Below are 72089 nucleotides of genomic sequence, written 5' to 3'. Positions count from 1 at the left end.
GCGTTTCGGGGTCCTTTCCTGGCCCCTTCCTCAGTGGTGACCCGTAATGGGAATTTATCCCCTTTTTATACCCAACATCCTTTAGGATAAGATGGAGTAAAAGTGTGGTGTGGATCCGATCAGATGAAAACTCTGGTGTGGAATAGTCAAGATAATTATTCTTGTTACGAAAAAAGCACTTTCAAAGCTTATACTGATATAATCAGTTTTGGCGATGGTGTTGTCTGACATTTCGCATTTGAATTCCATTAATATTATTGATATGTAGAGAAAATCTAAATCGCACATCCTCATTCCTATGCTTCTGATATAACAACTGTTTTAAATTTTCAGCATTTCTTTTGATAAAACATGGCTATACAGCGCTGTTATCAATCATTTGCTGTGCACTATTAAGAGCCAATTAGTATACAGTTTGATCAAAGAGCATAGGCCCACTTACCGCGACAAGGTTGCCTCTTGTTTAAGTAAGAACCTACTCTAACCATGGCGCGGCGCCGTGCGGCGACCACCGCGCCTCCACACCGCTCCAGCAGGCAACGGGATCCAGCAGCCGCACAGCGGCCCCACTGTACAGTGAGGCCACCTGGGCCCCGGGTCCCATCACTCCACCAGCACGGCACAGAAGCAGCGACGGCCGCCGTCCAGCGCCGCATGTGAACTGGTGCAAAGAGCTCACCTGTTCACAACCTCCCAGGAACTCCAACTGAGATGTGGTAGGAATTTATAGACCCTTTGCAGACTTCTGCTAGTTAAAAGCACCTGAGCCACATGGGGAGGAGTGCTGATCCAGAGGGGGATAAAGAAGATATAGCATATAAACTGTATACTAATTGGCTCTTAATAGTGCACAGCAAATGATTGATAGCATCGCTGTATAGCCATGTTTTATCAAAAGAAATGCTGAAAATTTTAAACAGTTGTTATATCAGAAGCATAGGAATGAGGATGTGCGATTTAGATTTTCTCTACATATCAATTCCATTAATATTATACAACAATTTTCATATGCGTTTTTGATGCGGTTTTTAAAAAACGCAGATGCGTTTTTTTTCAATATGTATGCGTTTTGTTGTCCTTTACATATGTAAACATAAATTATATCAATTTTCATTTGTTTTACCTCTTAAAATATGATATAAAACATTACAAAACGTAAAAATAGAAAAATAAGACATAAAGATAAAATCTATGCATGTATAAGATAATCATACAGAATAAATACTCTTTGTTCTTGTCCAGTCATAGTATCATTGGAGGGGGGGGGGAGAAAGAGTGGAGGATACTATGACTGGACAAGAACAAAGAGTATTTATTCTGTATGATTATCTTATACATGCATAGATTTTATCTTTATGTCTTATTTTTCTATTTTTACGTTTTGTAATGTTTTATATCATATTTTAAGAGGTAAAACAAATGAAAATTGATATAATTTATGTTTACATATGTAAAGGACAACAAAACGCATACATATTGAAAAAAACGCATCTGCGTTTTTTAAAAACCGCATCAAAAACGCATATGAAAATTGTTGTATAATATTAATGGAATTCAAATGGGAAATGTCAGACAACACCATCGCCAAAACTGATTATATCAGTATAAGCTTTGAAAGTGCTTTTTTCGTAACAAGAATAATTATCTTGACTATTCCACACCAGAGTTTTCATCTGATCGGATCCACACCACACTTTTACTCCATCTTATCCTAAAGGATGTTGGGTATAAAAAGGGGATAAATTCCATTACGGGTCACCACTGAGGAAGGGGCCAGGAAAGGACCCCGAAACGCGTTTGGTTACTGTAAGACCCGTTCATCAGCTGATGAACATTTACGAGACCCCAACACTCCGATAATTGGACTTCAACTCTGTCGAAATTTCGACTTTTCCAGCGTGGAGGGAACACCTCGATAACTTCAAACCAGGTCCAGGCTCTAAAATTGGTGAACATCATCGGGAGACTGCTCATATTGGGGGCTATACGACTACCCGAACTACTCCAAACAAGCAACTGGAACCAGGTACCACCAGATCTGACATTGTGAGCCACGTGGGACGCCACGGTACACTCATGTCAGACGGCAACTGAACTATACCAAGAGGTGTAATCCACTAATTGACTATATACTGATTCTGTCCATACGATCGAATTGATCTTGAATAATCGAATTGACTTTACCAAATACGAATTTAATCTACAGTTTATCTGCTTAAATTATCGAGTATTCCATTGGCGAACTTCTCATTGAATTTATCACCGATTATCTTACCGATTGTTTTTACCGATTTTTTACTCTATATGATCGATAATATTTGTTCCTGCAACTTTTTATAATGTTATTATATATTAGATATATTAATGTATTTTGTGTCTCCTAACATTTTAGCATTTATGATCGTTTTATTACTTAATTAGTACCTCCACCTTATTGTTTTAATATAGATTTTAACTTGTTTAGATTATAAATAGGCATAATAAATATTATCATTGCCACATATCATTTGTTTTAAGTCTCTATCTGGTCCAGGTGGTGAGTGCTCAGCCTCTCCATATTTTTCACATTGTTTCTATCTATGACTGGGTGAGTCATTCTAGGCTTAGCAGCCCCCACTCCACAACTATAAACAGAGTGAGCCACCATATTTCTACCTAAAAAAAAAATCATGTTTCAGTGTCTCCATAGTCTGAGTGCCATAGTTTTTTCAGTTTTTGGGCAAATATCTTGCGTAGGGTATAATTTTTGTGGGATGAGATGACGGTTTGATTGGCAGTATTTTAGGGTGCGTATGACTTTTTGATCGCTTGCTATTACACTTTTTGTGAAGTAAGGTGACAAAAAATAGCTTTTTTACACCGTTTTTTTTTTTTTTTTACGGTATTCACCTGAGGGGTTAGATCATGTGATATTTTTATACAGCAGGTTATTACGGACGCGGCGATACCTAATATGTATACTTTTTTTTATTTATGTAAGTTTTACACAATGATTTCATTTTTGAAACCAAAAAAATAAAGTTTCAGTGTCTCCATATTCTGAGAGCCAGAGTTTTTTCAGTTTTTGGGCGGTTATCTTAGGTAGGGTCTCATTTTTTGCGGGATGAGGTGACGGTTTGATTGGTACTATTTTGGCGTACATACGACTTTTTTGATCACTTTTATTACCTTTTTGGGAAGTAAGGTGGGCAAAATTTCAATTTCATCATAGTTTTTAATTTTTTATTTTTATGGCGTTCACCGTTCGTGTAAAGTAACATGACCGTTTTATAGATCAGGTCGTTACGGACGCGGTGATCAAACATGTGTAGGGAATTTTTCTTTTCATTTTTAATCAGTGATAAATGTGTATTTAGATTTTTACTTTTTTTTTTTACCCAGACCCACTTGGTTCTTGAAGATCCAGTGGGTCTGATGTCTGTATAATACAGTATAGTACACTATATAGTGTATTGTACTGTATTTTACTTACACTTTGTCTGAACAGATCTATGCCTTTAGCACAGATCTGTTCAGCACCATGGCCAGCAGGATGCCTGAGAAGGCGTCCTGTTGCCATGGGAGCCTTCCGCGTCTGCCACAACTGAGCAGACGGGGAAGGAGGGGGGCTCCCTCCCTCTGTGAGACTATCCTGTCTGGGGCTGCAAAGGCACAGCAGCCCCCCGCTGGGAGAGGGAGCTCCCTGACTGTTAACCTTTTCCATACCGCGGTCCGTAAGGACCGCGGTATAGAAAAGGTTAAACGGCTGACATTGCATCACAGATGTCAGCCGTTTATACCAGAGTGTCAGCAATGTGCTGACACCCTTGTATACCCGCTAACCACCAATGATTATTCAAGAGGAGGCGGGCGGGGGATCGCGATCCCGCCTTCCGCACCACCTGCAACCCCCCCCCCCCCCCCGCCAGCATTAAATCATTCAGGGGTGCAGGGGGGGGGGGGGAGATAAATATATATTTTCAAAATACTAAAGTTTCTGAACCCTGACCGCGGGGATCAGAAACTGCAGAAAGCGCAGCAAACCGCAGGTCTGAATTGACCTGCGGTTTGCTGCGATCGCCGACATGGGGGGGGGGGGGGCACGGGAGCCCCCGTGCATTTAGCCTAGGTGCCTGCTCAATGATTTGAGCAGGCACCTTGTTCTGATCACCGCCGGCCGGGCGGCAGTGATCGGAACAACACATGACGTACCGGTACGTCAGGTGTCCTTAAGAGGTTAACTGGTGTCCTGCCAGTTTTATTTCATCAAGTTGCATAAAACACAAATCATAAACACAAGACCTCGCCTTGTCCAGGCTCTAACTAAACAGTAGGTCCCTCTCTAGGACATGGCTGAGCTAACCGAGGTCCACCTAAAATGGACACACAGTCTGAACAGCAACCTGTCATATTTACGTTTCCTTGCTCTGGACCTTCAGGGTCTCTCAGTGAGATGTGACTTCTCTCTCTCCCAGGAAGTTCTGAGCAAGTGTGCTGCCATCCTGGTTATCCAGCAACTCGCCAGGTGCAGCTCATCAGGGCCCAGGCTTAGGTTTTTAACCCTTTCCTACATAGCTTTCCTCAGCATATGTTAGGAACCTGGGAGACACATTACACCCTCAATTACAAAACCATGTAAAACACCACAATAGACTTCCTTCATGGTGGTACCGGGATCCATCTACCAAAAATTCTAAGTTAGGGATTGGAGTTTCTCCAGCTCCTGCTTTTCAATTTTCAGCAATTCAATACAATAAGGCCTCATGCACACGACCGTTGTGTGCATCCGTGGCCGTTGTGCCGTTTTCTGTTTTTTTTCGCGGACCCATTGACTTTCAATGGGTCCGTGGAAAAATCGGAAAATGCACCGTTTTGCAGCCACATCCGTGATCCGTGTTTTCTGTCCGTCCAAAAAATATGACCTGTCCTATTTTTTTGACGGACAACGGTTCACGGACCCATTCAAGTCAATGGGTCCGTGAAAGAACACCGATGCACACAAGATTGGCATCCGCGTCCGTGATCCGTAGGTTACTTTTTATACAGACGGATCCGAAGATCCGTCTGCATAAAAGCTTTTTCAGAGATGAGTTTTCACTTCGTGAAAACTCAAATCCGACAGTATATGCTAACACAGAGGCGTTCCCATGGTGATGGGGACGCTTCTAGTTAGAATATACTGAGAACTGTGTACATGACTGCCCCCCCCCTGTAGTTAACACATTGGTGGCCAGTGCGGCCGCCCCCCCCTCCCTCCCCTGTAGTTAACTCATTGGTGGCCAGTGGGCCCCCCTCCCTCCCCTGTAGTTAACTTTTTGTTGTCCAGTGTGGCTGGCCCCCCTCCCTCCCTCCCCTGTAGTTAACTCTTTGTTGTCCAGTGCGGACGGCCCCCCCCTCCCTCCCCTGTAGTTAACTCGTTGGTGGCCAGTGGGCCCTCCCTCCTCCCGCCCCCTCCTAATTAAAATCTCCCCCTATCATTGGTGGCAGCAGAGAGTACCGATCGGAGTCCCAGTTTAATCGCTGGGGCTCCGATCGGTAACCATGGCAACCAGGACGCTACTGCAGTCCTGCTTGCCATGGTTACTTAGCAATTTGTAGAAGCATTATACTTACCTGCGAGGCTGCGATGTCTGCGTCCGGCCGGGAGCTCCTCCTACTGGTAAGTGACAGGTCTGTGCGGCGCATTGCTTAATGACCTGTCACTTACCAGTAGGAGGAGCTCCCGGCCGGACGCAGACATCGCAGCCTCGCAGGTAAGTATAATGCTTCTACAAATTGCTAAGTAACCATGGCAACCGGGACTGCAGTAGCGTCCTGGTTGCCATGGTTACCGATCGGAGCCCCAGCGATTAAACTGGGACTCCGATCGGTACTCTCCGCTGGCACCAATGATAGGGGGGGAGATTTTAATTAGGAGGGCCCACTGGCCACCAACGAGTTAACTACAGGGGAGGGAGGGGGGGCCCACTGGCCACCAACGAGTTAAATACAGGGGAGGGAGGGGGGGGCGGCCGCACTGGACAACAAAGAGTTAACTACAGGGGGGGGAGGGGGGCCCACTGGCCACCAATGAGTTAACTACAGGGGAGGGGGGCCCACTGGCCACCAATGAGTTAACTACAGGGGGGAGGGGGGGGCGGCCGCACTGGCCACCAATGAGTTAACTACAGGGGGGGAGGGGGGGCCGTCCGCACTGGCCACCAATGAGTTAACTACAGGGGGGGAGGGGGGGCCGGCCGCACTGGCCACCAATGAGTTAAAAACGGGGGGGGGGGGGGGGTCTGCCCCCTGCTGCCTGGCAGCACCTGCCAGGCAGCAGGGGGCAGTCATGTACACAGTTCTTTTACTATATTCTAACCTGAAGCGTCCCCATCACCATGGGAACGCCTCTGTGTTAGAATATACTGTCGGATTTGAGTTTCACGATCTAACTCATAACCGACAGTATATTCTAACATGGAGGCGTTCCCATGGTGATGGGGACGCTTCAAGTTAAAATATACCATCGGATTGGAGAAATCTCAGATCCGATGGTATATTAACTCCTGACTTTACATTGAAAGTCAATGGGGGAAGGATCAGTTTGAAATTGCACCATATTGTGTCAACGTCAAACGGATCCGTCCCCATTGACTTGCATTGTAATTCAGGACGGATCCGTTTGGCTCCGCACGGCCAGGCGGACACCAAAAGGACTGTTTTTTCATGTCCGTGGATCCTCCAAAAATCAAGGAAGACCCACGGACGAAAAAACGGTCACGGATCACGGACCAACGAAACCCTGTTTTTCGGACCGTGAAAAAATACTGTCATGTGCATGAGGCCTAATGCTGATTATCTGGTCATCTAACCCAGACCTTGTCTGATGGTTCTTCCTGACGGCGTTGGCAGTGCCACCTCGTACTGTGTCCACCTGGCAGCAGAGATGTGTTTGGGTCTCATTTCCTCGACTACTTATGAAATTTGGATTGTCAGCGGCTGGTCCAGGACTATGTCAGTCGCCTTGTATTCCGGTGTGGCTGCTGCGGTTACATCTCTCACATGTGAAGGAGAAGCCCTAATTATTGTGTCTGGATGTTAGGAGTAGTAACCTAACGGTCGGAGGTTTTTCCATGGAGCTCGGTTATTACCTCTTGTCCACGTATTGTAGTCAGGTAAAGCTGAGGCTGGAGCTGAAAGTCTGTCCTGTCCTGTCCGTGTCAGTAGACCTTGTTGTCCCCGTGAGGTCAGAGCCTTGTACAGAACCTGCAGCTAGAGGCACTGGGGGTCCATTCCCAGCAGGAGCCCACACGGCCCTTAGTGATATACTGTAGTGGGTAATGGCACTCTGCATATGGCCTCCCTTCTGTCTGGGGTCTCCGGGAGATACTGCAGACGTTGTGTTGTAAGGTAATGTGGTCTTCACACCTCCAGAACCTGGGACATTTCTTCTGAGAAAGCGAATGGTGACATTGCTGCACCCTGAGGTCGGCTGCTCCAGCAATTAGTGACCGGTCTCCTCCAGGGGCAGGAAGGAAAAACCTCTGGCCACGTCAACCACTGGAGAAGAAGAAGAAGTCGGTGGCACTTGGTGAAGTAAGGTGTGGGGGTTCTGTACATCAAAGATCATCTTGTTCACCTCCTAAGGTCATGGACCATGCTACACTGCTGCGGTTCCCCTGGGGTCAGAGAATAGTGGGGGGCTCCACGGTGACCTGCACCCCCTCATTACTCTGATTTCCCTGCACCGTGTCCCCTGTTACTGGTTCGGTGCTGGTGGCTCCTGGTTTACCTGTTACTGGTGCTGTCTGGTTTGGGCTTTATTGGCGATGGGGCGACCGACAGAAGGACAACATCAGCCTTAGGCCCCTTGGTTCGGGCAAATTATGGCTAATGAGCCCTCGTCAGCAATAACCGGCCATTGTAAACGTGCCCTCGACTACCGGATAACGGAGCACAACGCGCGGATTGTTTCTCATGGCGCCGCAATCCTTCTTAGCGGCAGCAGATCCTGCTGTACAAAGAGCAAGAAATGGTTCTGTATGGAGACGAAGAGCAACATCACCGATCCCTGCTGCCCATACTGTGGAGGAGATCGCTGCATGTAAAGGTGTCTCCTCCACTGACCAGCAGGCGATTTCTGTCCGGCCGCCTCTCGGCATGTTTCCCGTGCTGCGGCCGCATCTCCCGCCCGTCCCCCCGTTATAATGAATGGGGCCGGGCCAGACTTCCGGAAGCAGACGTGTGCGAGCGTTAGTCCGGATCCGGCATGTTGTGCCTTTTCATAGGTAAATGCATTGATATCCAATTCATTATTGTCAAAATGGATGTTCATTGCCTTTAAGAGCCATGCTCGACTATAGTTGCAATTTTGTATGTCTTGAGTAGGCCAAATTAAGGTCACACAAAGGTTTATACTCTTCTGTGTTATTCTTTTCATGAATATACCAGTCTGAGAAGAGGCCTCTGTCTACTTTTAAATTTATGACGGGAGAAAGAGATAAGCTCTTTGCAGCTGGTGATAATTACCTATACAATTAGGCATTTATTAATGAAGCAAAATATATAATATGTATGTATTCATTTAATGAGCCTTAGTTAGTCCTTAGCATAAGACAATCAGTAGGACATATATATATATATTTGTTTATATTATATTGTTATATGTACGAAGGCAACATGTATCCAGTATATTGTATAGATTTCCCATTAGGAGTATCTGTCTCTAAAAGAGTGTCTGTGAAGATGTGTGTTTTGTAACAATTAATCACATCTTTGGTATGACAGAGGAGGTACTGATATCTCTGTGAGAAAACAAGCCATTTACGATCCATAAATTAAATGTGAGAAACCTTCAGAGAGACGCCTAGAGGTCTGTCTCTAATTGCTACAAGTGTCAGAATTAATCCCTATAGCTTTGAATTAAAGCTTCTAAGGTGAAAATGTATATTCAGACCTACATAAGTTAACCCTTTATACTATGATGCAAATAGCTTATACAGCAGTGCCACCTAGGTATCAATAGGTGACATTACAACAGTAGCAAAAGAGCATTCTGGGTAAGGTTATGATGTCACATTTTTTATCAATGGTCACGCCCATCCGACAATGATTGGAATGTTCCAAACTAGGAAGGTGTGTCTAACTGATAAGTTTGGGATCATAAGCCATACACAGGAGGCAGGAAGGGAAGGTAGGAGAAAGAAAGGAGGAAGGAGAGGAGAAGTTGAGGTCTATCAAGATGAAAGCCATAATGAGATGCGCTATGATGGACCACCCAGCTTTCCTAGGAGCAGAAGTAAGATTCCTACTAGGACTTGGTAAGAGACACAGAAAATGATATTTCATTTTATTAAGACTAATTTGATAGTGTGGGTGAAATTATACCATCTAGATTGGCGAATAAATAAATGATTAAATTAATTGATCATCTCCATATTGAGATGTAGTCTTAGGATATTGTGAGGCTTCATTCTACCTGCAGAAGAATCTAGACTCATAATCTAGCAAAGCATTAAATGATTGCTTATATATATATATATATATATATATATATATATATATATATATTATATTGATAGAACATTCTTCGCCAAGCTAAGTGATGGATTCCCACCGGAAGGACTTATTTCAAATCCTTTCCATTTAAGATATGGACTAGCAAAATCCTAGATCCCTGTTATTTGTCTTAATAGTCTTACCAAAGTCATGTATGTGAAAATAGTCCAGGATGGGGCGGAAGGATATGGTTATCTCTTCTAAGTTATATCCTTGGATGGATTTGCCCATCTTGAGGTCATGTGATGTGTAGTTGGTTAGAGGGGGCGGAATGTATTTATTATTCTATATTGATGTCTAGGATTAGACATTCCCATCCTGATATCATGAGGTTTTCTCTGAACAGAAGTAATGTATATAACTTATGTTCCTACTTTGATATCCTAACCTAATAATAGCTTTGTGTATAATGTGACAAGTTATTTCCACTCACATGTATTGTTAAGCTTGTAATGCTTTATATTAACGCTATATATATTCATTTGCATGTATCTTTGTGTTTATTTACTTATATATGTTTATAACCTTGTAACCAATAAATCTGCATATTTTTATAATACCTGTGTATTATTGTATAATGCAGAACTACATTTTATCATTAACGTCATCTCACGTCAAAAAGAACTTATTTATCTGAGGAAATAGTCGGACTCAGATGTGAATTGTATCAATTAGGTTGTCTACAATTCACCAGGTCATGATTTTAAGAATTTATGACAAATTTTATAAATTTAATTTTTTAATGATTAATAATTTTTATGACCATAATTAATAATTCTTAATTGAATTATTACCCACCGACAGGCAGGATGTTCCCCCGCCAGAAACGGGCAAACCTAACACTAGGGTGAAAGAAGCGACCGGCGGGTGAGGACTATACCAATGAGGGGACGGGGGGGACTGTACCATGTGATCAGCTCCTCCTGTATCACACAACAGAGGATTAGATACACAGCTCAGCAGGGAGTATCACACAGGACAGGATTAGATACACAGCTCAGCAGGGAGTATCACACAGGACAGGATTAGATACACAGCTCAGCAGGGAGTATCACACAGGATAGGATTAGATACACAGCTCAGCAGACAGTATCACACAGGATAGGATTAGATACACAGCTCAGCAGACAGTATCACACAGGATAGGATTAGATACACAGCTCAGCAGACTGTATCACACAGGATAGGATTAGATACACAGCTCAGCAGACAGTATCACACAGGACAGGATTAGATACACAGCTCAGCAGACAGTATCACACAGGATAGGATTAGATACACAGCTCAGCAGACAGTATCACACAGGAGAGGATTAGATACACAGCTCAGCAGACAGTATCACACAGGATAGGATTAGATACACAGCTCAGCAGGGAGTATCACACAGGAGAGGATTAGATACACAGCTTAGCAGACAGTATCACACAGGAGAGGATTAGATACACAGCTCAGCAGACAGTATCACACGGGATAGGATTAGATACACAGCTCAGCAGACGGTATCACATAGGATAGGATTAGATACACAGCTCAGCACACAGTATCACACAGGATAGGATTAGATACACAGCTCAGCAGACAGTATCACACAGGATAGGATTAGATACACAGCTCAGCAGACAGTATCACACAGGATAGGATTAGATACACAGCTCAGCAGGGAGTATCACACAGGAGAGGATTAGATACACAGCTCAGCAGACAGTATCACACAGGATAGGATTAGATACACAGCTCAGCAGACAGTATCACACAGGAGAGGATTAGATACACAGCTCAGCAGACAGTATCACACAGGACAGGATTAGATACACAGCTCAGCAGACAGTATCACACAGGACAGGATTAGATACACAGCTCAGCAGACAGTATCACACAGGAGAGGATTAGATACACAGCTCAGCAGACAGTATCACACAGGAGAGGATTAGATACACAGCTCAGCAGACAGTATCACACAGGATAGGATTAGATACACAGCTCAGCAGGGAGTATCACACAGGATAGGATTAGATACACAGCTCAGCAGACAGTATCACACAGGAGAGGATTAGATACACAGCTCAGCAGACAGTATCACACAGGATAGGATTAGATACACAGCTCAGCAGACAGTATCACAAAGGATTAGATACACAGCTCAGCAGACTGTATCACACAGGATAGGATTAGATACACAGCTCAGCAGACAGTATCACACAGGATAGGATTAGATACACAGCTCAGCAGACTGTATCACACAGGATAGGATTAGATACACAGCTCAGCAGGGAGTATCACACAGGAGAGGATTAGATACACAGCTCAGCAGACAGTATCACACGGGATAGGATTAGATACACAGCTCAGCAGACAGTATCACACAGGAGAGGATTAGATACACAGCTCAGCAGACAGTATCACAAAGGATTAGATACACAGCTCAGCAGACAGTATCACACAGGATAGGATTAGATACACAGCTCAGCAGACAGTATCACACAGGATAGGATTAGATACACAGCTCAGCAGACAGTATCGCACGGGATAGGATTAGATACACAGCTCAGCAGACAGTATCACACAGGATAGGATTAGATACACAGCTCAGCAGACAGTATCCCACAGGACAGGATTAGATACACAGCTCAGCAGACAGTATCACACAGGATAGGATTAGATACACAGCTCAGCAGACAGTATCACACGGGATAGGATTAGATACACAGCTCAGCAGACAGTATCACACAAGAGAAGCTGTGATCCAGGCTCAGCAGGCTGTATCTCACATGAGAGGCTTAGATACGGCTGTGCTGGCCGCTCCCAGTGTTTGGGGCTCTGGAGATGGTGAGGGAAGCGCCTGTGGCCCTCAGAGATGTGAGGAGAGGAGCAGGAGCCATGTCTGGGTGTACTAACATGGCCGCCGGAGGTGTAGGGGGCGGGGCTAGTGCTGACTGACCAGTGTGCCGGGCGGGGCCAGCCCTGTGACGTCACACCGCAAAGCATGCTGGGAGAGGAAAACTCCAGGAACCTGAGGGAAAGAGGAAGTTCTGCTGGAAACGTCCTGTAAAGAGGCTCTGATGTCCGGACAGCGGGAGGGAGAGCCCCGGCATGAGGAGGAGCAGGTACCGGGGAGCCGGGGGCCGCAGTCAGTGGTGCAGTGTGTGATGTCTGTCACAGCTGGTGCTTCAGTAGTGCAGTGTGTGATGTCTGTCACAGCTGATGCTTCAGTAGTGCAGTGTATGATGTCTGTCACAGCTGGTGCTTCAGTAGTGCAGTGTGTGATGTCTGTCACAGCTGGTGCTTCAGTAGTGCAGTGTATGATGTCTGTCACAGCTGGTGCTTCAGTAGTGCAGTGTATGATGTCTGTCACAGCTGATGCTTCAGTAGTGCAGTGTGTGATGTCTGTCACAGCTGGTGCTTCAGTAGTGCAGTGTATGATGTCTGTCACAGCTGATGCTTCAGTAGTGCAGTGTGTGATGTCTGTCACAGCTGGTGCTTCAGTAGTGCAGTGTATGATGTCTGTGGCAGTTGGTGCTTCAGTAGTGCAGTGTATGATGTCTGTCACAGCTGGTGCTTCAGTAGTGCAGTGTATGATGTCTGTCACAGCTGATGCTTCAGTAGTGCAGTGTGTGATGTCTGTCACAGCTGGTGCTTCAGTAGTGCAGTGTGTGATGTCTGTGGCAGCTGGTGCTTCAGTAGTGCAGTGTATGATGTCTGTCACAGCTGATGCTTCAGTAGTGCAGTGTATGATGTCTGTCACAGCTGATGCTTCAGTAGTGCAGTGTGTGATGTCTGTCACAGCTGATGCTTCAGTAGTGCAGTGTATGATGTCTGTCACAGCTGGTGCTTCAGTAGTGCAGTGTGTGATGTCTGTCACAGCTGGTGCTTCAGTAGTGCAGTGTATGATGTCTGTCACAGCTGGTGCTTCAGTAGTGCAGTGTGTGATGTCTGTCACAGCTGATGCTTCAGTAGTGCAGTGTATGATGTCTGTCACAGCTGGTGCTTCAGTAGTGCAGTGTGTGATGTCTGTCACAGCTGGTGCTTCAGTAGTGCAGTGTGTGATGTCTGTCACAGCTGGTGCTTCAGTAGTGCAGTGTGTGATGTCTTTTTTCTTAAAAAAATGTTTTATTGGAGTTTCCAGTAAATGTTGCTTGTTTTCCATGTGCCACATAACTAGATTGCAGTGAGATGGAGTCGGTCGGATACAATCTTATAGCGCATAGAAAGGAAAAAGAAAATACAAAAAAATAATAAAAAAATAGCGCCCTGTGTATCACAGAAAATAAATAAATAAAACCTGATGAAGACGCTTCGGGCCGCGAGTGAGGATGGAGGAGGGAGAATAGGGGGGAAGATGACGGCTGCGTCTTAGTTTCCCCGAAGGAAAGGTTCAGGTCCGTTACTGACAATCTGATATCAAGAAGCTTAAAGTATATACAGAACCTACATACAGACTGTATATAAAGTATATACAGAACCTACATACAGACTGTATATATAAAGTATATACAGAACCTACATACAGACTGTATATATAAAGTATATACAGAACCTACATACAGACTGTGTATATAAAGTATATACAGAACCTACATACAGACTGTATATATAAAGTATATACAGAACCTACATACAGACTGTGTATATAAAGTATATACAGAACCTACATACAGACTGTGTATATAAAGTATATACAGAACCTACATACAGACTGTATATATAAAGTATATACAGAACCTACATACAGACTGTATATATAAAGTATATACAGAACCTACATACAGACTGTGTATATAAAGTATATACAGAACCTACATACAGACTGTATATATAAAGTATATACAGAACCTACATACAGACTGTATATATAAAGTATATACAGAACCTACATACAGACTGTGTATATAAAGTATATACAGAACCTACATACAGACTGTGTATATAAAGTATATACAGAACCTACATACAGACTGTGTATATAAAGTATATACAGAACCTACATACAGACTGTGTATATAAAGTATATACAGAACCTACATACAGACTGTATATATAAAGTATATACAGAACCTACATACAGACTGTATATATAAAGTATATACAGAACCTACATACAGACTGTATATATAAAGTATATACAGAACCTACATACAGACTGTATATATAAAGTATATACAGAACCTACATACAGACTGTATATATAAAGTATATACAGAACCTACATACAGACTGTGTATATAAAGTATATACAGAACCTACATACAGACTGTATATATAAAGTATATACAGAACCTACATACAGACTGTATATATAAAGTATATACAGAACCTACATACAGACTGTGTATATAAAGTATATACAGAACCTACATACAGACTGTATATATAAAGTATATACAGAACCTACATACAGACTGTATATATAAAGTATATACAGAACCTACATACAGACTGTATATATAAAGTATATACAGAACCTACATACAGACTGTATATATAAAGTATATACAGAACCTACATACAGACTGTATATATAAAGTATATACAGAACCTACATACAGACTGTGTATATAAAGTATATACAGAACCTACATACAGACTGTATATATAAAGTATATACAGAACCTACATACAGACTGTATATATAAAGTATATACAGAACCTACATACAGACTGTATATATAAAGTATATACAGAACCTACATACAGACTGTGTATATAAAGTATATACAGAACCTACATACAGACTGTGTATATAAAGTATATACAGAACCTACATAAAGAATGTATACAGTGGATATACAAAGTCTACACGCCCCTGTATAAATGTCAAGTTTCTGTGATGTAAAAAAATGAGACAAAGATAAATCATTTCCGAACTTTTTCCACCTTTAATGTGACCTATAAACTGTACAACTCAATTGAAAAACAAACTGAAATCTTTTAGGTGGAGGGAAGAAATAAAAACTTTAAATAATGTGGTTGCATAAGTGTGCACACCCTCTTATAACTGGGGATGTAGCTGTGATGAGAATGAAGCAATCACATTCAGAATCCTGTTACATAGCAGTCGGCATACACCGGCCATCATGTAAAGGGCCTCTGATTGACCCCAAATAAAGCTCAGCTGCTCTAGTTGGTCTTTCCTGAAATGTTCTTAGTCGCATCCCACAGCAGAAGCCACGGTCCACAGAGAGCTTCCAAAGCATCAGAGGGATCTCATTGTTAGAAGGTATCAGTCAGGAGAAGGGGACAAAAGAATGTCCAAGGCATTGGATCTACCATGGAACACAGTGGAGACCGTCATCATCAAGTGGAGGAAATATGGCACAACAGTGACATCACCAAGAACTGGACGTCCCTCCAGAATTGATGAAAAGACGAGAAGAAAACTGGTCTGGGAGGTGACCAAGAGGCCTACAGCAACATTAAAGGATCTGCAGGAATATCTGGCCAGTCCTGGCTGTGTGGTCCATGTGACAACAATCTCCGTATTCTTCAAATGTCTGGGTTATGGGGTAGAGGGGCAAGACGAAAGCCTTTTCTTACCAAGAAAAACATCCAAGCCAGGCTACATTTTGCAAAAACACATCTGAAGTCTCCCAAAAGCCTGTGGGAAAAGGTGTTATGGTCTGATGAAACCAAGGCGGAACTTTTTGGCCATAATTCCAAAAGATATGTTTGGCGCAAAAACAACCCTGCCCATCCCCAGAAGAACCCCATCCCCACAGTGAAGCATGGTGGGGGCAGCATCATGCCAAGGGGCTGTTCTTCTTCAGCTGGAACTGGTGCCTTAGTTAAGCTAGAGGGAATTCTGAACAGTTCCAAATGCCAGTCAATATTGGCACAAAACCTTCAGGCTTCTGCTAGAAAGCTGAACATGAAGAGGAACTTCATCTTTCAGCACGACAACGACCCAAAACATCCAAATCAACAAAGGAATGGCTTCACCAAAAGAAGATTACAGTTTTGGAATGGCCCAGCCAGAGCCCAGACCTGAATCCGATTGACAATCTGTGGGGTGATCTGAAGAGGGCCGTGCCCAGGAGATGCCCTCGCAATCTGACAGATTTGGAGTGTTTTTGCAAAGAAGAGTAAAAATGTGCCATGCTGATAGACTTCTACCCAAAAAGACTGAGTGCTGGAATAAAATCAGAAGGTGCTTCAACAAAGTATTAGTTTAACCTGTTAAAGACACAGGGCGTACAGGTACGTCCTGTGTAGTTCCGATCACCGCCGCGCGGCGATCAAAACTGGGTGCCTGCTGAAATCAATCAGCAGGCACCCTGGGTCAATGCCAAGGGAGGTCCTGTGACCCCCCCGAGTTTTTTGATCCCCCAGAAACTTCAAAATACCTTCATTTTAATGTTTCCCCCTGCCCTCTTTGTTAACTGCCGGCGGGCGCAGCGATGGGGGGGGGGCTGCGGTTAGTGCCGAGCGGTTTTAGCAGAGTGTCAGCACATTGCTGACACTCTGCTTGAAACGGCTGACATCATCACACAGATGTCAGCCGTTTAACCCCTTCCATGCTGCGGTCCGTAGCGACCGCTGTATGTAAGAGGTTAACAGGGAGGGAGCTCCCTCCCTCTCCCATCGGGGACTGCTGTGCCTTTTCAGCCCCCCTCCCTCCCCATCACCCGCTTCTACGTTGTGGCAGCGAGTGATGGTTACCATGGCAACTGGACGCCTTCACAGGCTTCCTGCTGTCCATTGTGCTGATTAGACTTCTGCTAAAGGCAGAAGTCTGATCAGACTTTGTAAAGTAAAAATACAGTACAGTACACTATATAGTGTATTGTACTGTATTATACAGACATCAGACCCACTGGATCTTCAAGAACCAAGTGGGTCTGGGTCAAGAAAAAAAAAAAAATTGCAAAAAATGTTAATATAAAAAAAACACATTTATCACTGATTAAAAATGAAAAAAATAAAATTCCCTACACATGTATGATATCACCGCGTCCGTAACGACCTGATCTATAAAACGGTCATGTTACTTTCCCTGCACGGTGAACACCATAAAAAATACAAACTATGATGAAATTGAAACTTTGTCCACCCTACTTCCCAAAAAGAGTAATAAAAGTTATAAAAAAAAGTCGTATGTACACCAAAATAGTACCAATCAAACCGTCACCTGATCCCACAAAAAATGAGCCCCTACATGAGACTATGGCCAAAAAAATAGAAAAACTATGGCGCTCAGACTAAAACATGATTTTTTTGTTTCAAAAATGCTTTTTTATGTTAAACGTAAAAATAAAATAAAAAAGTAGACATATTAGGTATCGCTGCGTCCGTAAGAACCTGCTCTATAAAAGTACCACATGACCTAAACCCTGAGGTGAACACCTTAAAAAAATAAAATAAAAACTGTGTCAAAAAAGCCATTTTTTGTCACCTCACATCATAAAAAGTGTAAAAAAAAATATATATATAAAAACTATGCTAAAAAAACATTTGTTTTGTCACCTTACGTCACAAAAAAGTGATCAAAAAGGCGTATGCCCCCCACAGCGGTGCCAATCTAACCGTCATCTCATCCCTCAAAAATGATACTCAACCTGAGACAATCGCCTAAAAACTGAAAAAACTAAGGCTCTTAAACTATGGAGACACTAAAATATTTAATTTTTTTTTTTCAAAAATGATATTATTGTGTAAAACCTAAATAAAAAAATAAAAAAAAGGTATACATATTAGCCGTATACATATCTCCGCGTCCGTAAGAACCTGCTCTATAAAAATAGCACATGATATAACCTGTCAGATGAATGTTGTAAATAATAAAAACTGTGCCAAAGCAGATTTTTTTGGGCAAATTTTCCATTTTAATCCTTTTTTCCCCGTAACAAAGCAAGGGTTAACAGCCAAAAAAATGCAATATTTATTGCCCTGATTCTGTAGTTTACAGAAATGCCCCATATGTGGTCGTAAACTGCTGTACGGGCACATGGCAGGGCGCAGAAGAAAAGGCAGTTTTTGCTGGACTGTTTTTTTGATACCATGTACCATTTAAAGCCCAAAAAATGTCCCATTAGAAACTCCAAAAAATGACCCCATTTAAGAAACTACACCCCTCAAGGTATTCAAAACTGATTTTACAAGCTTTGTTAACCCTTTAAGTGTTCCACAAGAGTTAATGGCAAATGGAGATGAAATTTCAGAAATTCTATTTTTTGTTACTTTGTCTCACAAAAAGTGTAATATAGAGCAACTAAAAATCATATGTACCCGTCACTTTTTGGAAGTTTCTACTCTAGGGGTGCATCAGGGGGGCTTCAAATGGTGCATGGTATCAAAAAAAAACGGTCCAGCAAAATCTGCCTTCCAAAAACCAAACGGCGTTCCTTTCCTTCTGCGCCCTGCCGTGTGCCCGTACAGCAGTTTACGACCACATATGGGGCATTTCTGTAAACTAGAAAATCAGGGCAATAAATATTAAGTTTGGTTTGGCTGTTAACCCTTGCTTTGTTACTGGAAAAAATGGATTCAAATGGAATGTTTGCCCAAAAAAATCTAAATTCAGAAATTTTATCTCCATTTGCCATTAACTGTTGTGGAACCCCTAAAGGGTTAACAACGTTTGTAAAATCAGTTTTAAATACCTTGAGGGGTGCATTTTTGGGTGGTTTCTATTATGTAAGCCTCACAAAGTGACTTCAGACGTTCCGTGTTTTCAGCAGCACGGGGAGAAGGAAGCTGTCCTCCCCCCTGTGCTGCCGCTGCCACCAATGAGAAGAGAGGGGCGGAGGAGGGGCGGGCGCACTGCGCCACCAATGATACACGACTTTTCCTACACAGAGCGGCGCCCAGCGATGTCTCAGCGCTCACCATTATTCCTGGGCGCCGCTCTGTTCGCCCGCAGTGCCCCATTACTGTCTCCTCTTTTGCTCCACATGCTGATTACTATCGGAGCGATGGGGAGGAGACATCAGCTTCACTAGTGGGCGTTCCTTCTCCCTGCGCTGCGATTGGACAGCGCTACAACCAGGGAGAAGGAACGCCCACTAGTGAAGCTGATGTCTCCTCCCCATCGCTCCGAAAATAATCAGCATGTGGAGCAGCAGAGGAGACGGTAATGGGGCACTGCGGGTGAACGGAGCGGCGCCCAGGAATAATGGTGAGTGCTGGGACATAGCTGGGCGCCGCTCTGTGTAGCCTAATACTGAAAGTCTGGACCCACGTCTTTAACACATAATACAGGAGGCGGGTGCCGGCAGCAGAATCGCATTGCCGGCACCCTGCCCCTGACAGGGAGATGCGATCAGCGGCAGTTAACCCCTCAGGTGCGGCACCTGAGGGGTTAACTGCCGCTGATCTGCCAGTACCCGCCTCCTGTATTAAGGGGTAATTATCATTGGTGGTGCAGTGTGACCCCCCCCCCCCTCAACCCCCCATCCCATTAAAATCATTGGTGGCACAGTGCGCCGGCCCCTCTCAACCCCCCCAGTATTAAAATCATTGGTGGCAGTGGCCACAGGGTCCTCTCCCCTCCCCCTCATGGGTGGTGCAGTGGCAGCTTCTGATCGGAGCCCCAGCTGTGTAAGCCTGGGGCTCCGATCGGTTACCATGGCAGCCAGGATGCTACTGAAGCCCTGGCTGCCATGGTAACATCCCTGATGCTGTGTGCACAGAGCAGCAGGGACAGTGTGAAGTCCTATTCACCCTGATAGAGCTGTCACAGGGTGAATAGGACAAGGGATGAAAGATCCCAGGCTCTAGCCCCTAAGGGGGGAAATAATTATTAAATAAAAAGTGTAAAAAAAAAAAAGTGAAACCCCCCCCCCCCCCACCAAAATATGAAGTATGAATCACACCCGTTTCCCAATTTCACATATAAAATGTATAAATAATAAACATATTACACATCGCCATGTCAGAAAAGTCCAAACTATTAAAATATTTAAAAAAATCTATGCGGTGAACGCCGGAACAGAAAAAAAATTAATAAAAAATACATGATTCGCCATTTTTTAAAATGCGGAATGCACGTGGCTTTTTTGGTTTATTTTTTTCGCATGGTATCGAATGGTATCGAGTATCGCAATTCTTTTTCATGGTATCGAAACCGAATCAAAAAATTTGTATCGCAACAACTCTAGTATTCTTTTAGTCACAGGCCGCACTGACATCCTGCGCATGCGCTGCTCTCCTGACGTCGGGGACACTGAAGTCTCTGCCGGAGAGGGACCTGGGAGGCGTCCACCAGTGTCTCCAGCAGTGGTTGTCATCTCCCATAGACGTCAATGTTATGAGGATGTATCCCAGCAGTGATACCAGTATAAGTGTCACATGACCACTGTGGCCATGATGGTTTACATTACTGGTATCACAATTGCAGCCAGTGATTGAATGTAAGGGTCGTGTGAGGGTACACCATACTTTATACTGCTGTCACCTCAAACATGGAGGAACTGCCCTGACGAGATCTTCCAGTCATCAGTCCAGACAATAGAGAGAAGACCTCATCTCCTCTGATTTCTCCCAAATGTCCCTCATCATCTCCGGTCATTATAAGCATTTCTATGGGATTTCATGCAGATTCTACATTGACTCCTCTTCTTCCATTCAGGTTCCTGTGATATAGGATTGTCTGATGACATCATCAGTACCAGATAATGGATGGAGACGGGGACAAGATGGCGGAGAGGATATTAGATCTTACCCTAGAGATACTCTTCCTGCTTACTGGAGAGGTGAGAGGTTCTGATGATGTCACATTACATCATTATCTATGGTAATTACAGGGGATGTGACTGGAGAGGTGAGAGGTTCTGATGATGTCACATTACATCATTATCTATGGTAATTACAGGGGATGTGACTGGAGAGGTGAGAGGTTCTGATGATGTCACATTACACCATTATCTATGGTAATTACAGGGGATGTGACTGGAGAGGTGAGAGGTTCTGATGATGTCACATTACATCATTATCTATGGTAATTACAGGTGATGTGACTGGAGAGGTGAGAGGTTCTGATGATGTCACATTACATCATTATCTATGGTAATTACAGGGGATGTGACTGGAGAGGTGAGAGGTTCTGATGATGTCACATTACACCATTATCTATGGTAATTACAGGTGATGTGACTGGAGAGGTGAGAGGTTCTGATGATGTCACATTACACCATTATCTATGGTAATTACAGATGATGTGACTGGAGAGGTGAGAGGTTCTGATGTCACATTACATCATTATCTATGGTAATTACAGGTGATGTGACTGGAGAGGTTCTGATGATGTCACATTACATCATTATCTATGGTAATTACAGGTGATGTGACTGGAGAGGTGAGAGGTTCTGATGATGTCACATTACACCATTATCTATGGTAATTACAGGTGGACATGGCTGTAGAAGTGATGGACTCTGGAATGTACATGGTGACATTTATTATTGTGTCTTCAATGAACAGGAGTACTCCAGGGTGAAGAAGACGTCTAGTAATCTGATACATGAGAAGAACAATGAGAAGATCCTAGAAGCCGTCCACAAGATGATGGAGCTGCTGACTGGAGAGGTGACACCGCCGGGAATGCGGGGACATTATACAGTCACAGCACTGGAGGGGTCTGGGTGATGACGGTGTCATTGTGTTGTCAGGTTCCTATAAGGTGTCAGGATGTCGCTGTCTATTTCTCCATGGAGGAGTGGGAGTATTTAGAAGGACACAAGGGTCTGTACAAGGAGGTCAAGATGGAGGAGGACCAGCCCCTCACATCTCCAGGTAACAGACAGGACTAAATACAAATGTCCTGGAATTCTCTGTCTGTAAAGTCTGAGTCTAGTCTTTGTGTCTCCTGCAGAGAGATCCAGTCAGAGGACAACACCAGAGAGATGTCCGCGTCCTCTCCTTCCACAGGACGGTCAGGTAATGGAGATGTCCCCTCCTCTGTAGGAGGACGCCTTGTTTTATCCAGTACTGTTCTAGTTTATACTGGTTTATGAAAAGGTGAATGTGATAGACGGCTCTACTGTTCAAGCAAATGATGGAGGTGCAGGAAGTGCTGAATCTGACTCACAGGATAGTGGAATAAGAAGTACAGAGATAAGCAGGACACTCCTCTATGGGTAGAATCTGATCTAATTTATTTATAGGAATAATATAGATGGTGCTAATTAAGAGATGAATAAAATCAATAGTCCAAAGTGTAATTCAATAAAATATTCCTTGGAATGAAAATATAAATATATATATAGTAGCCACTTATGGAAAAATGTAGTCCAGAAATGGAGTTCCACCGTATTATGAGGATTTGTGGTGATGATCACAGATCTTGTATTATATCAGGAACGATCTTGCTTGATCTGAGGCTTCAGGATGTATGAGTAAAAACAATGTATATAATCTTCAATAATTTTTTTTATTGAATACTTTGCATAATATAGTAAATGCATGCCCAACACGGCATAATATCACAGTGTGAAGCATATCAAAGTACATTTTTCAGAAAGAAAACATACATAAAGTACATAACAAAAAACAAATGAGGTCCCATCAAAGCTCACGTTAATTTTGCCCATGCTGAGGTAAATGTTGTAACATTATATATAAATCCCCACCTTTGACCCAAACCCGCCCTCCCCAAACCTACCCCGAACCCTCCAAATGTACCCAAGTCACCAAAGACATTCCGGCAAAGGCTTAGCATAGGGACTGGATAACGAAGGCATCCAGTTATTAAGACATCGTATGCGTACGGAAGAAGAGGAAGCAAACATCAGTTCGCAATGCATGTGATAATTAACGGACTCAACCACTTCCGATGTTGACGGAGTACAAGGTAACTTCCACCTCCGCGCTATTATATTCCGCGCTGCGCTTATCAGATGGGACGTTACCCATCTTATTTTGAAAGGAATGACTTCTAAGCCTATTCCCAGAATGGAAAGAGCAGGGGTCAAATTGATTGTTGAATCCGTGACCTGCCGGACTAAAGCTTCCATCGCGTGCCAGAATTTTCTGGTATAAGGACATTCCCACCACATATGTAAGGGAGTACCAACTGACCCACACTTCCTCCAACATAACGGGGAGTAGCCAGGTGAACAGTGGGCTAGTCTATTTGGGGTTAAGTACCATCTGAGTTGTATTTTCCTGGCCTGCTCTATATGATTTAGACATTTAGTACACCTGAAGGACCATGACATTGCTTCCCTCCACTGGCTCATGGAAAACACAACACCCAACTCTTGTTCCCATCTTAACATAAAAGATTGTTTCCCACTATCCTGGTCTAATAATAAGTTTAAGTATATACCAGAAATTTTCACTCTAAATATCAGGGGTGATGCGACATAGGGCTGCAAAGGACTCTTACAAGAGTGAGGTTGAGTTAATGGGGAGTTATTTAACAAGTGACATATCTGTAGAAACTGGTAAAAAAGGGCGTTAGGGATGAAGTAGGTGTCATGCAGTGACTGGAAATCTTTTAGGCCAGAGGTTGTATAAAGACCCCCCAGCTTATCTAATCCTTTATCCACCCACGATTTTAGGTTCATATCAGAAATATGGTATTCAAGTGCTATGAGAGGAATGCTGTCTTTTGGCACCGTAAACCACTTCTTTACATTTCTCAAATACGACCATATGAAAAGAGACGCTTGCATTGTAGGGAGAGGAACCTCATAGCAAAGTCTCCCCAGTTCATGAGCTGCTAGAATGGCTGGGAGTGAATGCTTTTTAACAAACGCCCTTTCTATCTCAAGCCACTTGTGGGGAGCGAATGGAGACCACCACTCCAGCGCCTGCTCCGCCGAGGAGGCCAAATAATACTTATACAGATCTGGTACCCCAAGTCCCCCAGCTCTAACCGAAGGATACAAAGAGGCCTTCGGGATTCTAGGGTGCTTATTCTGCCAAATAAACGCCAAGAGGTCTTTTTGGAGCATGGTTATCAATTTTTTAGGAACTTGCAGTGGGAGACATCTGAAACAGTAAAGTGCTTTTGGTAGGGATAACATTTTTGCAGCATTGATTCTCGCCACCCAGAATAACTGGACCTGCGCCATACGGGAATAATCACCTTGTAGGTCCTTTCTTAGGCGATTAAAATTAATGGAAACTGTCTCAGCCGAGCTTCGTGCTAACTCTATCCCTAAATATGGAGTGGACCGATCTGACCATTGAAAGGGCTATATTTGCTTTAACCTATCCATTGTGGCTACAGGTAAGTGGAAATCTAAAACCTTGCTTTTGCTCTCATTTAGTTTATAATAAGAACTATTTGAAAATTGCTGCAGTATTTGATGTAGTGCTATTAAAGAGCTTTCAGGGTTCAATACTGTTAATATAACGTCATCAGCATATAATCCAATCACGTGAGAAACATCTCCCGCTTTAATTCCCTGTATGCTGTGACATGCCCAAATCCTAGCAGCCAGAGGCTCCATTACCAACGCAAAAATCAACGGTGACAATGGACACCCCTGTCTGGTCCCATTGGTTATCTTAAAAGCTCTAGACATATATCCCGAGGCGAGAACAGTGGCCGAGGGGGTCGTATATAGCCCCATTACACCAGCCCTAATATTACCATGGAAACCAAAGGTCTGAAGCACCCGGTCCAGGTACCCCCAATGCACCCTATCAAATGCTTTTTCAGCATCTAGGGAAATAAACATTGTTGGGGACCTGGACTTCCCTGCAATCTGGATGAGGTCAAGCATGCGTCTAGTGCCGTCCCTACACTGCCTTCCAGGCACAAACCCAACCTGGTCTGGGTCTACTAGTTCTGGCAAAAACTGATTAATCCTAGTGGCCAATATTTTTGCGTACAATTTTAGATCCGCATTAAGCAGGGATATGGGGCGAAAATTGGCAGGCGCATCTGGGGTCTTGCCCGGCTTCAGGATGGTTACTACCGTGGCCGAAAGCATCTCCGTTGGAATAAACCCTGTTTGGAAAAAGGTATTATATATCGAGCACAGATTGGGGAGGAGCTGGGGCAGAAACTCTTTGTAATATGCCACAATAAAGCCGTCCGGCCCTGGCGCTTTCCCCGTGGGGGTAGTTTTTAGAGCTGCTCGTACCTCTGCTTCCGCAATTGGCAAGTTGAGAGTAGTTAATTGGGCATCTGACAGCGTGGGAAGTTTCAGGTGCTCTAGAAAATCTGCAATAAACGTTTCTGTTGGTTGAGGGGTTGCAACATCTTCCTTCAGATTATAAAGTTTCGCATAATATGAAGCTATGGCATTAGTGATTTCTTGCGGATGCGTGAGAACAGACCCATTATAATGCATTTTCTCTATTCTGGAGTTAACCGCCCTTTTCTTAAGTCTGTTAGCTAACAAGGAGCCTGCCCTATCCCCCATATGATAGTGAGACATCTTAAATCTGCTAATTACTCGCTCATGTTCATATAAGAGATGCGACCTCAACTTAGAACGGACATTCTGCAACTCCAAAGGGTGAGCTGAAGAGGGATTGTCCCTATATAGTTGGTGTGCTGACTCCAGCTCTGATAACGCCTCATTAAGCTGCCGATCTCTAGCTTTTTTCAAACGAGAGGCTGCCTGCAAGAATATACCTCTCATATAGGCGTAGATGACGAAATATCAGGGGTGCTATTCAGAAGGAAGAACTCCTTCAGACTAGCGCAGAATTCTTCCAGCCTCTTAGAACTTTTGAGCAAGTACTGGTTTAGTCTCCAAGTCGGGGGTGATTGGGAGGGTAAGCCCATATTGAGTTCCATCACTATAGGGGCATGATCCGACCAAGTGGCTAGCAGAATATGCGTTCTAAGTACCCCTTGCAAAATATCCCTAGAGACCAGGAAGTAATCGATCCGGGACTGTGTGTGATGTGCGGAAGAAATATGCGTATAATCTCTCTCCCCCATGCTGGTACCGCCAGATGTCATGCAAGGAAGTGTTTTTTAGAGCTTCTTTTAGGCCCTTCCGGCGGGGCTCAGCATGGGTGAGACAGTCCATCCCCACATCAATTGGCACGTTAAAATCCCCAGCCATTATGATAGCTCCCTTCGCCACCTTTAAGATTTTCTTGTGCAATCTGTTGAAAAAGGAGATCTGCCTAACATTTGGTGCATAAACCGAAACTATCGTACACAATTTACCTTCAAGTGAACATATCAGGATAACATATCTACCTTCCTTGTTTGTGATGCATTGGTGTAATGTGAAAGCAACAGAGCCCCTTATACATATAAGGGTGCCAGCCTTACGCCTTTGGGCAGCAGGGGAGTGAAAAATATGCGGATACAATCGATGAGTACATCTGTGCTGATCTGCTCCCACCAAATGCGTCTCCTGAATGAAAGCCACATCGCATTTGCTGCCGAGCAGATCCCGCCACATCTGAGAGCGACGAAAGGGGGAGTTCAGACCACGAACATTATTAGAATAAAATGTCAGCCCCGCCATAAGAAGATGCATAGCGTACTAGGTGTGAACATAAGGAGCATTATGAGGCTGAGGTAGAGATCAAAATATGTGGGTCACATATCAGAGCGCGAGCAAAGTAGGACAACAAAAAACAACATAACATTAGCAAAAAGGAAAAGGTGATTAGACATCCTAAAACTGCAATGAGCAGGATTCTAGAGTCTAAAAAGGGGGGTCTGCTTAGAGGGTGACCACCACCCTAGCACCAGAAGAGCAGACCTAGTGGGGGGGGGAGAAAGAGATAAGTTCTTACGTATCTCCCATCCCGCACATCCAAAAGGATAAAGTAGGTGAGGGAGTCCTGGAAATCACGTTTGTTCCCATTCTGGCGCAATTCTCGCCGACTTGATTCCATGGTCTTCTGCAGGATTGGCATTATCTCCAATTGAAAGCAGGCCCATCTTATGTAGAAGGACAGAGGCATCTTGTGGGGTGTTGCAAGCGGTCATCTGCCCCTTCACCGAGATCAGTAGCTTTACAGGGAAGCCCCAGCGATAACGGATATTCTTGTCACGGAGGGTACGTGTAAATTGCGCAAATTCCTTCCTCTTCGCTAGTGTGGCTGCAGACAGGTCTGACAGGTTTCAGTTGGTGTCGGATTTAGCCGCAGGTTTCGAAGAAAGTGATCTTTGGTATGGTAAAAGTGAATTCGCGCTATGACGTCACGCGTGAGAGAAGGATCTAGTCCCTTTGGCTTAGGGATACGATGAATCCTGTCAATCAGTAGGTCTCGCTCAGATAACTCAGGCACGGCTTCTTTAAGCAAAGTTTGCAAGTAAAACTCCAGCTCTGCTGGGCCTACCATCACCGGAACTCCTCTAATGCGCACATTGTTACGCCTATGGCCATCTTCCAGATCCTGGATCTTTTCTTTTATGGCCGCCACATCCTCCTCCAGCGCTTCATGCGCATCGATCAGAGAGTTGTGTGACGCAGCATATTCAGCCATCTTGCTTTCCACGTGGGTGACTATCTCCTACTCCCTGTATATCGTGCTGCAGATCTTTGATCATGCTGGAGATGTCCGCTTTCAGCGAGGATCTTAGGGAGTCCAGCAGTGTGCGCAGTGTCTCCTCTGTAATCGGGAGAGCCCCAGCTTCAGCAGAAAGGAGAAGCGATGGGCCTCCACATGCTGCAGGGGAGGGAGCAGGAGTTGCAGAGAAGAAGCGGGAGATCCCTCAGCTCCGACGCTTGACGGTGGCGTTCTGGGGAAGAACTCAGTCATTTTCTTCGGCGCCTGCCTCTTTCTAATCTTGCCCATTCTGGGAACCAGGTAAGTAACCGTAGTGTGTGTCAGGGCCCCTCAGGAGTAATATTTGAGCCGCTATGGATATGCGGGAAGCGGAGCTACAGTCTCAAGCAGCCGCCGCCATCAACGCGCAGGCCACTCCCCCCAAAAACAATGTATATAAAGTCCAGTAGCTGTAATGCTGCACGGTGCTGTGGGAAAAGAAGTTGCTCTGTGCCTGAGCGCGGCGTTCCGCGCTGTCTCCGGCTTCAGAGATCACTTACCCACCAACCGGTGCTGCTAGGACGAGTCCTCCAATGTCGATCAGCTGTTCCTGGAAAAAATCGTGATGTCCAACGCGATCTGGTAATGAAGGCTTCAGTTCCTCGTGGCGCCCAGGGCGCGGTTCTCGCGTCTGTAGTGTGACGCGGGTGGTCATGTGATCGCGGTCCTCGCGATATTTCTCGGAGCGCTCCTTAGGTGTAGTTGAGATGGTGCACCGTAGTTAGTGGTAGACAATCCTCTATAGGCTTTTGCTTAGACGCGTTTAGGGAGAATCTCCCTTTATCAGTAAGTAGAGGATTGTGATCACCCATGTATTATTTATAGGGTGATGTCATTATCTCATTTGTGATCTCTTTAGCATTTTCAATGAGGTTGATCATTAAAGTGAGGTGGGACACAATGATCCACTCATTGAAACCGTATGAGGCATGGAAAAACTAAAAAATGATTCTAATTGTTAAATCCATATGTGGCAAAAAAGGGGAAGGAGAAGAAAATCTGATGTAGCATGGGAGAATAAAAATTGTAGGGTAAAAGCTTGTTGCATAGTTGATAGTATAATTAGCCTTTCCAATTAAGTCAATTTTACAAATTGAGTAGGACTTGGCGTTCTGAATTGCTGGATGTATAATATAGGAGAATTATTGTAATTGCAGACTGGTTGATAGATCAAACACCTTGCTCTGAAAGATGGATAAAAATGATAATAAATATGATTGAACACATGTAGTTATGGTTGTTTGTGTGTTCTGTAATTGTATAGATCTATATGGGCTTTCAGTGTTATGTTGCTCCTAGGTTTGAATGATTTATAGTCCCATAGTGTATAGTAGGAAGATATCCTCATTGTATCACTGGTCCGTATATACAAAAGACCCAGTGGGCATGAGAACTTTCTATCCCTTTATACAAATGGAGTAAGATGGGAGATCATACAAATATCTCACTGGTCCGTAGGAAGAAGACTCAGTGGGTATAGTAATTCCCTGTTATTCTAGTCTAGGGGATTATGTGAAAGAGATAAATGATTCCTATTTCCTGATATAATACAAGATCTGTGATCATCACCACATATCCTCATAATACGGTGGAACTCCATTTATTGACTACATTTATCCATTTATTACCATTTTTTTACCATAAGTGGCTATTACACTGCTCAAAAAAATAAAGGGAACACAAAAATAACACATCCTAGATCTGAATTAATTAAATATTCTTCTGAAATACTTTGTTCTTTACATAGTTGAATGTGCTGACAACAAAATCACACAAAAATTAAAAATGGAAATCAAATTTTTCAACCCATGGAGATCTGGATTTGGAGTCACACTCAAAATTAAAGTGGAAAAACACACTACAGGCTGATCCAACTTTGATGTAATGTCCTTAAAACAAGTCAAAATGAGGCTCAGTAGTGTGTGTGGCCTCCACGTGCCTGTATGACCTTCCTACAACGCATGTGCATACTCCTGATGAGGTGGCGGACGGTCTCCTGAGGGATCTCCTCCCAGACCTGGACTAAAGCATCTGCCAACTCCTGGACAGTCTGTGGTGCAACGTGACGTTGGTGGATAGAGCGAGACATGATGTCCCAGATGTGCTCAATTGGATTCAGGTCTGGGGAACGGGCAGGCCAGTCCATAGCATCAATGCCTTCGTCTTGCAGGAACTGCTGACACACTTCAGCCACATGAGGTCTAGCATTGTCTTGCATTAGGAGGAACCCAGGGCCAACCGCACCAGCATATGGTCTCACAAGGGGTCTGAGGATCTCATCTCGGTACCTAATGGCAGTCAGGCTACCTCTGGCGAGCACATGGAGGGCTGTCCGGCCCTCCAAAGAAATGCCACAACACACCATTACTGACCCAATGCCAAACCGGTCATGCTGGAGGATGTTGCAGGCAGCAGAACGTTCTCCATGGCGTCTCCAGACTCTGTCACGTCTGTCACATGTGCTCAGTGTGAACCTGCTTTCATCTGTGAAGAGCACAGGGCGCCAGTGGCGAATTTGCCAATCTTGGTGTTCTCTGGCAAATGCCAAACGTCCTGCACGGTGTTGGGCTGTAAGCACAACCCCCACCTGTGGACGTCGGGCCCTCATATCACCCGCATGGAGTCTGTTTCTGACCGTTTGAGCAGACACATGCACATTTGTGGCCTGCTGGAGGTCATTTTGCAGGGCTTTGGCAGTGCTCCTCCTGTTCCTCCTTGCACAAAGGCGGAGGTAGCGGTCCTGCTGCTGGGTTGTTGGCCTCCTCCACGTCTCCTGATGTACTGGCCTGTCTCCTGGTAGCGCCTCCATGCTCTGGACACTACGCTGACAGACACAGAAAACCTTGCCACAGCTCGCATTGATGTGCCATCCTGGATAAGCTGCACTACCTGAGCCACTTGTGTGGGTTGTAGACTCCGTCTCATGCTACCACTAGAGTGAAAGCACCGCCAGCATTCAAAAGTGACCAAAACATCAGCCAGGAAGCATAGGAACTGAGAAGTGGTCTGTGATCACCACCTGCAGAACCACTTCTTTATTGGGGGTGTCTTGCTAATTGCCTATAATTTCCACCTGTTGTCTATCCCATTTTCACAACAGCATGTGAAATTGATTGTCACTCAGTGTTGCTTCCTAAGTGGACAGTTTGATTTCACAGAAGTGTGATTGACTTGGAGTTACATTGTGTTGTTTAAGTGTTCCCTTTATTTTTTTGAGCAGTGTATATACAGTACAGACCAAAAGTTTGGACACACCTTCTCATTCAAAGAGTTTTCTTTATTTTCATGACTATGAAGGCATCAAAACTATGAATTAACACATGTGGAATTATATACATAACAAACAAGTGTGAAACAACTGAAAATATGTCATATTCTAGGTTCTTCAAAGTAGCCACCTTTTGCTTTGATTACTGCTTTGCACACTCTTGGCATTCTCTTGATGAGCTTCAAGAGGTAGTCCCCTGAAATGGTCTTCCAACAGTCTTGAAGGAGTTCCCAGAGATGCTTAGCACTTGTTGGCCCTTTTGCCCTCACTCTGCGGTCCAGCTCACCCCAAACCATCTCGATTGGGTTCAGGTCCGGTGACTGTGGAGGCCAGGTCATCTGGCGCAGCACCCCATCACTCTCCTTCATGGTCAAATAGCCCTTACTTTTAAAGTTTTCCCAATTTTTCGGCTGACTGACTGACCTTCATTTCTTAAAGTAATGATGGCCACTCATTTTTCTTTACTTAGCTGCTTTTTTCTTGCCATAATACCAATTCTAACAGTCTATTCAGTAGGACTATCATCTGTGTATCCATCTGACTTCTCCTCAACGCCACTGATGGTCCCAACCCCATTTATAAGGCAAGAAATCCCACTTATTAAACCTGACAGGGCACACCTGTGAAGTGAAAACCATTTCAGGTGACTACCTCTTGAAGCTCATCAAGAGAATGCCAAGAGTGTGCAAAGCAGTAATGAAAGCAAAAGGTGGCTACTTTGAAGAACCTAGAATATGACATATTTTCAGTGGTTTCACACTTGTTTGTTATGTATATAATTCCACATGTGTTAATTCATAGTTTTGATGCCTTCAGTGTGAATCTACAATTTTCATAGTCATGAAAATAAAGAAAACTCTTTGAATGAGAAGGTGTGTCCAAACTTTTGGTCTGTACTGTATATATATTTATATTTTTATTCTTACTCCAAGGAATAATTTATTGAATTACACTTTGGACTATTGATTTTATTCATCTCTTAATTAGCACCATCTATATTATTCCTATAAATCAATTAGATCAGATTCTACCCATATATGAGTATGCCTGCTTATCTCTTTACTTCTTATACTGGTTTATACTGGTGTAATGAGCTGGAGATGGCGGGATTACAGCCGACCACAGACTCTTTATGTTCTCTGCTTCTTCCTACAAGTCTCTGGCTATGGAGACCACTGGTGGGAATAAGGAGCCAATAGATTTATGTCCCCGAGAGGAACGAGTCCGGACGCGTCTGGTAGAAGCCGATCTCCTCCACGGAAACCACCTGCAGCATGTCCGGCCGTGCTGAGGAAGCATGTGTACAAGGTTATTGGCTGTGAGCCGCCATCTAATATCAGGTCCAGCCTCTGGGAGACCTGCAGCCATTAGGCTCAGACGACGACTGTTGTCGGGTCATTTGTGGTTGTCATGATAATTAAAGGGGTTATTACATAACAAGTATCACAGTGCAGTGAATGGGGCATTTCTGATGAAGTTTATTACGATGTACATGCAGTAATAATATTGGTTGCATTTTTATGATCTGTACATCTTCCTTCTGGTAGCGCCCCCTGCTGTTTCTTCTGTGACTAGGTTTCTGGTCCACCTTCTCCTGCATTCAGGGATGGACACATGCTCAGTATCTTCTCTGCTCCCTCCTCCTGTCAGTGCCGGTGCAGTCATCTCGTGGAGAAGCAGTGCAGACTCCTTTCATTCATCCTTACTTGTATATTCATGGAGGTATATAGCTGTATCTCTACACGGGGGGAGGGGAGAGGGGCTTAGGAAGAGCTGGCTGCAGCGCACTCCTGGGAGATGCAGGTGCTTGATGGTCACATGGGATGAGCTGCTGCCCACCCACAGAGAATGAAGAGACCAGAGCTGCAGAGGAGGGAGTAAAGAAGCTAAAAAGGATGAATATTATACTGGAGAGCAGCGGTTTTTGCATTTCTGTACTTCAAGTGTTGTATGTACTACTCCAGATAACTTTTTCCAGGACGTTCTCCATGACAGCACCATATGTAGGTTGTCCTTCTGGTCTTCTGTAGGGACTAGAACACAGAGAAGTCAATAGGCAGCTCCAGCCTCCAGTGCTCTTCCTGTCTCTACAGAGGACAGGTGCAGAGAGGATTCCTGAGTGGAATTTTCCTGTTATTGTAGGATCTTTGCTAGGGTTGTATGGGGGTTTCTTCCCTTTACTTCCATGGTAGTGGTCCCCTAGTCCATCCCAGACCCTTTCTAAATCAGCTGTATGGGATGGTCATGTCCTGCTGAAGAGACCCTTCCCATCAGGTTTGATGTCGGGTATGTTGCTTCCCTATTTGAGCTCTGGCTTTGTCCTCAGAAGATCCTGGCAGGCAGTGTGGAGCATCTGAAGGCTTGAGTCCCCAGGTTCAGGACTCACATCCATCCAAGATACTCTCCTGGAGGAAAAGGGGAGGAGCTTTATGAGAACATGAGTGGTAGGAGCCCATCTGTATATACACTCATTGACCAAAATCCTGCACCAAGAAGGAGATGTTGGGATGAAACTTTCCCAGTGTGACTGTAATGATGATAAATGTAAGGGTTCCCAATATTACAGAAATGGAGACATTTATTGGTGAAAATTGTCCAATTCCAAGGAGGTTTTAGGACCCTGTTGGGCTGCCTCTAGCCTGGAGACAAGATGAGATACGGCCTCTAGCATGGATACAAGATGAGATACGGCCTCTAGCCTTGACACAAGATGAGATACGGCCTCTAGCCTTGACACAAGATGAGATACGGCCTCTAGCCTTGACACAAGATGAGATACGGCCTCTAGCCTTGACACAAGATGAGATACGGCCTCTAGCCTTGACACAAGATGAGATACGGCCTCTAGCCTGGAGACAATATGGTTGAGCAAGGAGACATACATGTTCAGCATGGTATCCTAAGGTACATTTGCCAACAGATGTTACAGATTCACCTGTAGATCCCTCACACTCATAGGTTGCTTAAGCTCTCATTTCAGCTGTTCACATAAATGCTTTATAGGCAATAAAATAGGAGGACACTGTAACGGCATCCCGGGCATAAAAGGGGGTAAAAGCCGTTTAAGAGATATTCCCTTTTCAGATGCAAAGGCAGCTACTAAAGACACCAATCTCCCGAACTGGAAACCATGTGAATGCTGCATACAGCCGAATAGGAAAAACCATATGAAAGGTTTACACTCCTAGCAGTCAGACTGGAACAGCATATAATAAATCCCCCCAAGAACGAGACCAAGCTCTGTGTTGAGGGTATATCTGAATCTCTCTTTACTAAGGGCTACCCGCCCGTATTTATGCAGGTCCCCATCTGGTGGACACTCCCCTAGGGGGACCAGATGGAAGACTGTGACACAGGACAGATAAGCAGCAATTCAGGATACACAGACACAATACATCCCCAAAATGCATCCTGGTTTCATTCTCTCTGCCCTGGAGACAACCGAGGAGTAATTCAATTATCTCTCAGGACAAAAGGAAATCGCCATTGTACACGTGGGGACAACAGGACAGAAATCACTATTCAAATATACAATGTCACAACCATTACAGTAAACACAGACATTTAACATATCCCCAGATAGCTCAGGTCTGAGTGCATTTTATTAGGTGAATGGCACTCAGACTACACGAATACATGGAGCCAAATTCTTTCACATAGTCTTTCGTTATCCGAATGGGCTCCATGGCATAGCTATCTCGGGTATCACTGTTCAAATAGGGGAAGTACCAAATGACCCGGCTTTTATGTCTTTGCAGGGGAAAATCAAGCGTTTCAACATGGGGCCATAGTCTAAACGGAGCAGGCGGGACACAAGGCTTCTCCAGTGCAATGTGGCGAGATTGGTCTCGTCACAGACACATTCCTGGGGAAGCCTCGCTGTGCGCAGGAGAGTATTATCCAGCTGAAAAGTGCTATGAGAAGAATACATGTGGCGGCAGGATGTCCTGCACATATCGCTGAGCTGTTAGTGCCCCTCGTACCACTACTAGGGGCCACCTGTGTCTAGGTTATGGACAACAGAATTATGGGAGTTGCTTATTCTTGTCGATAGATCACACGATCCTCTCTACTGGTAGTCCGGAGCTTGTTAACTCTACCTGCACTAACATAACCAGTGCGCCCAACATTTCCTAAAAGCTAAGTCAGAACAGCCTAGATCAGTGGTGACGAACCAATGGCGCGGGTGCCAGAGGCAGCACTCAGAGCCCTCTCTGTTGGCCCCCTCTGCCCAATGACTTTTCAAAAACCTGGTAGTAGAGATCCTGGCCTTCCTCAGAGAAAGAGATATCATCATAGTTCCATAGTTTGGACTATTTTCTCTTGATGGCAGAATCCACTCCAATTCTGGATCGTGAAGATCAAGAAATCAGATTTCTCTCCAGACACCAGGAAGATTTTATGACCAACACTCATTTCTGCCAATTCTCAAACTTGAGATGATACAGGGGAAAAATATCAGTCTTCTGGAGAAAGAGCCACTGCTTATTAAAGGAAGCTATGAACATCTTGGGGTCAATGACCTTCTGCATCTCCACAATTCTTTGGAGTCATTTTCATGTCTGTTCTCTCCAGAAAGTGATTCTTACAGCCTAAACCAAACAATTCTTCTTCCCAGAGTGAGAAGACAGGCTTTACTTTCATGGACTTTCCCAGAAAACCTGTAATGAAGGATTCTTTGGAATGTAAGTCCCTATGGATACCAGCAAAACGGGATGAGGTGCTCAGGAATAGAATATGGGCCTAGCATGCTCATTTCCTCCTTTTCCTTTTATTCCGGCCGTCCTCAAGAATATGTGGTTAAAAGCAACCAGTGTCATTCAAATTACTTAATTCTGTCCAAAGCACAGCTGGTTCCCGATCCTGAAGTATTTATTTCTGGAAGACCCAGTACCTCTGTATCTAAGATTAAATATTTTTCTTCTCCAGGGCCCTCTTCTGTATCGAAAGGTCCAGATGCAGAAATCCTGAAAGCTTGAATCCTGAGAGTGAAATCCTGAAAATTCCTTACAGCAGAGTCCCAAGGAAGTTACCTCACCAGGTTACAGGGAGGTTTAAAAGAGATTTTGCTCCTGGTACGAATCTGAATGTTCGGTCTCTTTTTTAGGCTACTTTTACATTAGCGGCAGGCTGTTTCGGCCCGTGAACAGCCTGTCGCATAGTCAGGACTTTGATTAGGGTTGCTCTCGGAGGTGTCCTGCTCGTTCCCTAGTTTCCAGGCCTTATTCCCTCATCCCTTTCCCTCCTATGCTGTGTGTACACACACTGATGTGTAACAGTATATGATAATGGCATTAGACCCAGTAGCCTAAAGGTACAGATCTCAACCCTGGGTTGTTTTCTGGACCTTTCCCTTGCAGACTATAGATGGATCAAAATGTTCATTAAGGCTACATCCTGGATCAGACCAGCCATAAAACAATCCATTCCTCTTTGGGACCTAATTTCAGTGGTCTCTGTGATACTCTTGAGGAGTTGAGTTTGAGATTCTTGTCCCTTAAAGCTGTTTTCCCAGATGCCATTACCTTGGCCCGTAGGGTAGGGAAAGTACAGCCCTTTTGCATCGGTGAGTCTTACCTCAAAAATTTCAATAAGATAATCCTAAAAGTGTATCCGACCTTTCTCCCTAAAATTGCCTCAGCTTTTCACCTTAACCAAGAGATGTTTTTTCCATCTTTTCAATGCATCCCCTAACAATGGTGATTCCACATCTTAGATGTCAAAAGTTTAATAGGAAATATTTAGATGCCTTGAGAGGAAGGAAGGAACAATGAGAAGAAGGTCTCAGAGACCATCTCGGCGAGGTGGGTGAAGACTGCAATCCAATAATTCTGTAATTCGCAAAGAGTTCCTGGTCCAGATGGTATTAAAGCCACTCATACCAGAGAGAGCAGAGGCATCTACTGATCAGATCTGTAGAGCAGCGCCTCGGGCAAGCTTTATTACAGACTGGACATCTAATACAATCAGGAGTTAACCCTTGAGAGATTTGACCCAGACTCTCTTCTCCCTCAACCACATGCTTATCTGGTATCGCTCAATGTGGTGTCATTGGAAATGAGTAAATACATATTTAGTTGCATCCATCCTGATGTAGTATTTCAGAAAACACTGGAGGGAGATGGTGAGAGGAGCCTTGTAATCTCTCTGTGGTCCTGTCCCTGCAGAAGACTAGAAGGGCAATCTCCATGTGGTGCTGTCATGTAGGCCTCCAGAGAAACCAGTCGCTGGTAGAATTCCTACTTCAATATTTGTGGGATAATCCCTTTAAAGAGTTTATCCAGCCCAATTATTTAACAGACCCCTTCAGAGTGGCTGGATTCATACTCACCTGATCCCTGCTGGTGGGTTCCAGCTCCATCGATACATGGGCACCTCTGCAGATTCCTGGTCTCTGAGAATCAACATCCAATTGATGACAGGGCAAGGGAGCACCTGCCACCCATGCAGTAAGTCACTCAGTCATGTGCCACATTGGTCACAGGTCACCGCTGCTGCCAGTCCTTGGCTGCAGCAGTTGCTCCCAACCCCCCAACTATCTCCACCCCCCGCCCCCCTGTCAACAATGTGTTGATTTCCACAGACCCAGCACCTGTAGAGTCGACAGTGGAGCAATGAAGCCAGAACACAGAGGCAGGGACCAAGTAAGTATGAACTCCACCGGGGGTCCGCCTCTCTGAAGGGGTCTATTACACAAGTTTAAAGTTGGATAACTCTTTTAATGATCTTTTGTAGGCATCTAAAACATTCCACTCAACTTGTCCAACTGTCCTGTAATTCACAATATTTGTTTCACATATTTTGAATCAGGATAAAGATCTGAACAATATTAATGCTACAGAGACAGATGTGAGGGGCGATGAGAAATACAAGGAGGAGATCCCTACAGAGACAGATGTGAGGGGCGATGAGGAATACAAGGAGAAGATCCCTACAGAGACAGATGTGAGAGGCGATGAGGAATACAAGGAGGAGATTCCTACAGAGACAGATGTGAGGGGCGATGTGGAATACAAGGAAGAGATTCCTACAGAGACAGATGTGAGGGGCGATGAGGAATACAAGGAGGAGATTCCTACAGAGACAGATGTGAGGGGCGATGAGGAATACAAGGAGGAGATCCCTACAGATAAGAGCCCAGGTGAGTAGTGACCACTAAATGAAGCAGAGATGAGTCTGTAACCATAATGACCCTGACTGGACCAGGATGGGGATGTTAATCAGACAATGGAACAGACGGATGATGGGGGTTATATGGTGCACGGATTATTGAACAGACAATATGTGGCACTGACTGGATCTTTCCCTAAAACTTTCCCTAGATCTGTCCTTACATGCTGACCCTGATACCAGACATCACTGACCCTCACTGTCCCTTAAGACATTCCTATGAAAAATCCTAGTCTCTAAGGGTCCATTCACACGTCCGTATGAATGTATCTGCACCCGTTCCGCAATTCTGCGGAACGGGTGCAGACCCATTAATTCTTTATATGGACGGAATGAATGCCGAGAGCACACTCCGCATTTCCGTAGCGGGGCTCCGAACTTCCAGTCCACAGCTACGGACAAGAAAAGGACATGTTCTATGGGAGTGCGTGCCGGGTGTATTGCGGATGTGTGAATTGCTCCTAAAACAGACAACAGGAGGACACTAAGACCCAACCCAAACTGAGCAGAGCTGAACTAGAATAAAGGCAGGACAGATTGAAACATGGAACATCCCCTCCCCCCAACCACACACAACGACTACAAGAATCAGAGGTTAAGAATGGACTAAAAATACGAACAAAACTACACTGATGAAGAATACTAGGAGAGATACTAGAAAATAAAATGATTACTGGATTCGAAAGCACAGAGCTTACACTATAACCAGCAGCCCCCTGCAGAAACTAGGAATATTTACAGCGAGGCTAACCAGTCAGGAGCTCCTCTCCAACCAAGGTGAGCTACAGAAGAGAGGTCGGCTGAGCAAGAGATCAGCTACTGTATAATACATAGCAACTGCCCCAAACATACTAGTAGACAGGAGAAGATGAAACCATAGGAGTGTTCCTGCTGATTCTAGCCCATTACACTAAGGTGGTAACGATTCCCTCAGGTCTGCGCTGTGACTCTCCAGGACTTGCTCAGTAATATCAGGGTGACAGGTCTCTTCCATGAATCTCCTGGATGTGTCCCGGTGTCCCTCTGTGCAGCATTTCACAGGCCTCATGTCACATACACTCTGGATTGCACTGGATTCTGGTGTCCAAATTCTGAATGTGCAAGGTGTCAACATATGTGTCGTCCATACAGGCCCCGGGTACCTTCTGGTTTCAAAATTGGGAGGATTGGGCTGCCATACCTCTAATAGGGGGTAGGTTTCCTGGCCCTCCTGACACCTCTGTTGCATACAATGACATTGTTATAATGCTAGAGTCAGTTATTAAATTTTTCAGTTGGCTTGCTTCTTCTTTCCTAAGGTTATTTCTGCCTTCAACAACTGGTGTATAGTCCGTTCAGGTTCTCACTTGAGTTGATCAAAATAGAATAAACTTGATGAACCTGTGTCGCCTCTTAAGGCAATGTAACTATGAGTTTCTCACATCTGTACCTTTTGCCATGGTTGATTTCTGATATATAACCTAAACTGGTCCCACATCACAGCATCAGTATAGGTTATGGACTTGGCCCCTTCTTATTCTTTCTGCTGTAACATTGCCATCAATTGTTGTATGCTGTTCATGGACGGGGGCAGCGTCTCCTCCTCCTCCTGACGCCGGGCAAAGAATCTTTTTTGCAGTATTCTGTTTGATCACGGATGCCCAACTTGCGGCCCTCCAACTGTTGCAAAACTACAACTCCCAGCATGCCTGGACAACCTACAGCTATTAGGGAATGCTGTGAGTTGTAGCTTTGCAACAGCTGGAGGGCCGCAGATTGAGCATCCCCGTGTTAGATGATTGATCTCCAGGATGTGAGAAACCTGTGCATATGATTGGCTGACTCTTGCCTGTTGTAACAGCTCTATTCTTCTTGTCCGACCCTTCTATGTACTTAGGGCCATTCTGTTTTTAGGTGTTGGATCACATGACACAATTAGACATCACCCTCTAGCCTCTCTCATCAGTTATGAATTTTGATAGCTGCCTTCAATAATTAAAAAAAGTAATACATTTTTTTTTTGTTTTTGGTAGATGACTGTACTGGGCGCTTGGAGAAACATCTCATATCTACATATTATAATGCAGTTGATCCAGGTGTCATATCAGATACATATGAAGAGCGTGCCATTATCCCAGATGTACCCTCAGACCTTCACAGCAAAAATCTATCATCTCATCCTTTAATACAGGTCCGATCTTTTAATTTATCACATACTCGTACTCAGAATGAAACTCACAGAAGAGGTTCTGGAACCCAAAGAGCTCAGAGAAAGCCGTATTCATGCTCAGAATGTGGCAAATGTTTAAGGCCTCTTTCACACTTGCGTTGTCCGGATCCGGCGTGTACTCCACTTGCCGGAATTACACTCCGGATCCGGAAAAACGCAAGTGTACTGAAAGCATTTGAAGACGGAACCGTCTTCCAAATGCTTTCAGTGTTACTATGGCACCCAGGACGCTATTAAAGTCCTGGTTGCCATAGTAGGAGCGGGGGAGCGGTATACTTACAGTCCGTGCGGCTCCCGGGGCGCTCCAGAATGACGTCAGAGCGCCCCATGCGCATGGATGACGTGATCCATGCGATCACGTGATCCATGCGCTTGGGGCGCCCTGACGTCACTCTGGAGCGCCCGGGGAGCCGCACGGACGGTAAGTACACTGCTCCCCCGCTCCCCGCTACACTTACCATGGCTGTCAGGACTTTAGCGTCCCGGCAGCCATGGTAACCACTCTGAAAAAGCTAAATGTCGGCTCCGGCAATGCGCCGAAACGACGTTTAGCTTAAGGCCGGATCCGGATCAATGCCTTCCAATGGGCATTAATTCCGGATCCGGCCTTGCGGCAAGTGTTCCGGATTTTTGGCCGGAGCAAAAAGCGCAGCATGCTGCGGTATTTTCTCCGGCCAACAAACGTTCCGTACCGGAACTGAAGACATCCTGATGCATCCTGAACGGATTACTCTCCATTCAGAATGCATTAGGATAATCCTGATCAGGATTCTTCCGGCATAGAGCCCCGACGACGGAACTCTATGCCGGAAGACAATAACGCAGGTGTGAAAGAGCCCTTACTTGGAAATCAGGCCTTCTTCAACATCAAAGACATCACACAGGGAAGAAGCTGTATTCATGTTCAGACTGTGGGAAATGTTTTACTAACAAATCACATCTGGAAAACCATCAGAGAATTCACACTGGAGAGAAGCCGTTTTCATGTTCAGAATGTGGAAAATGTTTTACGAAAAAAACACATCTTGAAACCCATCAGCGAATTCACACAGGAGAGAAGCCGTTTTCATGTTCAGAATGTGGAAAATGTTTTACTAGAAAATCACATCTTGAAAACCATCACAGAATTCACACAGGAGAGAAGCCGTTTTCATGTTCAGAATGTAGGAAATCTTTTACTGATAAATCAAGTCTTGAAAGCCATCAGAGAATTCACACAGGAGAGAAGCCGTTTGCGTGTTTAGAATGTGCGAAATCCTTTACTAGAAAGTCAGTTCTTCTTCTACATCAAAGAGGTCACACAGGAGAGAAGCCGTATTCATGTTCAGAATGTGGAAAATCTTTTACTCGGAAAGCACATCTTCAGAGCCACCAGAGAATTCACACAGGGGACAAAACGTATTCATGTTCAGAATGTAGGAAATCTTTTACTGAGAAATCAAGTCTTGAGAGCCATCAGAGAATTCACACAGGAGAGAAGCCGTTTTCGTGTTCAGAATGTGGAAAATATTTTACTAGAAAAACACATCTTGAAAACCATCAAAGAATTCACACAGGAGAGAAGCCATTTTCATGTTTAGAATGTGGTAAATCTTTTACTCGGAAATTACATCTTCAGAGCCACCAGAGCATTCACACAGGGGATAAGCCGTATTCATGTTCAGAATGTATAAAATCTTTTACTGAGAAATCAAGTTTTGAGAGACATCGGCAAATTCACATAGGGGAGAAGCTGTATTCATGTTCAGAATGTGGCAAATGTTTTACTCAGAAATCATCTTTAAAGAGCCATCAGAAAATTCACACAGGGGACAAGCCGTATTCATGTTCAGAATGTAGGAAATGTTTTACTGAGAAATCAAGTCTTGAGAGACATCAGAGAATTCACACAGGAGAGAAGCCGTTTTTGTGTTCAGAATGTGGCAAATGTTTTACTCAAAAATCATCTCTTGTCCAACATCAGAGAATTCACACAGGGAACAACCAATTCTGAATCCTTCCTGTAAAATATGCCATGAATTTCCATATTTTTTCTTGCTATCATTTATAGAAGACTCTGCTTTGTTATAAAAATATTGCATATATATTGAAGCAGGAATTAAAAGAAAATATCAGTATATTCAGAAGTGTAGTTACTGCTGTTATAATTCTCGGCTGGGCTCATCTGGTTTGACATTGCCACAGCCGACACTGGCCGCGGTGGAGACTGGATCCCCTTGTGTCATGTGACTATTTGCCATGACATAAGGAAAACCGGTAACCGTGATCGTCCATGAATTATATAATAAATATATTGGAAATATTTCAGAGGATAGGTCATCAGTTAACAAAATCTTGGGTTTACTACCTGGGTTATGAAGTTGTGAACATTCCCAGACCCATTGGACTCATTTGCAGCAAATGGTAAGGGACATCTGGGGAATAATAATACCCTTAATCCCACAACTAAATTGTTTGAGGGAAGTGGAGAGGACTCGGAGGAGAGGTGTTTGCCTGTTGTGTTCCACTCGATCAGTCTGGTAACCACACTATGCCTTTTTGGAATTTTCGTTGCAGCCTGTGACGCCTTCCAGCATGATGTCCTAGAACATCTGAAACATTTATTGTTGATTTCACATTTTCAGATGGAGAGACCTAGGAAATGGAGGAGTTTTATCAGTGGCATGTCTAGGGTGTTTGTCAATCTGGGCTGGTCTTTTCTCTGCCCCCCCTCACCCCAATACTTTGAAATAATTGTACCCCCTTACAGTAGTATTGTCCTCATTGTACAACCTTCACAGTAGTTTTGTACAGATGTGTGCCCTCTCACAGTAGTTATGCCCTCTGTGACTCCTTCACAGTAATAATCCTCATTGTGCCCCCTTCATAGTAGTAATCTCCACTGTGCCCCCTTCATAGTAATAATGCCCACTGTGCCCTCTTCACAGTAATAATGCCCATTGATTCTGTGCCCCTTCACATTAGTAGTGCCCACTGTGCCCCCTCTATAGTAATAAAATCCTCTGCCCCTCCCTCCTTAGTAATAGTCTTACGTGCCTCCTCCATAATAGTAATGCTTTCTGTGCCCCCTCCATAGTAGTAATTCCCTCTGTGCCCGCCTCCATAGTAGTAATGCCCTCTGTGCACCCCTCCATAGTAGTAATGCCCTCTGTGCCCCCTCCACATTAGTATTTCCCTCTTTTTCCACCCTCCATAGTAGTAATGCCCTCTGTGCCCCCTTCCATAGTAATAATGCCCACTGTGCCCCCTTTAGAGTAATAATGTCCACTGTGCCCTCTTCACAGTAATAATGCCCATTGATTCTGTGCCCCTTCACATTAGTAGTGCCCCCTCTATAGTAATAAAATCCTCTGCCCCTCCCTCCTTAGTAATAAAGTCTTCCATGCCCCCCTCCATAATAGTAATGCTTTCTGTGCCCCCCTCCATAGTAGTAATTCCCTCTGTGCCCCCCTTCATAGTAGTAATTCCCTCTGTGCCCCCCTTCATAGTAGTAATTCCCTCTGTTCCCCCCTCCATAGTAGTAATGCCCTTTGTGCCCCCTCCATAGTAGTAATGCCCTCTCCATAGTAGTAATGCCCTTTGTGCCCCCATCATAGTAGTAATGCCCTTTGTAATAAAAAGCTCACATACCTCTCTTCCCTTCAGGCACAGATCGCTTTGCAGCACGGTGTGGGCGTGGGCGGAGATTATGCAGAATTCTAGGCTGCAGGCCCCACCCACACAGGCCGGCAGCGTGATCTGTGTCTGCAGGCTGAATGGTGGAGCGGAGAGAAGTCTTCCTTCTTCATCATTCTGTGCGATGCTGGCCTGAGGGAGGGGAGGAGCGCGGGGAGATGAGCGGTGAGTGACAGGACCCAGCTCCCTGCGCTCCAGCAATGAGCTCTTCTGTCTGTATTGATGGAAGCGCTCATTGCTTCTGGCACCCCCCAGAGAGTTGACACCCGGGGCGGACCCCCCCCCCCCCTTAGTACGCCACCGTATTAAACCAAGCAGAGTGGACTGCTTTTTGACAGAACAACAAACTTAGTCTTCGGTTCTTGCAATCAGTCAGCTGTAAAAAGGTGCAGACATTCTTCTGCTCAGTATGAAGAGAAGAAAGAAACAAAAATGGTGTCAGGACTCGTTAAACTGTGGATCGTTTCAAAGAAGGCAAAGGGTGGCTCTGGCTTCTCCACTTGAGATAAATATCTGTGCTCATCAAAAATAGTCCACTGCCCCTTCACCTTTCCCCTTTTTCCGGAAAATGTACCTTATGCAACTCCTGGTGCTCAGAAGCAGTGTGTGCCCGGTTTGGGCAGTCATGTGGGCCCCAAGCAGCAGATGGGAAAGATGACTCAGCGGCAGGACTTGCAGTGGTAGAGCAGATCACACAGCAGCAGGTAGTGGATGTTTTCTGCTGACACAGCTACAATGGCCGCCACCAAGGCTCCTACACCTGACCGCCCTCCGAACAGTGCAGCAACCGGGGCTTCATTCAGCTCCCAGGTAAAACAGCTAGTAGCCACACAGAAGAGCGGTGCAGATTGCAGAGAGAAGCAAAGAGTCGGCGTTCCCAGAGTGGAGGAAAGGTGCCATCTCCTCTATAGTCCCCAATCCACCAGCTAAGTCCTTCTACTCATTCAGCTGGTACCAGAGGAAAGGGTTAGCTGAATTAGGAGAGCACTGGACCTATAGGCATCTCAGCGCTGTACGGCTACTAACGGCTCCTGGGTCCAGAAAGTAATTGAGACTGAGGTTTTGGGTGGGCGGTAGGCCGTACATTGGCAGATGGTTAATACAACCCAGTTTAAATATGAATTGGGTCCTCTAGGCCCGGGGAAGTTTTCTGGCATGCGAAAGAGTCCCGAAATAGAGCTCTGGCCAATGGATGAGAAAGGAATGACTTGTACAGGCAGGAGATCTCCTCTAACGTCTGGCAGTTAGCTGTGGGCCTTGTGGTTGGAATAACCAGTGCAGGTGCAATGGTGCCTCCGTTCCTAAAAAGAAAGACAGAGTTCAGTGGATGGGTAATGTAAGAGGAAGCACCCATACCATGTCAGTCACCAGTGAGAATGTGGGTGGCTGTAGTGGAGGTAGCAGCAGCACTGTCAGCACCAGCCGTCCGGCCTGTAGTAACAGGTCACAGCTCTCATCATCTCAGTCACAGCAGTCCATGTTCCATACTGTACTGCTGCTGCCGCTACTACTACCCCTACACAGCTGTGCATCTCCAGTCTTGTCCGTCAGGTTCCATACTGTGCTGCTGCCACTTCTACTCCCCCCACATGTCCTCTCTTGTCCATCGTGTTCCAAACTATTGCTGCTGCTTCCACTCTACACAACCAGACATCTACTGCCTTGTCCAGTAAAGAGATATCAGTCGGACTTGGTTCCTCAGTAGGCCTCCATTAGGGCTTCAGAGTGGCTGCTCAGGCTGCTGTGTCAGCAAAGGCATTACCCCCTGCCTCGGGAGTTTGTACCTTGATGATCACTACCCTAATAGACTCTACAGTTTTAATGGGTTTATCTGCTGATTCCACAAAGTCTCTGCTATTCCAGATAGGACTATAGTCTTCTGCCACCCCAAAGACCTACCTGCAGTGTGTGTATGTATTAGCTGTCAGAACTTGAGCCATTGTACATGTTGCAGTGAATGCCTGTAGCTATGCTTTCTATGCTAAGCAGGAGGGTAGGGTAGTGACTGCCTACCCAGTCCATGGTGTGTGACAGTTCGTCTGGCAAGCTTCCCTTTTCAGGGGTGAAAGGTAGGGGGAATAGTCAGGCTTTTAAGCACAAGGAGGACTCAGGAGGCAGAAGTGCATTTTAACTGGTGTCCTGCCAGTTTTATTTCATCAAGTAGCATAAAACATAAATCATAAACACAAGACCTAGCCTTGTCCAGGCTCTAACTAAACAGTAGGTCCCTCTCTAGGACGTGGCTGAGCTAACCGAGGTCCACCTAAAATGGACACACAGTCTGAACAGCAACCTGTCATATTTGTGTTTCCTTGCTCTGGACCTTCAGGGTCCTTGCTCAGGAAGTTGTGAGCAAGTGTGCTGCCATCCAGGTTCTCTAGCAACTCGCCAGGTGCAGCTCATCACGGCCCAGGCTTAGGTTTTTAACCTTTTCCTACATAGCTTTCCTTAGCATATGTTAGGAACTCAATTATTGTGTCTGGATGTTGGAAGCTTTTTTCCATGGAGCCCGGTTAATCCCTCTTGTCCATGTATTGTAGTCAGGTAAAGCCGAGGCTGGAGCTGAAAGTCTGTCCTGTTCTGTCCGTGTCAGTAGACCTTGTTGGCCCTGTGAGGTCAGAGCATTGTACAGAACCTGCAGCTAGAGGCACTGGGGGTCCATTCCCAGCAGTTGCAAGAAAAAGTATGTGAACCCTTTGGAATTATATGGCTTTCTGCACAAATTGGTCATAAAATGTGATCTGATCTTCATCTGAGTCACAACAATAGACAATCACAGTCTGCTTAAACTAATAACACACGAAGAATTAAATGTTACCATGTTTTTATTGAACACACCATGTAAACATTCACAGTGCAGGTGGAAAAAGTATGTGAACCCTTGGATTTAATAACTGGTTGAACCTCCTTTGGCAGCAATAACTTCAACCAAACGTTTCCTGTAGTTGCAGATCAGACGAGCACAACGGTCAGGAGTAATTCTTGACCATTCCTCTTTACAGAACTGTTTCAGTTCAGCAATATTCTTGGGATGTCTGGTGTGAATCGCTTTCTTGAGGTCATGCCACAGCATCTCAATCGGGTTGAGGTCAGGACTCTGACTGGGCCACTCCAGAAGGCGGATTTTCTTCTGTTTAAGCCATTCTGTTGTTGATTTACTTCTATGCTTTGGGTCATTGTCCTGTTACAACACCCATCTTCTGTTGAGCTTCAGCTGGTGGACAGATGGCCTTAAGTTCTCCTGCAAAATGTCTTGATAAACTTGGGAATTCATTTTTCCTTCGATAGCAATCCGTCCTGGCCCTGACGCAGCAAAGCAGCCCCAAACCATGATGCTTCCACCACCATACTTCAAGAATGACGTCTGACTCCGTTATACCCGGGGTCAGGAAGTCGCAGTGGGTGGCTGCGCGCTCTATGTCTAGAGATCGCGCTGCTTCTTAATGATAGCTTTCTGTGTTTGCCTTGCAATCCTTTTTGTCCCACTCAGGGATCCGTAGCTTCTTCTCAGCTGCTTCTTGTCCGTCACTCCCAAACTCCTTATATTCCCCTCTCACACTTCTCTGGTTGCCAGATATAGAGCTTCCTGCCGTGACTTCTATACTGACCCTCTGGAGCTGTGATTCCTGGTTGTTGTTCCAGAGCGTTACCCTCTGGATCCCTGTTGGGCTTTTGTTGTCCGCTGTTGTCGCCCACCTGGGATTATATGTTTTGTCAGTATTGTCTGTCCTCTCCTTGGTGTTTCCCTTTAGTGTCAGTGGTGAGGACTAGTGTCCTCACCTCCCTATTCACTACTTAGTGCTCATCTTAGGGAAAGCCAGGGTTTAGGCACGTGATCGGCGTACGGGTGAGAAACCCGTCTAAGGACGTCAGGTGCCAGCCTCAAGGGTCACCACCTTTCCCTCTCCCTTGGACAGGGCCTTCCCTTTTCCCTCCCTTTGCGTCACGTATGCGATCGGCACGCCGGTCGTGATACACACATAGTGTTGTGAGATTCTTCCAAACAACTCAACTTTGGTTTCATCTGTCCACAGAATATTTTGCCAGTACTGCTGTGGAACATCCAGGTGCTCTTGTGCAAACTGTAAGCGTGCAGCAATGTTTTTTTGGACAGCAGTGGCTTCCTCTGTGGTATCCTCCCATGAAATCCATTCTTGTTTAATGTTTTACGTATCGTAGATTCGCTAACAGGGATGTTAGCATATGCCAGAGACTTTTGTAAGTCTTTAGCTGACACTCTAGTATTCTTCTTCACCTCATTGAGCAGTCTGCACTGTGCTCTTGCAGTCATCTTTACAGGACGGCCACTCCTAGGGAGAGTAGCAGCAGTGCTGAACTTTCTCCATTTATAGACAATTTGTCTTACTGTGGACTGATGAACAGCAAGGCTTTTGGAGATACTTTTATAACCCTTTCCAGCTTTATGCAAGTCAACAATTCTTAATCGTAGGTCTTCTGAGAGCTCTTTTGTGCGAGGCATCATTCACATCAGGCAATGCTTCTTGTGAAAAGCAAACCCAGAACTGGTGTGTGTTTTTTATAGGGCAGGGCAGCTGTAACCAACACCTCCAATCTCATCTCATTGATTGGACTCCAGTTGACTGACACCTCACTCCAATTAGCTCTTGGAGATGTCATTAGTCTAGGGGTTCACATACTTTTTCCACCTGCACTGTGAATGTTTACATGGTGTGTTCACTAAAAAACATGGTAACATTTAACTCTTTGTGTGTTATTAGTTTAAGCAGACTGTGATTGTCTATTGTTGTGACTTAGATGAAGATCAGATCACATTTTATGACCAATTTGTGCAGAAATCCATATCATTCCAAAGGGTTCACAAACTTTTTCTTGCAACTGTATATAACACTATATAAACTGACTCGGCTCTCTGCTGCACTGTACCATATTTTTCGCCCTATAAGACGCACCTAGGTTTTAGAGGAGAACAATAAGAAAAATATATTTTTCATTACACCTCAGGTCAGACCAGCAATCAGACCCCAATGTTAATCAGACCTCAGATCAGACCCCCCAACCTTTAGCCATCTACCAGCCCTCCATGTCAGCCCCCAGCGCAAATAAAAAAATACCTCTCCTGCTCTTAGATGCCACCGCTCCTCACTATCGCGATCCTCTTCTTCCTGCTGTCGGCTGTGTATCGTGGCGCACAGTGTGAGGTCACAGAGCGCCCTGCACAGCCGATAGCCGAGGACCAGTAAGCGGTGAGTACAGGTCCTTCCTGGTCCTCCGGTACTAATGAAGCGCATCTATAATGGAAGCGTTTCATTAGTACCGCGTTAAAGACGTCCCTGATTGCCGCAGCCCAGCAAACCATCTTCCAGGTCCCGGGCCGCAGCCCGGCGGTTGGGGACCGTTGGGCTAGTGCATCCCAGCAGCAGGAGAAAGAAGTGAGCGGGAGGTCGGCCTGTGCTCTCTGCCTGCGCAGTTCGCCCTCGGACTCCAGCCCCCAGAACCACCTGCAAGTTGTGAGCGAGAAAACGACTAATTACCTGGGGGGAGGAGATGGGGCAGCAATTCTGCCTTCCACAGCAGCAGCCACCAGAGCTTATTTGGGTGGGAGACATACTAAGAACTCCCCCCCCCCCATGAACTCTGCTTGCTGCTGCTGCTGCTGCTGCATATATAGAGGGCAGTGTGCACAGGAACCATCAGAAGTAGAGAGGAGCGGATTTCATATTTTGAAATTTGTTTATACTTCGTTTGGTGGTGAAAGATGTAATGACTTATGGATTCCGTTACCACGTTACCCTTAGAGGCATTCCGTTAGTCATTCCGTCATAATAGAAGTCTATGATCCGTCCCGTTATGCAGGGGAGTCCTCCCCCCTGATCCCGAGTCCTCCCCCCTGACCCCAAGTCCTCCCCCTGACCCCGAGTCCTCCCCCCTGACCCCAAGTCCTCCCCCCTGACCCCGAGTCCTCCCCCCTGACCCCCAAGTCCTCCCCCCTGACCCCGAGTCCTCCCCCCTGCCCCCGAGTCCTCCCCCCTGACCCCGAGTCCTCCCCTGCATAACAGAAATGGGACGGATCCGTTTTGCAATCCATAGACTTCTATTATGACGGAAGGCAATCCGTTATGCATTCCGTCATAGAATTGTGTTACAATCCGTGGTAACAGAATCCATAACGCAATTCTGCTTTTACCAGTAAACGAAGTGTGAACGGATTTCATAAGCGGAAATTTGCTCATCTCTAATCAGAAGCAAAAAATAATAAAAAACACTGTGTGTATATATATTACTGAAATTGTACTTTATATTTGTGCGGGAAGAGAGGGCCCAGTACTAAGTTTAGCTCTGGGGCCCCATGAATTCTCTGTGGGCCCCTGCAAGTCCTGTACCTTTTTAGTACATTAAATCACCTCGTTAATGGTTTTGCCCTGTGCCCTGAACGAGCCCAGTAACCTCCATTATAAGTGTATGAGTGCGGCCTGTACCACTGGGAGCCTGACTGCGGGGGGGGGGGGTTCTGTACCACTGGGAGCCTGACTGCGGGGGGGGGGGGGGGGGGGGTTTCTAGGAGCCCCTAATTAATCGGGGAATTGATTTAAATGTCATAGATGGAGGCGGCGTGTGATCGAGGCGCAATCTGAGGCCGGTGTGCAGAGGCGCGAAAGAGCGAGGGCGCGGAACAGATCGACCCTGACAGCGACACTGCACCATGTGACCAGCTCCTCCTGTATCACACAACTGAGGCTTAGATACACCGCTCAGCAGGCAGTATCACACAGGATAGGATTAGATACACAGCTCAGCAGACAGTATCACACGGGATAGGATTAGATACACAGCTCAGCAGACAGTATCACACGGGATAGGATTAGATACACAGCTCAGCAGACAGTATCACACAGGACAGGATTAGATACACAGCTCAGCAGACAGTATCACACAGGATAGGATTAGATACACAGCTCAGCAGACAGTATCACACGGGATAGGATTAGATACACAGCTCAGCAGACAGTATCACACAGGACAGGATTAGATACACAGCTCAGCAGACAGTATCACACAGGATAGGATTAGATACACAGCTCAGCAGACTGTATCACACAGGATAGGATTAGATACACAGCTCAGCAGATAGTATCACACAGGATAGGATTAGATACACAGCTCAGCAGACAGTATCACACAGGATAGGATTAGATACACAGCTCAGCAGACAGTATCACACAGGATAGGATTAGATACACAGCTCAGCAGACAGTATCACACAGGATAGGATTAGATACACAGCTCAGCAGGCTGTATCACATAGGATTAGATACACAGCTCAGCAGACAGTATCACACAGGATAGGATTAGATACACAGCTCAGCAGACAGTATCACACAACTGAGGATTAGATACACAGCTCAGCAGACAGTATCACACAGGACAGGATTAGATACACAGCTCAGCAGGCAGTATCACACAGGATAGGATTAGATACACAGCTCAGCAGACAGTATCACACAAGAGAAGCTGTGATTCAGGCTCAGCAGGCTGTATCTCACATGAGAGGCTTAGATACGGCTGTGCTGGCCGCTCCCAGTGTTTGGGGCTCTGGAGATGGTGAGGGAAGCGCCTGTGGCCCTCAGTGATGTGAGGAGAGGAGCAGGAGCCATGTCTGGGTGTACTAACATGGCCGCCGGAGGTGTAGGGGGCGGGGCTAGTGCTGACTGACCAGTGTGCCAGGCGCGGCCAGCCCTGTGACGTCACACCGCAAAGCATGCTGGGAGAGGAAAACTCCAGGAACCTGAGGGAAAGAGGAAGTTCTGCTGGAAACGTCCTGTAAAGAGGCTCTGATGTCCGGACAGCGGGAGGGAGAGCCCCGGCATGAGGAGGAGCAGGTACCGGGGAGCCGGGGGCCGCAGTCAGTAGTGCAGTGTGTGATGTCTGTCACAGCTGGTGCTTCAGTAGTGCAGTGTATTATGTCTGTCACAGCTGGTGCTTCAGTAGTGCAGTGCATTGTGGCAGTTGATGCTTCAGTAGTGCAGTGTATTGTTGCAGTTGATGCTTCAGTAGTGCAGTGTATTGTGGCAGTTGATGCTTCAGTAGTGCAGTGTATTGTGGCAGTTGACGCTTCAGTAGTGCAGTGTATTGTGGCAGTTGACGCTTCAGTAGTGCAGTGTATTGTGGCAGTTGACGCTTCAGTAGTGCAGTGTATTGTGGCAGTTGATGCTTCAGTAGTGCAGTGTATTGTGGCAGTTGATGCTTCAGTAGTGCAGTGTATTGTGGCAGTTGACGCTTCAGTAGTGCAGTGTATTGTGGCAGTTGACGCTTCAGTAGTGCAGTGTATTGTCGCAGTTGATGCTTCAGTAGTGCAGTGTATTGTAGCAGTTGACGCTTCAGTAGTGCAGTGTATTGTGGCAGTTGACGCTTCAGTAGTGCAGTGTATTTTGGCAGTTGACGCTTCAGTAGTGCAGTGTATTGTGGCAGTTGATGCTTCAGTAGTGCAGTGTATTGTGGCAGTTGATGCTTCAGTAGTGCAGTGTATTGTGACAGTCTATGCTTCAGTAGTGCAGTGTATTGTGACAGTCTATGCTTCAGTAGTGCAGTGTATTGTGGCAGTTGACGCTTCAGTAGTGCAGTGTATTGTGGCAGTTGATGCTTCAGTAGTGCAGTGTATTGTGGCAGTTGACGCTTCAGTAGTGCAGTGTATTGTGGCAGTTGACGCTTCAGTAGTGCAGTGTATTGTGGCAGTTGACGCTTCAGTAGTGCAGTGTATTGTGGCAGTTGATGCTTCAGTAGTGCAGTGTATTGTGGCAGTTGACGCTTCAGTAGTGCAGTGTATTGTTGCAGTTGATGCTTCAGAAGTGCAGTGTATTGTTGCAGTTGACGCTTCAGTAGTGCAGTGTATTGTGGCAGTTGACGCTTCAGTAGTGCAGTGTATTGTGGCAGTTGACGCTTCAGTAGTGCAGTGTATTGTGGCAGTCGACGCTTCAGTAGTGCAGTGTATTGTTGCAGTTGACGCTTCAGTAGTGCAGTGTATTGTGGCAGTTGACGCTTTAGTAGTGCAGTGTATTGTGGCAGTTGACGCTTCAGTAGTGCAGTGTATTGTGGCAGTTGACGCTTCAGTAGTGCAGTGTATTGTGGCAGTTGATGCTTCAGTAGTGCAGTGTATTGTGGCAGTTGACGCTTCAGTAGTGCAGTGTATTGTGGCAGTTGATGCTTCAGTAGTGCAGTGTATTGTGGCAGTCGATGCTTCAGTAGTGCAGTGTATTGTGGCAGTTGACGCTTCAGTAGTGCAGTGTATTGTTGCAGTTGACGCTTCAGTAGTGCAGTGTATTGTGGCAGTTGACGCTTCAGTAGTGCAGTGTATTGTGGCAGCTGACGCTTCAGTAGTGCAGTGTATTGTGGCAGTTGATGCTTCAGTAGTGCAGTGTATTGTGACAGTTGATGCTTCAGTAGTGCAGTGTATTGTGACAGTTGACGCTTCAGTAGTGCAGTGTATTGTGGCAGTTGACGCTTCAGTAGTGCAGTGTATTGTGGCAGTTGACGCTTCAGTAGTGCAGTGTATTGTGGCAGTTGATGCTTCAGTAGTGCAGTGTATTGTGGCAGTTGACGCTTCAGTAGTGCAGTGTATTGTTGCAGTTGATGCTTCAGAAGTGCAGTGTATTGTTGCAGTTGACGCTTCAGTAGTGCAGTGTATTGTGGCAGTTGATGCTTCAGTAGTGCAGTGTTTTCTGTCAGTCACAGGCCGCACTGACATCCTGCGCATGCGCTGCTCTCCTGACGTCTGATTGATATCGAAACCGAATCAAAAATTTGGTATCGCAACAACTCTACTTCTGACTCCTCTGTATTTAATATGTGACTGTATTTTCTACATTCCTTGAAGGAAAGAAAGGCCACGTACGTGTCATTACCACAGAAGTACTGGCCAGGAAGCCGCTGCCTTCTCCTTTGTGCTGATCTTCTGCTGGAGATCGGGCAGTGGGGGGATCCAGGACGGGGCAGTGGGGGGATCCAGGACGGGGCAGTGGGGGGATCCAGGACGGGGCAGTGGGGGGGATCCAGGACGGGGCAGTGGGGGGGATCCAGGACGGGGCAGTGGGGGGGATCCAGGACGGGGCAGTGGGGGGGATCCAGGACGGGGCAGTGGGGGGGATCCAGGACGGGGCAGTGGGGGGGATCCAGGACGGGGCAGTGGGGGGGATCCAGGACGGGGCAGTGGGGGGGATCCAGGACGGGGCAGTGGGGGGGATCCAGGACGGGGCAGTGGGGGGATCCAGGACGGGGCAGTGGGGGGATCCAGGACGGGGCAGTGGGGGGATCCAGGACGGGGCAGTGGGGGGGATCCAGGACGGGGCAGGGGGGGGGATCCAGGACGGGGCAGTGGGGGGGATCCAGGACGGGGCAGTGGGGGGGATCCAGGACGGGGCAGTGGGGGGGATCCAGGACGGGGCAGTGGGGGGGGATCCAGGACGGGGCAGTGGGGGGGATCCAGGACGGGGCAGTGGGGGGGATCCAGGACGGGGCAGGGGGGGGATCCAGGACGGGGCAGTGGGGGGATCCAGGACGGGGCAGTGGGGGGATCCAGGACGGGGCAGTGGGGGGATCCAGGACGGGGGGCATTTATTGTAAAACCTGATTTCCCAGTAGAATCTCAGTCATGTGTAAAGGTTCAGCTACAATCTGAGGTCACAGGTTTTATGGCTTCAGCTGAAGGACAGCAGTTTTTCCGATGGTTTCCAGCTTCAGTCTTGAGCTCTTGACCGTCCATTCCCGTCACTAGTGTCTCTCGTCCTGCAGAAAACACATTTACTCATCAGTTATCAGTGAGCGGCGAGGTTACCCATGGACGTTCCCTGTAACAGCGGAACACACCGGAAAGTAGAAGTATTGCCGCTCCTTATCTGTGCGTTGCCTGCCATATAGTGAAGCAGATGAAAAGCTTTTTCACGGTCACTTAACGTGTTCGTTTTGCGGTAACGTGACGCACTGCGTGCATTGGCCTTTATTCTTACAGTAGAGAAGCACTTTACTTTTCGCCCTATAAGATGCACTTTTTCCCCCCAAAAGTGTGGGGGGGATTAGCAGTGCATCTTATGGGGCGAATGCTGCGACCGTCCGGTGAATAGTCTGAGAGGGAGAAGGGGCTGGGGGCCGGCATCTGTAATGGCAGCGGGGCTCGGTGCAGTCACTGTATTCTACTACCCCGGGACCCGCTCACTGTAGTATACAGTAATCATATCTAACTTGTGGGTATTGTCAAAGTATTCCAATCATCCTAAATCTAGCGCTGTACGACTTACTACCAACGTATTGGCATCAGGAGGCCGGGCGGGCGCTCGTAGCGTAGCTCACTACGTCACGCGCCTGCGCCGCCTGCTTTATGAATGAAGCGGGCACCGGGCCCCGCTGCCATTACAGAAACAGATGCCGGCCCCCATTCACTACACAGGGACACTGTTATGGGGGGGATCTGTGGATGACACATAAGATAAGATGTTATATATGTGCCACCCACAGATGCCCCCATAACAGTGCCACCCACAGACCACCATTAGTTCAAAACCCACCAAAAGCACACCTTTTGGTTCAAAATATTTTTTTTCTTTTTTTCCTCCTCAAAAACCTAGGTGCGTCTTATAGGGCGAAAAATACGGTAATTAATCATAACTTTTTGTGAATTGGGACATTTAAACTTGTTTTTATTATTTTTTTTATTCCAATTTAAATCTAGTAGGAGTCGGTTCATTTTTTGCCGCCCCCGACTCCAGGTACCCAAAATTGCCTCCGACTCCTCGACTCCGACTCCACAGCCCTGGGTATCGCCACTGCGGCCAGTGTCAGGGTGCACCATACTTTACACTGCTGTCACCTCAAACATGGAGGAACTGCCCTGACGAGATCTTCCAGTCCTCAGTCCAGACAATAGAGAGAAGACCTCATCTCCTCTGATTTCTCCCAAATGTCCCTCATCATCTCCGGTCATTATAAGCATTTCTATGGGATTTCATGCGGATTCTACATTGACTCCTCTTCTTCCATTCAGGTTCCTGTGATATAGGATTGTCCGATGACATCATCAGTACCAGATAATGGATGCAGACGGGGACAAGATGGCGGAGAGGATATTAGATCTTACCCTAGAGATACTCTTCCTGCTTACTGGAGAGGTGAGAGGTTCTGATGATGTCACATTACATCATTATCTATGGTAATTACAGGGGATGTGACTGGAGAGGTGAGAGGTTCTGATGATGTCACATTACACCATTATCTATGGTAATTACAGGTGATGTGACTGGAGAGGGGAGAGGTTCTGATGATGTCACATTACACCATTATCTATGGTAATTACAGGGGATGTGACTGGAGAGGGCAGAGGTTCTGATGATGTCACATTACACCATTATCTATGGTAATTACAGGGGATGTGACTGGAGAGGTGAGAGGTTCTGATGATGTCACATTACATCGTTATCTATGGTAATTACAGGGGATGTGACTGGAGAGGTGAGGGGTTCTGATGATGTCACATTACACCATTATCTATGGTAATTACTGGTGATGTGACTGGAGAGGTGAGAGGTTCTGATGATGTCACATTACATCATTATCTATGGTAATTACGGGGGATGTGACTGGAGAGGTGAGAGGTTCTGATGATGTCACATTACACCATTATCTATGGTAATTACAGGTGATGTGACTGGAGAGGTGAGAGGTTCTGATGATGTCACATTACACCATTATCTATGGTAATTACAGGGGATGTGACTGGAGAGGTGAGAGGTTCTGATGATGTCACATTACACCATTATCTATGGTAATTACAGGGGATGTGACTGGAGAGGTGAGAGGTTCTGATGTCACATTACATCATTATCTATGGTGATTACAGGTGATGTGACTGAAGAGGTGAGAGGTTCTGATGTCACATTACATCATTATCTATGGTAATTACAGGGGATGTGACTGGAGAGGTGAGAGGTTCTGATGATGTCACATTACACCATTATCTATGGTAATTACAGGTGGACATGGCTGTAGAAGTGATGGACTCTGGAATGTACATGGTGACATTTATTATTACGTCTTCCATGAACAGGATTACTCCACGGTGAAGAAGACGTCTGGTAATCTGATACATGAGAAGAACAATGAGAAGATCCTAGAAGTCGCCCACAAGTTGATGGAGCTGCTGACTGGAGAGGTGACACCGCCGGGAATGCTGGGACATTATACAGTCACAGCACTGGAGGGGTCTGGGTGATGACTGTGTCATTGTGTTGTCAGGTTCCTCTAAGGTGTCAGGATGTCGCTGTCTATTTCTCCATGGAGGAGTGGGAATATTTAGAAGGACACAAGGGTCTGTACAAGGAGGTGAAGATGGAGGAGGACCAGCCCCTCACATCTCCAGGTAACGGACAGGACTACATACAAATGTCCTGGAATTCTCTGTCTGTAAAGTCTGAGTCCAGTCTCTGTGTCTCCTGCAGAGAGATCCAGCCAGAGGACAACACCAGAGAGATGTCCGCGTCCTCTCCTTCCACAAGACGGTCAGGTAATGAAGATGTCTCCTCCTCTGTAGGAGGACGCCTTGTTTTATCCAGTACTATTCTAGGTTTATACTGGTTTATACTGGTGTAATCAGCTGGAGATGGCGAGATTACAGCCGACCACAGACGCTCCATGTTCTCTGCTTCTTCCTACAAGTCTCTGACTATGGAGACCACAGGTGGGAATAAGGAACCAATAGGTTTATGTCTCCGAGAGGAACGAGTCCGGACGCGTCTGGTAGAAGCCGATCTCCACAGAAACCACCTGCAGCAGGTCCGGCCAGTGCTGAGGATGCATGTGTACAAGATTATTGTCTGTGAGCCGCCATCTAAAATCTAGGTCCAGCCTCTGGGAGACCTGCAGCCATTAGGCTCAGACGAAGACTGTTGTCGGGTCATTTGTGGTTGTCATGATAATTAAAGGATTAAAGGGGGGGGGGGCTTAGGAAGAGCTGGCTGCAGTGCACTCCTGGGAGATGCAGGTGCTTAAGTGTTGTATGCACTACTCCAGATAACTTTTTCCAGGACGTTCTCCATGACAGCACCATATGTAGGTTGTCCTTCTGATCTTCTGTAGGGACTAGAACACAGAGAAGTCAATAGGCCGCTCCAGCCTCCAGTGCTCTTCCTGTCTCTACAGAGGACAGGTGCAGAGAGGATTCCTGAGTGGAATTTTCCTGTTCTATCAAATTGTAGGATCTTTGCTAGGGTTGTATGGGGGTTTCTTCCCTCTCCTTCCATGGTAGGGGTTCCCTAGCCCATCCCAGACCCTTTCTAGACTTTCTCAAATCGGCTGCTGTATGGGATGGCCATGTCCTGCTGAAGGGACCCTTCCCATCAGGTTTGATGTCGTGGGATGTTGCTTCCCTATTTGAGCTCTGGCTTTGTCATCAGAAGATCTGGCAGGCAGCGTGGAGCATCTGAAGGCTTGAGTCCCCAGGTTCAGGACTCGCATCCGTCCAAGAGACTCTCCTGGAGGAAAAGGGGAGGAGCTTTATGAGAACATGAGTGGTAAGAGCCCATCTGTATATACACTCATTGACCAAAAATCCTGCACCAAGAAGGAGATGTTGGGATGAAACTTTCCCAGTGTGACTGTAATGATGAGAAATGTAAGGGGTCCCAATATTACAGAAATGGAGACATTTATTGGTGAAAATTGTCCAATTCCAAGGAGGTTTTAGGACCCTGTTGGGCTGCCTCTAGCCTGGATCCAAGATGAGATACGGCCTCTAGCCCGGATACAAGATGAGATACGGCCTCTAGCCCGGATACAAGATGAGATACGGCCTCTAGCCCGGATACAAGATGAGATACGGCCTCTAGCCCGGATACAAGATGGATGATATACGGTTGGGCAAGGAGACATACATGTTTGGTATGGTATCCTAGGGTACATTTGCCCACAGATGTTACAGATGCTCCTGTAGATCCTGCACACTCATAGGTTGCTGAAGCTCGCATTTCAGCTGTTCCCATAAATGCTTTATAGGTAATAAAACAGGAGGAGACCTTCCTGGAGAAGCCTCGCTGTGCGCAGGTGAGCATATCCAGCTGAAAAGTGCTGAGAAGAATACATGTGGCAGCAGGATGTCCTGCACATATCGCTGAGCTGTTAGTGTCCCTCGGACCACTACTAGGGGTCACCGACTGTCATATGCGATGGCTCCCACCATCATCACACCAGCAGTTAGGGCAGTATGTCGCTCCATAGCAAAGGATTGAAGCGCTCACCAGGAGACCTCCATACTGGAACCCAAAGAGGGCCTAGAATTGTCACTAAAGACGATACGGTTCCAGTCTGTAGTAGTCCAGGTTTCCCAATCAGGACATCCCTGCAAACGAAGATTACAGTAGCTGACTGTCAATGGCAAATCACATAATGGGTGCCATGATGTCAGATTTCCTTCTGCTGAATGTCTGGAAAAGGTCTGGGCAGAGACGAGGGTGTAATTAAGGGGCCACCTGTGTCTAGGTGGTGGACAACAAAACGATGGGAGCTGCTCATTCTTGTCGGTAGATCACACGATCCTCTCTACTGGTAGTCTGTCAGGGCTGTCCGGAGCTTGGTAACACTACCTGCACTAACATAACCACTGCGCCCAACATTTCCTAAAGGTCAGAACAGCCTAGATCAGTGGTGGCGAACCTTTGGCACGGGTGCCAGAGGCGGCACTCGGAGCCCTCTGCCCAATGACTTTTCAGAAACCTGGTAGTAGAGATCCTGGCCTTCCTCAGAGAAAGAGATATCATTATACACTCACCTAAAGAATTATTAGGAACACCATACTAATACGGTGTTGGACCCCCTTTTGCCTTCAGAACTGCCTTAATTCTACGTGGCATTGATTCAACAAGGTGCTGATAGCATTCTTTAGAAATGTTGGCCCATATTGATAGGATAGCATCTTGCAGTTGATGGAGATTTGAGGGATGCACATCCAGGGCACGAAGCTCCCGTTCCACCACATCCCAAAGATGCTCTATTGGGTTGAGATCTGGTGACTGGGGGGGCCATTTTAGTACAGTGAACTCATTTTTCATGTTCAAGAAACCAATTTGAAATGATTCGAGCTTTGTGACATGGTGCATTATCCTGCTGGAAGTAGCCATCAACGTTGCTCTTCTATCAGCTTTAATCAGTCGGCCCATTCTCCTCTGACCTCTAGCATCCACAAGGCATTTTTGCCCACAGGACGGCCGCATACTGGATGTTTTTCCCTTGTCACACCATTCTTTGTAAACCCTAGAAATGGTTGTGCGTGAAAATCCCAGTAACTGAGCAGATTGTGAAATACTCAGACCGGCCCGTCTGGCACCAACAACCATGCCACGCTCAAAATTGCTTAAATCACCTTTCTTTCCCATTCTGACATTCAGTTTGGAGTTCAGGAGATTGTCTTGACCAGGACCACCCCCCTAAATGCATTGAAGCAACTGCCATGTGATTGGTTGACTAGATAATTGCATTAATGAGAAATAGAACAGGTGTTCCTAATAATTCTTTAGGTGAGTGTAGTTCCATAGTTTGGACAATTTGCTCTTGATGGCAGAATCCAGATTTTCTCTCCAGACACCAGGGAGATTTTTCTTGACAAACACTCATTTCTGCCGATTCTCAAACATGAGATGATACAGGGGTTTATTATCAGTCTTCTGGAGAAAGAGCCACTGCTTATTAAAGGAAGCTATGAACATCTTGGGGTTAATGACCTTCTGCATCTTCCCAGTTCTTTGGAGCCAGTTTCATGTCTGTTCTCTCCAGAAATTGATTCTTACTACATCAACCAAACAATTCTTCCCAGAGTGAGAAGACGGGCTTTACTTTTGTGGACTTTCACAGAAAACCTGTAATGAGAGATTCTTTGGAATGTAAGTCCCTATGGATACCAGCAAAAAGGGATGAGGTGCTCAGGAATAGAATATGAGCCTAGCATGCTCATTTCCTCCTTTTCCTTTTATTCCGGCCGTCCTCAAGAATATATGGTTAAAAGCAACCAGTGTCATTCAAATTACTTAATTCTGTCCAAAGCACAGCTGGTTCCCGATCCTGAAGTATTTATTTCTGGAAGACCCAGAACCTCTTTATCTAAGATAAAATATTGTTCTTCTCCAGGGCCCTCTTCTGTATCGAAAGGTCCAGATGCAGAAATCCTGAAATCTTGAATCCTGAGAGGGAAATCCTCAAAATTCAGGGATTGTCAAACAGAGTAATATCTACCTTACAGCAGAGACCCAAGAAAGTTTCCTCACCAGTTTACAGGGAGATTTGAAAGAGATTTTGCTCCTGGTACGAATCTGAATGTTCGGTCCCATTTCAGGCTACTTTTACATTAGCGGCAGGCTGTTCAGGCGGGTGCACAGCCTGTCTGATAGTCAGGACTTTGATTAGGGTTGCTCTCGGAGGTGTCCTGCTCTTTCCCTAGTTTCCAGGCTTTATTCCCTCACCCCTTTCCCTCCTATGCTCGGTGTGGTGTCCCCACTCCCCCCCCCCTTCCCCACAAACACTGAAGTGTGACAGGATATAATGATGGCATTAGACCCAGGAGCCTAAAGGTACAGATCTGGACCTTCCCCTTGCAGACTATAGATGGATCAAAATGTTCATTAAGGCTACATCCTGGATCAGACCGACCCTAAAACAGTCCATTCCTCTTTGGGACCTAACTTCAGGGGTCTCTGCGATACTCTTGAGGAGTTTGGTTTGACATTCTTGTCCCTTAAAACTGTTTTCCCAGATGCCATTACCTTGGCCCGTAGGGTCAGGAAATTACAGCCCCTTTGCATCCGTGAGTCTTATCTCAAAGATTTCAATAAGATCATCCTAAAAGTTTATCTGGCCTTTCTCCCTAAAATTGCCTCAGCTTTTCACCTTAACCAAGAGATGTTTTTTCCATCTTTTCAATGCATCCCTTCACAACGGTGATTCCACATCTTAGATGTCAAAAGATCAATAGGAAATATTTTGATGCCCATGAGATCCTGGAGATAAGATCCAAATCTGTTCATACAGTTCTCAGGAAGGAACAAGGAGAAGAAGGTCTCAGAGACCACCTTTTGGCGAGGTTCGCAAAGAGTTCCTGCTCCAGATGGAATTAAAGCCAATCACACCAGGGCCTTTTTACTTCCATGGGCAGAGAGAGAAGAGGCATCTACTGATCAGATCTGCAGAGCAGCGCCTCGGGCAAGCTTTATTACAGACTGGACATCTAATACAATCAGGAGTTAGCCCTTGAGAGATTTGACCCAGACTCCCTTCTCCCCCAACCACATGCTTATCTGGTATCGCTCCATGTGGTGTCATTGGTAATGAGTAAATACATATTTTGTTGCATCCATCCTGGTGTAGTATTTCAGAAAACACTGGAGGGAGATGGTGAGAGGGGCCTTGTAACCTCTCTGTGTTCCTGTCCCTGCAGAAGACTAGAAGGGCAATCTCCATGTGGTGCTGTCATGTCGGACTCCAGAGAAACCAGTCACTGGTAGAATTCCTACTTCTTAATTTGTGGGATAATCCCTTTTAAAGAGGTTATCCAGCCCAATTATTTTACAGACCCCTTCAGAGTGGCTGGATTCATACTTGCCTGATCCCTGCTGGTGGGTTCCAGCTCCATCGATACATGGGCACCTCTGCAGATCCCGGGTCTCTGTCTGAGAATCAACATCCAGTTGACAGGGCAGGGGAGCACCTGCCCCCCAACTATCTCCGGCACCCCCCCCCCCCTGTCAACAGTGTGTTGATTTCCACAGACACAGCACCTGCAGAGTCGACAGTGGAGCAATGAAGCCAGAACATAGAGGCAGGGACCAAGTAAGTATGAACTCCACCGGGGGTCCGCCTCTCTGAAGGGGTCTATTACACAAGTTTAAAGTTGGATAACTCTTTTTTTAATGATCTTTTGTTGGCATCTAAAACATTCCACTCAACTTGTCCGACTGTCCTGTAATTCACAATATTTGTTTCACACATTTTGAATCAGGATGAAGATCTGAACAATATTAATGGTACAGAGACAGATGTGAGGGGCGATGAGGAATACAAGGAGGAGATTCCTACAGAGACAGATGTGAGGGGCGATGAGGAATACAAGGAGGAGATCCCTACAGAGACAGATGTGTGGAGTGATGAGGAATACAAGGAGGAGATTCCTACAGAGACAGATGTGAGGGGCGATGAGAAATACGAGGAGGAGATCCCTACAGAGACAGATGTGAGGGGCGATGAGGAATACAAGGAGGAGATCCCTACAGAGACAGATGTGAGGGGCGATGAGGAATACAAGGAGGAGATCTCTACAGAGACAGATGTGAGGGGCGATGAGGGATACAAGGAGGAGATTCCTACAGAGACAGATGTGAGGGGCGATGAGGAATACAAGGAGGAGATCCCTACAGAGACAGATGTGAGGGGCGATGAGGAATACAAGGAGGAGATCCCTACAGATAAAAGCCCAGGTGAGTAGTAACCACTAAATGAAGCAAAGACGAGTCTGTAACTACACTGCTCAAAAAAATAAAGGGAACACTTAAACAACACAATGTAACTCCAAGTCAATCACACTTCTGTGAAATCAAACTGTCCACTTAGGAAGCAACACTGAGTGACAATCAATTTCACATGCTGTTGTGCAAATGGGATAGACAACAGGTGGAAATTATAGGCAATTAGCAAGACACCCCCAATAAAGGAGTGGTTCTGCAGGTGGTGACCACAGACCATTTCTCAGTTCCTATGCTTCCTGGCTGATGTTTTGGTCACTTTTGTATGCTGGCGGTGCTTTCACTCTAGTGGTAGCATGAGACGGAGTCTACAACCCACACAAGTGGCTCAGGTAGTGCAGCTTATCCAGGATGGCACATCAATTCGAGCTGTGGCAAGGTTTGCTGTGTCTGTCAGCGTAGTGTCCAGAGCATGGAGGTGCTACCAGGAGACAGGCCAGTACATCAGGAGACATGGAGGAGGCCGCAGGAGGGCAACAACCCAGCAGCAGGACCGCTACCTCCGCCTTTGTGCAAGGAGGAACAGGAGGAGCACTGCCAGAGCCCTGCAAAATGACCTCCAGCAGGCCACAATTGTGCATGTGTCTGCTCAAACGGTCAGAAACAGACTCCATGAGGGCGATATGAGGGCCCGACGTCCACAGGTGGGGCTTGTGCTTACAGCCCAACACCGTGCAGGACGTTTGGCATTTGCCAGAGAACACCAAGATTGGCAAATTCGCCACTGGCGCCCTGTGCTCTTTACAGATGAAAGCAGGTTCACACTGAGCACATGTGACAGACGTGACAGAGTCTTGAGACGCCGTGGAGAACGTTCTGCTGCCTGCAACATCCCCCAGCATGACCGGTTTGGCATTGGGTCAGTAATGGTGTGGGGTGGCATTTCTTTGGAGGGCCGCACAGCCCTCCATGTGCTCGCCAGAGGTAGCCTGACTGCCATTAGGTACCGAGATGAGATCCTCAGACCCCTTGTGAGACCATATGCTGGTGCGGTTGGCCCTGGGTTCCCCCTAATGCAAGACAATGCTAGACCTCATGTGGCTGGAGTGTGTCAGCAGTTCCTGCAAGACGAAGGCATTGATGCTATGGACTGGCCCGCCCGTTCCCCAGACCTGAATCCAATTGAGCACATCTGGGACATCATGTCTCGCTCTATCCACCAACGTCACTTTGCACCACAGACTGTCCAGGAGTTGGCAGATGCTTTAGTCCAGGTCTGGGAGGAGATCCCTCAGGAGACCGTCCGCCACCTCATCATGAGCATGCACAGGCGTTGTAGGGAGGTCATACAGGCACGTGGAGGCCACACACACTACTGAGCCTCATTTTGACTTGTTTTAAGGACATTACATCAAAGTTGGATCAGCCTGTAGTGTGTTTTTCCACTTTAATTTTGAGTGTGACTCCAAATCCAGACCTCCATGGGTTGAAAAATTAGATTTCCATTTTTTATTTTTGTGTGATTTTGTTGTCAGCACATTCAACTATGTAAAGAACAAAGTATTTCAGAAGAATATTTAATTAATTCAGATCTAGGATGTGTTATTTTTGTGTTCCCTTTATTTTTTTGAGCAGTGTATATTGACCCTGAATTGGACTTCCCCTATAGCAGTCGCCTTCCCCAGGTCCGAACAGTGTCCTCCAGTACTCAGATAACCCCAGGACTTACAGTAGGGCCAAACTGTGTAATACAAAGCACATATCACAGCACAAGCAGGTAAGAAGAAAGTCAGGAGATAGGAACTCATCAGTAGATGACTGGACCAGGATGAGGATGGTAATCAGACAATGGAACAGACGGATGATGGGGGTTATATGGTGAACGGATGACTGAACAGACAATATGTGGCACTGACTGGATCTTTCCCTAGATTTGTCCTTACATGCTGACCCTAATACCAGACATCACTGACCCTTAAGACATTCCTATGAAAAATCCTAATCTCTAAGAGTCCATTCACACGTCCGTATGAATGTATCTGCACCCGTTCCGCAATTCTGCGGAACGGGTGCAGACCCATTCATTCTTTATGTGGACAGAATGAATGCCGAGAGCACACTATGTGCTCTCCGCAGCTGCATTTCCGTAGCGTGGCTCCGAACTTCCGGTCCGCAGCTGCGGACAAGAAAAGGACATGTTCTATGGGAGTGCAGGCCGGGTGTATTGCGGATGTGTGAATTGCCCCTAAAACAGACAACAGGAGGACACGAAGACCCAACCCAAACTGAGCAGAGCTGAACTAGAATCAAGGCAGGACAGACTGAAACATGGAACATCCCCTCCCCCCAACCACACACACAGAGTACAAGAATCAGAGGTAAAGACTGGACAAACTATAAGAACAAAACTACACCGATGAAGAATACTAGGAGAGATACTAGAAAATAAAAGGATTACTGGATTTGAAAGCACAGCGCTTACACTATAACCAGAAGCCTCCTGCAGAAACTAGGAATATTTACAGCGAGGCTAACCAGTCAGGAGCTCCTCTCCAAACAAGGTGAGCTACAGAAGAGAGGTCGGCTGAGCAAGAGATCAGCTACTGTATAATACATAGCAACTGCCCCAAACATACTAGTAGACAGGAGAAGATGAAACCATAGGAGTGTTCCCGCTGATCCTAGCCCATTACACCAAGGTGGTAACGACTCCCTCAGGTCTGCGCTGTGACTCTCCAGGACTTGCTCAGTAATATCAGGGGGACAGGTCTCTTCCATGAATCTCCTGGACGTGTCCTGGTGTCCCTCTGTGCAGCATTTCACAGGCCTCCTGTCACATACACTCTGGACTGCACTGGATTCTGGTGTCCAAATTACGAATGTACAAGGTGTCAACACGTGTCGCCCATACAGGCCCCGGGTTCCTTCTGGTTTCATCTGAAAAATTGTGAGATTTGGGCTGCCATACCTCTAATAGGGGGTAGGTTTCCTGGCCCTCCTGACACCTCTGTTGCATACAATGACTTATTGTTATAATGCTAGAGTCAGTTATTCAATTTTTCAGTTGGCTATGGTTGATTTCTGACATATAACCCTAATTGGTCCCACATCGCAGCACCAGTATTGGTTATGGACTTGGCCCCTTCTCATTCCTTCTGCTGTAACATTGCCATCAATTGTTGTATGCTGTTCATGGACGGGGGCAGCGTCTCCTCCTCCTTCTGACGCCGGGCAAAGAATCTTTTTCGCAGTATTCTGTTTGATCACGGATGCCCAACTTGCGGCCCTCCAACTGTTGCAAAACTACAACTCCCAGCATGCCTGGACAGCCTACAGCTATTAGGGCATGCTGGGAGTTGTAGCCTTGCAACAGCTGGAAGGCCGCAGATTGAGCATCCCTGTGTTAGATAATTGATTTCCAGGATGTGATTGCCTGACTCTTGCCTGTTGTAACAGCTCTGTTCTTCTTGCCTGACCCTTCTATGTACTTTGGGTCATTCTGCTTTTAGGTGTGGGGTCATGTTGAGGAACGGTTGAGACGTATGCATATATATCCATGCATGCCTGCAAACACGTGCGGGCATGTATGGTATATATGTGCATACATTAGACATAGCATCATGGGACGATGTGCCCAGCATCTGCGCACGTCTGCCCATGATGATCCCCAGGGGCTCATGCTGGCCCCTGTGGGAAATATGTGTCCCCTGGGTGCCGTCCCCTTGATAATGTAGGGGCTTGTGCCCCCTGATAATGTAGGGGCTTGTGATGTGCCCCTTATTATCTGTGCCCCCTTATATATATGAATGTGGCCCCTTATATAATCCCCCTTAGAATGTATGATTAATGTATACATGTGTATGGATGGGCCCCAAGCATCAATACACATGTATATTATATATATCCCCCCCCCTCCTACAACTGAAACCAGGTGCATCGGTGTGAATGTGCCCCAAGCATTCGCACCGATGCAATCTGGCTAATTGCATCAGAATGACCGGACAAGGGTCCGGTCATCCTGATGGATACAAAGAGCTCAGATTCAACAGAATCTGAGCCCTTTGTTGTAATTATCCCCAGCGCCTCTGGAGATAATTACACATGATAGAAGAAGGGGAGAAGCCTCTCCTCCTTCTATTATGTGCATTCCGACAGTGCGATTACTATCGCACTGTCCGGAATGCTAGGTGCAGCAGGCGGGAGATCAAAGGCTTCTCCCGCCTGTCTGCAGCGCGTCCCCGATGTGCTGGCCGGCGCAGTGACGTCATATCACTGCGCCGGCCCACGCGGATGATGGGGGCGCGCACGCGCCCCCTGGTGGCGCGGGAGTGCGGGCCGCTGGGGGATAAATACCCGGCGGCCCCGGCACTCAAGTAGTCTTCATCTGGGCCCCCACCTGGAAGAGGAGCGCATCCTGCGCTCCGGGAGTCAGGGCCTCCCACGTGGCAGCTGACCGGACCCCCCCCCCTTTATCTAGGAGAGCGCGATCGGCGCTCAAGGCCGCAGTTAGGTTCGGGACCCCCCCCCCACCTAAGAAGAGGAGCGCGTCCTGCGCTCCGGGAGGAGTGAGGGATCGGGGCCCCACCTGGAGAGCGCATCGGCGCTCCGGACAACATATCACTGCGCCGGCCCACGCGGATGATGGGGGCGCGCACGCGCCCCCTGGTGGCGCGGGAGTGCGGGCCGCTGGGGGATAAATACCCGGCGGCCCCGGCACTCAAGTAGTCTTCATCTGGGCCCCCACCTGGAAGAGGAGCGCATCCTGCGCTCCGGGAGTCAGGGCCTCCCACGTGGCAGCTGACCGGACCCCCCCCCTTCATCTAGGAGAGCGCGATCGGCGCTCAAGGCCGCAGTTAGGTTCGGGACCCCCCCCCCCACCTAAGAAGAGGAGCGCGTCCTGCGCTCCGGGAGGAGTGAGGGATCGGGGCCCCACCTGGAGAGCGCATCGGCGCTCCGGACAACACGAGGAAATGTGTAGTGTAGTTTAGGATTTGTAGTGCTGTATTGTTAGTATTGCGTGCGTAGTGTATTGTTAGTAATAAATACTGTTACTTGTAACTATCTATGTAACGTGTAGTTATTGGCGATAGTTAGTTAGTAAGGCGCATGCAGCTAGCATAGTGATCAGTGTAAAGCATAGCGAAAATATTGTGTTGTTATATAAAGGCATAAATAGGCGGAGTTATCAATAGACGGCTCCTCCTATTTATGAATATTAATTATCGATATTTGCATAAATATTGGTGATTAATATTCCCCCTTTACAGGTCACATGACACAATTGGAGAGCACCCTCTAGCCTCTCTTGTCAGTTATGAATTTTGATAGCTGCCTTCAATAATTTTTAAAAATAATTTTAAAAATGTTTTGTTTTGTAGATGACTGTACTGGGCGCTTGGAGAAGCATCTCATATCTACATATTATAATGCAGATGATCCACGTGTCATATCAGATACATATGAAGAGCGTGCCATTATCCCAGATGTACCCTCAGACCTTCACAGCAAAAATCTATCATCTCATCCTTTAAAACAAGTCCAATCTTCTACTTCATCACATACTCTTACTCAGAATGAAACTCGCAGAAGATGTTGTGGAACCCAAAGAGCTCAGAGAAAGCTGTATTCATGCTCAGAATGTGGCAAATGTTTTACTTGGAAATCAGGCCTTCTTCAACATCAAAGACATCACACAGGAGAGAAGCCATTTTTATGTTCAGAATGTGGAAAATGTTTTACGAATAAAGCACATCTTGAAACCCATCAGCGAATTCACACAGGAGAGAAGCCGTTTTCATGTTCAGAATGTAGGAAATCTTTTACTGATAAATCAAGTCTTGAGAGCCATCATAGAATTCACACAGGAGAGAAGCCGTTTTCGTGTTCAGAATGTGCGAAATCCTTTACTAGAAAGTCAGTTCTTCTACATCAAAGAAGTCACATAGCAGAGAAGCCGTATTCATGTTCAGAATGTGGAAAATCTTTTACTCGGAAACCACATCTTCAGAGACACCAGAGAATTCACACAGGGGACAAGCCGTATTCATGTTCAGAATGTAGAAAATCTTTTACTGAGAAATCAAGTCTTGAGAGACATCAGAGAATTCACACAGGAGAGAAGCAGTTTTCGTGTTCAGAATGTGCGAAATCCTTTACTAGAAAGTCAGTTCTTCTTCTACATCAAAGAAGTCACATAGCAGAGAAGCCGTATTCATGTTCAGAATGTGGAAAATCTTTTACTCGGAAACCACATCTTCAGAGACACCAGAGAATTCACACAGGGGACAAGCCGTATTCATGTTCAGAATGTAGAAAATCTTTTACTGAGAAATCAAGTCTTGAGAGACATCAGAGAATTCACACAGGAGAGAAGCCATTTTCATGTTCAGAATGTGGTAAATCTTTTACTCGGAAATTTCAACTTCAGAGCCACCAGAGCATTCACACAGGGGAGAAGCCGTATTCATGTTCAGAATGTAGAAAATCTTTTACTGAGAAATCACGTCTTGAGAGACATCAGAGAATTCACACATTGGAGAAGCTGTATTCATGTTCAGAATGTGGCAAATGTTTTACTGATAAATCATTTCTTGCAAGCCATCATAGAATTCACACAGGAGAGAAGCCGTTTTCATGTTCAGAATGTGGAAAAAGTTTTACTCAGAAATCATCTCTAAAGAGCCATCAGAAAATTCACACAGGGGACAAGCCGTATTCATGTTCAGAATGTAGGAAATGTTTTACTGAGAAATCAAATCTTCAGAGCCATCAGAGAATTCACACAGGAGAGAAGCCATTTTCATGTTCAGAATGTGTTAAATCTTTTACTCGGAAATTTCAACTTCAGAGACATCAGAGAATTCACACATGAGAAAAGCCGTTTTCGTGTACAGAATGTGGCAAATGTTTTACTCAAAAATCATCTCTTGTTCAACATCATAGAATTCACACAGTGAATAACCAATTCGGAATCCTTCCTGTAAAATATTTAGACCAACCTATAAGAAAAACTAACTCACATTGTCCCATATCGTGCAGCCCTAGTTTGTATATGTATTTCGCCATAGTGATGTGCACCTGCATACAGGGTTGTGCTGACTCAATCACCCACTGTGGCCATGATGGTTTACATTACTGGTATCACCACTGTGGCCAGTGTCAGGGTGCACCATACTTTATACTGCTGTCACCTCAAACATGGGGGAACTGTCCTGACGAGATCTTCCAGTCATCAGTCCAGACAATAGAGAGAAGACCTCATCTCCTCTGATCTCTCCCAAATGTCCCTCATCATCTCCGGTCATTATAAGCATTTCTATGGGATTTCATGCGGATTCTACAGTCGTGGCCAAAAGTTTTGAGAATGACACAAATATTAGTTTTCACAAAGTTTGCTGCTAAACTGCTTTTAGATCTTTGTTTCAGTTGTTTCTGTGATGTAGTGAAATATAATTACATGCACTTCATACATTTCAAAGGCTTTTATCGACAATTACATGACATTTATGCAAAGAGTCAGTATTTGCAGTGTTGGCCATTCTTTTTCAGGACCTCTGCTATTCGACTGGGCATGCTCTCAATCAACTTCTGGGCCAATTCCTGACTGATAGCAAGCCATTCTTTCATAATCACTTCTTGGAGTTTGTTAGAATTAGTGGGTTTTTGTTTGTCCACCCACCTCTTGAGGATTGACCACAAGTTCTCAATGGGATTAAGATCTGGGGAGTTTCCAGGCCATGGACCCAAAATGTCTACGTTTTGGTCCCCGAGCCACTTAGTTATTACTTTTGCCTTATGGCACGGTGCTCCATCGTGCTGGAAAATGCATTGTTCTTCACTAGGGATGAGCGAACCTGAACTGTATAGTTCGGGTTTGTACCGAATTTTGGGGTGTCCGTGACATGGACCCGAACCCGAACATTTTCGTAAAAGTTCGAGTTCGGTGTTCGGCGCTTTCTTGGCGCTTTTTGAAAGGCTGCAAAGCAGCCAATCAACAAGCATCATACTACTTGCCCCAAGAGGCCATCACAGCCATGCCTACTATTGGCATGGCTGTGATTGGCCAGTGCAGCATGTGACCCAGCCTCTATATAAGCTTGGGTCACGTAGCGCTGCACTTCACTCTGCTGATACAAGTGTAGGGAGAGGTTGCAGCTGCGACGTTAGGGCGAGATTAGGCAGTGATTAACTCCTCCAAAAGACTTCATTCAGTGATCGATCTACAGCTGTGGATCATTGAACTGCTGCTATTCAATTGCTCAGTGTTTTTAGGCTGCCCAGAGCGTTTTTTAGGTCACTTTTTTCTGGGATGATCGGCGGCCATTTTGTGGCTTGTGGTGCGCCAGCACAAGCTGCCACCAAGTACATTTAACCATCAATA

The 72089-nt window shown here is 45.9% G+C and overlaps 2 protein-coding genes across 3 annotated transcripts; both read left to right on the top strand.

The window, feature by feature from the left end:
* The first annotated feature begins 12440 nt into the window (after positions 1-12440).
* On the top strand, positions 12441-69494 carry LOC121000842 (gastrula zinc finger protein XlCGF66.1-like). 2 transcript variants are annotated; one of them, XM_040431556.1, is made up of 6 exons: positions 12441-12647; positions 21077-21200; positions 21928-22032; positions 22116-22239; positions 22319-22383; positions 69088-69494. In XM_040431556.1, the coding sequence occupies exons 2-6, from the start codon at positions 21123-21125 to the stop codon at positions 69238-69240; spliced, it is 525 nt and encodes a 174-aa protein (XP_040287490.1). In that variant the 5' UTR covers positions 12441-12647; positions 21077-21122; the 3' UTR covers positions 69241-69494. The 2 variants fall into 2 exon arrangements, with proteins under 2 accessions (XP_040287490.1, XP_040287491.1); XM_040431557.1 differs by lacking the exon at positions 69088-69494 and adding an exon at positions 32352-32501 and having other exon boundaries at positions 12441-12620.
* LOC121001548 (zinc finger protein 84-like) lies at positions 41428-42617 on the top strand (the record flags this gene model as incomplete). The annotated part of the gene is made up of 1 exon (XM_040432671.1): positions 41428-42617. A coding segment is annotated over one exon (1140 nt), but the record flags the coding sequence as incomplete, so codon positions are not given.
* Positions 69495-72089: the final 2595 nt, after the last annotated feature.

Source organism: Bufo bufo, chromosome 5, assembly GCF_905171765.1.
Source record: "Bufo bufo chromosome 5, aBufBuf1.1, whole genome shotgun sequence".
NCBI classification, from domain to species: Eukaryota; Metazoa; Chordata; class Amphibia; order Anura; family Bufonidae; genus Bufo; species Bufo bufo.
The sequence above is the reverse complement of the archived record's forward strand: the minus strand, read 5'-3'. Positions and strand labels throughout refer to the sequence as shown.

Coding starts and splice junctions, on each gene's coding strand:
- LOC121000842 (XM_040431556.1), top strand. CDS start 21,123: ATGGATGGAGACGGGGACAAGATGGCGGAGAGGATATTAGATCTTACC. Junction 21,201..21,927: donor TCTTCCTGCTTACTGGAGAG/GTGAGAGGTTCT, acceptor TTCAATGAACAG/GAGTACTCCAGGGTGAAGAA. Junction 22,240..22,318: donor CCAGCCCCTCACATCTCCAG/GTAACAGACAGG, acceptor TGTCTCCTGCAG/AGAGATCCAGTCAGAGGACA.